General features: G+C 33.3%; 2 protein-coding genes across 2 annotated transcripts; one reads left to right on the forward strand and one right to left on the reverse strand.

Annotated features, from left to right (window-relative positions):
* Window positions 1–11,333: 11,333 nt before the first annotated feature.
* LOC134685097 (uncharacterized) lies at window positions 11,334–52,540 on the reverse strand. The gene is made up of 4 exons (XM_063544530.1): window positions 52,270–52,540; window positions 36,540–36,769; window positions 22,838–23,132; window positions 11,334–14,926 (listed from the first exon to the last, which is right to left on the reverse strand). Exons 1-4 carry the CDS (start codon window positions 52,481–52,483, stop codon window positions 12,717–12,719), a joined length of 2,949 nt encoding a protein of 982 aa, XP_063400600.1. The 5' UTR covers window positions 52,484–52,540; the 3' UTR covers window positions 11,334–12,716.
* Window positions 52,541–58,501: 5,961 nt separating this feature from the next.
* Window positions 58,502–66,280, forward strand: LOC134685098 (collagen alpha-1(I) chain-like). Its single transcript, XM_063544531.1, has 6 exons — window positions 58,502–58,694; window positions 61,315–61,413; window positions 61,742–61,795; window positions 62,534–62,593; window positions 63,963–64,082; window positions 65,627–66,280. The coding sequence occupies exons 2-5, from the start codon at window positions 61,363–61,365 to the stop codon at window positions 64,047–64,049; spliced, it is 252 nt and encodes an 83-aa protein (XP_063400601.1). The 5' UTR covers window positions 58,502–58,694; window positions 61,315–61,362; the 3' UTR covers window positions 64,050–64,082; window positions 65,627–66,280.
* Window positions 66,281–72,089: the final 5,809 nt, after the last annotated feature.

Genomic DNA, 72,089 nt, shown 5'->3' on the forward strand with positions numbered 1-72,089 from the left:
TTTGAATAAAATTATGAATACTGTTGATATTCGAATATCTCATTTAGAAAACAATTCTGAAATTAATAATAGGAACCATGATATTCCCATTTCTAGAATAAAAAACAAACTCAAGGTACTCGCAGAGCGGTTTGTGTTCGTACCGGCAGACAAGGCAGCAAATAATGTAGTGGTGGTGTGACGCATATACTACACGAAAGTTCTTCAAAACGAAATAATAAATTCCTCTACATTCAGGTCAGTGCGCACCACAGAGAGTCAAATCGTTAACAAGCATACCACTGCCACTGCCCAGCTTAAAGCATCTTCCGAACATTTGAAAGTCCCTACCATGTACTGGTTACCGAAATTACACAAAAAACCATTTAAATTCCGTTTCATCTCCGCTTCGAGTAAGTGTTCTACTACTAATCTATCAGTGCTTCTAACCACCTCCCTTACTACTATCAAAGAACTGGTTATTAACTTTTGTAATAAAGCTTATGAAAATAATGGTATTAATTATTTTTGGAGTGTTAAAAATTCTTTAGAGGTTTTAGATAAAATACATGCTTTCAATGGTCCTTACAATTCTGTTGACAGTTATGATTTTTCTACTCTGTACACTACACTTCCACACAATCTTATAAAGAAAAAGTTTTTGTATTTGATAAAATGGTCTTTCGAAAAATCTCATTGTAATTTTATTTGCTGTAACTCGTTTAAGGCCTTTTTCTGTAACGAAAAAGGAAAGTATGCTAGATACACTTACTGGAAATGTGAGGATATGATTGAAGCTTTAAACTTTCTGCTTGATAACATTTATGTACGTTTCGGCGATAAAGTGTATCGTCAGGTAGTAGGTATTCCTATGGGCACCAACTGTGCCCCTTTAATAGCAGATTTATTTCTATATTGCTATGAATCTCAGTTTATGACCAAACTCAGTAAAGACCCATCATTGTTACATTTGGTTGATACATTCAAAAATACCTACCGTTATCTGGATGATATTTTTTCGTTGAATAATCCAGAGTTCTCTAAATATACTTCAGAAATTTACCCAAACGAACTTACTTTAACTAAATCTAACATAAACAGCAGCAGTTGTCCTTTTCTAGATTTAGACATTTCAATTTCAAACGGGAAACTTCACACTAAAATTTACGACAAAAGAGACGATTTTTCATTTCCTATTGTTAATTTTCCTTTTTTAGACGGCGATGTGCCTTTGGCTCCATCATACGGTGTTTATATATCGCAACTCGTTCGGTTTGCCCGTGTGTGTTCTGATGTCATAGATTTTAACGAACGTAATCAATGCATCACTGGTAAATTGTTGTGTCAGGGATTTCGATACCATAAATTACTTAAAACTTTTACTAAATTCTTTCATAGATACAAAGATTTGATTAGTAAATTTGGCTATACCTGTAGAAAGCTTATTAAAAATGGTATTTCTCATCCTAAATTTTATGGTAATATTGTACTTAAAGCGAGGAAATCACTATGTGATCCTTGTAAACTCATCGAACCTTTGAACAAACTTATAAGTAAGGGTTATCGTACCAATATTGTAATTAGATCTCTGAATATAGTTCACATTGGCACTAATATTGATTTTGTCATTAGCAAATTAAAACATAACTAAATTTCATTATCTTTTGAGGCGAGATGTATAGGGGACACAGCCACGTTAACTTTTATTTCTATAGAAGTCGCTCTTCACTATACTACTACCTGTCGATACATTTATTTTTGGCATTGCACAAGTCATGTCTTCTTTGACTATTAATGACGTTAAAATACTAAATCCCTGTGATGTGTTTTAGTCGATTTTAGTCTCTGATGCATGATTTTTTACTATTAATTGGTTTTGGCTTTTAACTAGCTGTCAGTAACTGCGAGTACTCTCAAATCGTATTTTCTTGTTAATTCGACCTGTTGATACTGTTTATAATGCTTTTTTGTCATTTTTTATTTGTATGGATCTTGGCTGTATACCAGCTTTGATTATTTGTAATATCTTCAATTTTTCACTTATTCTTACAACATTTGTATAAACTTCAAGATTATAAAAAACCGGTTTTTTTCTAAAGTGAACATTGATTGGTTAAATATTTCTCAGTGTGTTTGAATTTATTTGATAGCCTTTTGGTCATGACTGTTTGTCTCTAATATTTAATTAACTGTGCATTTGTATTCAGATATCGCAGATCAAATTTATTCGTTCTTTGTGTAATCATACGTTTTTTGATTGAGTTAAGTCTGCTAATTGATATTTTATCGTATGTTTTTATATGTTGTGATGGTATGCTATTGTTTCAGAAAAAGGGAGAAGGTTTGGGCCCATTAAAACGTTTAATCCCGCTGCAAATGTTTGCACCTGTCCTAAGTCAGGAATCTGATGTACAGTAGTTGTCGTTTGTTTATGTAATATATACGTGTTTCTCGTTTCTCGTTTTGTTTATATAGATTAGACCGTTGGTTTTCCCGTTTGAATGGTTTTACACTAGTAATTTTGGGGCCCTTTATAGCTTGTTGTTCGGTGTGAGCCAAGGCTCCGTGTTGAAGGCCGTACTTTAACCTATAATGGTTTAATTTTTAAATTGTTATTTGGATGGAGAGTTTTCTCATTGGCACTCACACCACATCTTCCTATATCTATTGAATATTGTATTCATTTTAACACGGAAACAAACGACAATTTCTGTATGGATTTTTCAGTATAAATACAATTGTAATTACCATATTTAGTTTACAATCTTCCTGAATTATTTTGCATCTGTATTTGTATATTTCATGAATAGTATCTCCCTCGAGCTCAATGCAATATTTCTATGTTCAGTTAAATTTTTCTATGCAGTAGTCTCTCTTTACTCACATATTTTTTAAACTCATACAATAAAAAAAAAAAACATGCTACAGTTTTGTGGTTGGTTAGTGTTTTATTTCAGTTATTTCCTATGTATCTTGCTTTTATTGGTAAACAACAAGTGAAAGCGAAATCAACAGTCGTTGACAGGTATTAACATTTTATAAAAAAGTAAAATCACAATAAATCTGAACTCCGAGGAAAATTAATTACGATAAGTCCCAAATCAAATGGCAAATTCAAAAGCTCAAACACATCAAACGAATGGAAAAGAAACATGTCATATTCCTGACTTGGTACAGGCATTTTCTTTTGAAAAAAATTGTGGATTAATCCTCGTTTTAAGGCTAGCTAAACCTCCTTTCACTTATACATTTATATTAAATAAACAAATAATCCCGTTGCCATTAATGCCATATACTGGCCCTGTAACGTATTTTTTTCAGATTTAGATAAAAAAAAGACAAATCGTACACAAATGTCCTTGACAGGAACTTACCATGTCAATTAAGACTGGTATATTGAAAATTGCTATTGTTCGTACAACGCAGATACTGGTTCTCGGCCGAACATGTCTCATTCCACTTTGAAGTGAAGTCATTGGACAACCACGGATTCTTGAGTCGTGTTTTTTTTTATTGTTACAACTATTAAAAGGTTGTTTTATTTTGGATTTAGTTTGGAATTCCTCTCATTTTGCATTATATTAACAAATTCACAATGTATATTATCTACATCATCTTGATCACCATTACTTTTTTCTATATCTCTAATACATTAATTTATACTATTAATCACATTTTCATCTTCAAACCAACTATTCGGAATATTTTTTACAGCATATATAACACGTTTCTGAACATTTTGATTTTTTACGTTGATATTTTCCTTTTCAATATTATCACACATATAACTTTCATTTCCCAGCATAATATGGAATGATCAGGAATAAATCTGGGTTTAACAGACCCTATAGAAACACTTTTATAAGCTAATTCACTAGCTTTAATAACTTCAAATTTCTTGAAACAATTTAAATTTTTATATGGTACGAAACAATAATCGACAACTGATGAACCCCGTGTTGATATGTAGGCTAAATCATTTCTCATACTATTTCTACCATTTAAAACACAAAAAAATATATTTGACAAAAACACAATTCTCCATAGCTGTTGGATTTAAAATCAATCACTTCTCTATAGGTAAATTATCAACTACTGGAATAAAATCTTCCATTTCTCATATTCGACTAGTGAAATCAACACATATATAGAATGGGTATTCAATTTGGAAAGAATATAATTGTGACATAAGGTTGTCGAAAAAATCATGTAAATTAGTAGATCTAGCGCTAGCGGAAAATTCAGGTGGTAAACATGTACCGCACACACAGAATATATTTCTATTATTTGTTTTATCGCTGAACTTTACCCATTTTATTCCATCTGTGGATTTATCTTCAACAATTATGTTATGTGAACATAGTATTTTCTTTAACTAAAAGACCAACGACTCCTGATCCAGTTTTCGCTCGAGTACGGATGTGACTACGATTATTTCCATACCGTTTGTAATTATATTAATAATATTATTTGTCAAAAGATGAGATTCAGATATTCCAATCGTGTGAAGATCTAGTTTTGTAATGCAGACAGTTATTAAAATATTTTTTTCGCTATTTGCATATTTAGACCAACCATAAATGTTCCATCAACCGCATTTATATTGATAATGCCTACCACGAGCTCGGCCTCTACTGCTAGGATATCGGTCACCATAATTTCCATTAAAAGAGGGACGAAAGATACCACTCATAAAAAATCATTAAAAGATCCACCATTAAAATCATTTAAAAAAAAAACATTGTTCATATCAGTATGTGAAGTGTTACACTGAGGTCTACGAGTTTCTCTTGTTTTGTTCACCTGTGTTATTGTCTTTTTTTCATTTTGTTGATGTTCTTGTTGTCTTTTTCTTATTTTCTCAGCCACTGAGATGAATTCCATGTCTTTTCCGACATCTTTTAGCCGTCTTCTATTGTCAGCATCGAGTAATCTCTTTTCGTTAGTTGAAAATTTTTCCTATATTTCATTTTATCTTTCAATAGTTTTTTTGCTTCCATTATCTTTTGTTTACTTTCAAAATCCCCCAGTGGCACTACGACTACTCCTTGTTTACCTTCAATATAACTCGCTTTGCGCGACACACTTGTGATGTTTACATTTTTTAGTTTCAAAACGTCCTTGACCATTGTTTCTAAATTTAACTTCAAGGCGGTGGTAACAGTTTCCAGAGGTACTCAAAATAAGCTTGATGAGTTTTGTATCTAGCAACTTTTGATGAATACTTATGTAAATATATGGTTTGATTTGTTTTTAGATAAATGTTACTAATACCGTTAAGTCAATACCTCTGCTAGTGGACTGTAACTCGCCGAGAGTAACCCCAGCTAAGTAGTAAGAACTTTTTTATTGCCCTACAAATACGGATATTTAAGTTTACCTTGACTTCAAATTCTTTTTAAAATTAGGAATGTCTTACCATCGTGCATTTTGTATTACTTTTAGTCCTTCTTGGTTTAAACGAAAGTTTTTATGGTTTTCGATTTCAAATATTTTGGCATAACTGAAGAAACATGATTGTCAAAATACTGGTGCAGTCAATTTCGTACTCTTTAATGATATTACAGTTACTGTCATTACCCTCTTAGCTTTTAGTCTCCAGCTTCCTATTGTTTTGTGTTTAGGTTATATGATGTTTGTTGATTCCCCCATGTCACCTTACTCATCGTATGTCCATTAGTTTGATGTGTAAATTTGTGCTTTTATATTTTGCCAATTGATTAGGGACTTTCTCTTTTGAAATTCCTCATAGTTCAGTATTTTGGGGATTTTACTTTTTATCGTTTAATTTTTAATCGGAAAATTGTGTTTCTAGTTCGAAAAGTTGATGTGTTGTCCTCTACTGTATTTATTATGCGATGATTTCTCATTTAGTTACTGTGCTACTAAACAAATGTGACCTCTTGTTAGAAGTGTGTTATTCAAATACTTATCTTTTGAACTGTTTGTTGATGAGATAATTGATCATGTTGATATATATTACATTATCACAACAAGCAGAATTACTCTTCAAAAATAATAAGTTATACAGATCATCAATCTATCCAAAATGTATACGCATGTAATTATTCTTTTTTCACTGCATGTTAATTTTCTGAAATGTTTGAGAGATTATACACTTGACATGGGATGTGATGCATACATATAATTGCAAACTGGTCAGTATAATTTAGTAATGTAGTCCTTTCTCGTCTATTCAAACCAAAACAATCAGAACCTTTAAACGCTGAAAATAGAAATGCTGTCCAGTTCAGTTACATATAAAGGAATTGATGCAACCAACCTCAGCATTTTTGGTATTCTTGTTTTTCGTTTTTGCTTAGATCTATGTAATTTTATGTGAAGTGTATGCATTCCTTGTTGTTTTTCTTTTTCTTGTGTTGTTGTTTGTTTTGATTTTATCAACATTTTTCTTTTCCCTGGGTTTAACGCTTCTAAAGTTAGTATGTCAAAGGTTAATATTAACTATATATCGGACTAATTGGAATCCGGCACCAATCAGTTGTTACGAAAGTAACAATATTTGGCAATTTAATATTATCTCAATGATGTGGAAAAGTCAAGTATTTGTGGGGTGAATTGGGTAGTGTCAAGCCATTAGTTATGAGTTATTTGCTCTATTGATAAAAAAAACCTTCTTACAATTCCTGACTACGTAATTCTAACTTCTGTTAGAATTGGGGCTCTTGTTAATTATTATTTTTTGTATTTTCTAAACATTGCTGTTAGCACTGTTTCTTTATATGTTTTTTCCTTCTGATCATAATGTTAGCATTCCTTCTTCAAATATGAGATTTACACCACACCTTCCCATTTGTGTTTTGCATCTAAGACATTCCCTCGAGTATCGAGATCATGCAGATCAAATAACCAGTACAGTTCTGGTGATTAGTTCCCAAATTGTCTGACATTTAATGTGATTGCATTCTCTTTGTACATCCCGACGTTATCCTTTTCAAGGGTTTTTTAGTTGTATATACTGTCAACCTGAACAAAGAGATTTTAAAAACAAAATGAAGCAAATAGTCCGTAGAAGTATCCTCTATATTTAAAATACTTTGAGTAAATAATTGGCTAATTATTACAAACTTATTTTACAAAATCACAGTAATGTTAATTGTAAAACTTCAAACAGTGTCGAGGGAAAACATGCTTTAACATTTATTGTTAGATTTGTTACGTAAGGAATGGTTTTCTCAGAATATAACCGTGCATTCATAGCAATCAAATGATTAACTACCGTGCTTAACTTTGCAGGGGATGTATTAGATTACTAGATCACTGATTCATAAAATGTATTTCTCTTTTAATTATTCAATATCCTATTCTATATAACTTATCACAGTACACAGGATATGTAATATTTCAAAGCATTTTATCTCAATTCTTTTGTCAATAATCAGTCATGTGATTTGTGTTTCAGTAAAACATTTTGACAGACTAAGTGATGAAAATATACCCATAGCGATGATTAGCTAATTTGACAACTTACAAGCTTTGCATTTTATTGTACGAAAGTTTATCCATCGGACACGACAATAAAGCACAGTGGTATGACTTAAACCCTAAATGACGTAGAAGTCACCTGCAATAGGTCAATGCACGACCTTCAGCAACGACCAAAACGTATTGTTTGAAGAGAAACAGACAGTGGGTAGTAAAACAAACAGTTAATTTTGATATAAGAACATGTGGTATGAGTGCTGATGAGGCAACTCTCCACCCAAGTAAAAATTTTGAAAGTAAACCAGTATAGGTCATAGTACGGCCTATAACACGGAACCTTGGCTAACACCGAACAGCGAGCTATAAAGGGTCCTGGAATGAGTATGGAAGATAGCTATATATACTGTATCTTACATTAATTTGTAGGATCCTTTACTATAGATAATTTAGCTGATCTGTAACAATAACATCTTCATGCCTTATATATCATGTACTGTAGTACGCCGCTAGATTAAAACTGACGTGGAAAGGTAACATATGGCCACCGAAAGCTCTTTTTTTGAGAGCCCAGGTGGTCATGTGGTCTAGCGGGACGGCTGCAGTGCAGGCGATTTGGTGTCACGATATCACAGTAGCATGGGTTCGAATCCGTCCGAATGGGACTCTTGTGGTTTTGTACAAAATTCAATTCTGTCATAACAAAATCATTTTTGTCTTACAAAACTATGTGCTACAGACTTGTTTTGTGAGAACTTCAATTTTGTGATGACAAAATTCATTTGTGTAGACAAAATTCATTTTTGTCATGACAAAATTCATTTTTGTAGACAAAATTCATATTTGTCATGACAAAAGTCAATTTTGTCTTAAAGATATGCAAATATAAACATATTTGCATACAAAATTGACTTTTGTTACCTGATATGGAAATTAAATCACAAAAGTCAATTGTGTACGGTAAGATTCAATTTTGTGAGACAAAATTGACTTTTGTGAAACAAAATTAACTTTTGTTACACAAAATTGACTTTTGTGAGTCAAAATTGACTTTTGTGAGACAAAATTGACTTTTGTGAGACAAAATTGACTTTTGTGAGACAAAATTGACTTTTGTGAGACAAAATTGACTTTTGTGAGACAAAATTCAATTTTGTCATTTTTGTTGAGACAAAATTCAATTTCGTCATTTTTGTTGAGACAAAATTCAATTTTGTCATTTTTGTTTAGACAAAAGTCAATTTTGTTAATTTTGTTGAGACAAAAGTCAATTTTGTAAATTTTGTTGAGACAAAAGTCAATTTTGTTAATTTTGTTGAGACAAAAGTCAATTTTGTCAATTTTGTTGAGACAAAAGTCAATTTTGTCAATTTTGTTGAGACAAAAGTCAATTTTGTGACGACAAAATTCATTTTTGTGATGACAAAATTCAATTTTGTAACAACAAAATTGACTTTTATGAGACAAAATTGACTTTCATGAGACAAAATTGACTTTCGTGAGACAAAAATCAATTTTGTTGAGACAAAAATCAATTTTGTTGAGACAAAATTCAATTTTGTTAATTTTGTTGACACAAAATTCAATTTTTTTAATTTTGATGAGACAAAATTCAATTTTGTCAATTTTGTTGAGACAAAATTCAATTTTGTTAATTTTGTTGAGACAAAATTCAATTTTGTTAATTTAGTTGAGACAAAATTCAATTTTGTCAATTTTGTTGAGACAAAAGTCAATTTTGTCAATTTTGTCAATTTTGTCTCACAAAAGTCAATTTTGTGTAACAAAAGTCAATTTTGTGTAACAAAAGTCAATTTTGTGTAACAAAAGTCAATTTTGTGTAACAAAAGTAATTTTTGTGTAACAAAAGTCAATTTTGTATGCAAATTAGTTCACAGAAACCAAACTAAACTAATTTAAATACAAAATTGACTTTTGTCGCTCAATTTTCAAATTAGGTAACAAAAGTCAAGTCTGTGTAACAAAAATGAATTTTGTCATGACAAAAGTGACTTTTGTCCGCTGATAGATAATTTTGTATGACAAAATTTCAAATTTGTAGTATGATACAAATTTTGTTAAACTGAACTCATTTTTGTTGAACAAAAGTCACTTTTGTCCGTACAAAATTGAATTTTGAGTACAAAACCACAAGAGTCCCATTCGGCGCCCCGTACTTAGAACGTCATCTCATAATTTGTTTGTTGAAGTAGGCCGTTATCATGGAATAAATAGGTTAGATAGAAATTGTACTCTTTGTACTTTGAATATCACTGAAGATGAATTCCATTTTGTTTTACAATGTGAAAGCTGTAGAGACTTGAGGAGACAGTTTATCAAACCTTATTATTATAGACGTCCATCGTCGTTCAAATTAGTGCAACTTCTCAGCATTGAAAATGTAAAAGATTTGAGTAATTTGTGAAAATTCTTGTTTAATGCACTTAATCATAGGACCAAACTGTTATTGGTCAATACTTGATATTTATTTGGTTCTCTGATGTATTATGTCATGTTGTGTAACTGTTATAGAAATGTATTTGTATTTATTACACTGATAAGCATAATGTGCTTTAAGTAATAAAGAATTGATTAATTGATGTCATGGCCTTTCGCGGCTTACTATAGGTATTTATTTGTCATGCCATGGTCTTTTACAGTTTACTATAGGTATGCGTTAGACACGTCAGGGCCTTTCACACCTACTATAGGTATGTGGTTGTCATGTCATGGCATTTTACAGTTTACTATATGTATCATTGGTTTGTCATGTCATGGTCTTTTACAGTTTTTTTACTCAGAGGCATTATATATAGTCCCCGAGGGTATCATCAGCTCAGTAGTCAGTATTTCGGTACTGACATGATTAAACAAACTTTTCTAAAATTGTCCGTTTATAAATTTATAAATTATTAAGAAACTAAGGTTTCAACTCCCTCAGGCAAAGTTGGCTTTAGATGAATTTGGCTATTGATTTTAGGTATTTTTGACATACAGCTCTTCAACGGTTTCGGTACTTATACATCTTCGGATTTCAAATGTTTGGCTTTGAGCGTTCCTGATGAAGGTAAATCCAGAAAAGCGCTTCGGACGCAAGAAATTAATAACGTGTTGTTTTCAATATGTTATCCACAAAAGATTGTTAAATACTACTAACGACTCAAAAATATGACAATTTGAACATAACTTTCCGAAACGTTCAGTATATTTATAGACACTTGACCAAATAATTATAAAATCAGTTTAGTTTTTCCAATAGGGCACCATCAAATCAAGTATGGTGAAATGTTCATTATCAGAGGCGGATTCAGGGCGGGGGGGGGCAGGGGGCCCGGGCCACCCTTTTGTGAGAAACATTTGGTTGATTACATAGGAAATCACTGAATCATGGCTGGAGCTGGCCCCCTTTTAGGGCAGCCAGTGGGGGCCCACGTATAAAAATTTCTGGATCCGCCACTGATTATGGATCGAAATAATTTGTCAGGGAAACTGGAAAGCTGACTTCCAGACATATATCTTGATATAATTGTAATTAAGGAAAGTTGAATCTGTGGCAACACGGTTGAAACCTGCATGCACTTCTACATCCTGTTAATTATAAAAAGAAGATGTTGTATGACTGCTAATAAGACAACTTTCCACAAAAGACCAAATGACACAGAAAATAACTACTGTAGGTCACCATATGGCCTTCAACAATGAGCAGAACCCATACATATTGCACATTGTGCAAATTTGTCATAATGCACTTAGATTTAAATCTGCAAGGCCAACACGATGAATGTATTTTCCAAATGTATCATATTTCCAATATTGATCAAACCAATTCAACCAAAGAACACATCATCTCAAATGGTCTTTTTAAAAAATTAACAGACATAATTAATAAAAGAACTCATAAAATACTGATAACTAATTTTATTATGATTATCTTTTCTGATAAATATCATATCAACAAATTATATATCTATATTACAATGTTAACTATATACAATTCAAACAATAAAAAGTTAAGAAGATCAGTATAAACTGTAACTGAAATTTATAAATTACAAAAATGTTTAATCCCAACTCTCCCCCTAACCTGGAACATTGGTATAAGAGTACAACATAATAATGAACTATAAAATCAGTTGAAAAAGTCTTTTTTTTTACAACTTTAATGAGAAATACAAAGAATCTCAAACAAAATTGCTGATTTTTTCGTGCACTTTTGAGCAAGGTCCTTATTCAGAACGACAATCATGTTTAATATCCAACTGGTTACAAGATGTGAATCAAAAATCAATCAATTTTGCTTATATAAAGACACCTAGTTACACAAAGGAAAAAAATAAGAAAAATTTAATTCAGTCTGATGAAAATATATATTTTTCATTGATATCAGTTAAAACAAAAATACATTTATATACAGGTGATATATTCAAAATATTTTTCTATTGTATACATAGTAAATGATGGCCATATGGTTTGTCAACAGACTTAAATTTTAATGTATGCATAACCTGTAGGTAATTCTAACAAAATAATTCAAAACTAATTTTAGGGTTTCAAATTAAATCATCTGTCGAAAGCTGAAAAGCAAATGATGAAAAGACAAACAGACGACAGACTCAAAGTGATAATATATCTCACATGGCATTTCATAACTTATTTTGTAACATGATGAGAATTTGTTTCATATATATAAATATCAATACTAATGTTAACGAGGCCGGGATAAGGTACCAGTAATTGATGTTTTGAACTAACAAATGTAAAGATTTCAATAAAATATTTAAACCTTATCAATGTAATAAGTTCTTAAATAAGTTCTTAGTGGATACCACATAAAGACGTGATTGATAACTGTATAACAATGTAATTAGTTCTTAGTAAGTTCTTAGTAAATACCACACATGTTGCAATAAGACAGTATCCCAACAAAACAAAAACAAGAAATATAGGGATGTGTAATGTTTACAAACATATAACGAAATACATATATAATGTAGAACATGAGCCAAATAAAGCAAAATTAAATGTATAACACCAGTAAAATATGTAAACTTTAATCATGTTAATATAAGCATCAAATCGCATCAAGTAAAGAAATGTGACTTTAGAGAACAATGAATTATAAAAACACGAATAAGTAATAATAGAATTACAATGGTAACTAAGTGTGGGACAGTTTTATTCATTGGGATTGATAACAAAATATTTTACTGCATCTTAAATGTTTCTTCAATTCCTGGTCATAAAATTAAGAATGTTCATCTAGTACTAATCGTCTAGACCATTTAGAACCAGAGTTAAGAAGAAAGTTTGTCCTCCTTCTTTGTGTGATTTGTTAACATTATTACTATAGATGTATGTCCATTATCTGTTGCGATGTTTAAAGGGGATTTTCCATCTTGTCTTATTATCTGTGTATCTGCTCTTTTTTCTAACAATAAACGTACAATATCCTCATTTCCTACTTCACATGCATAAAATAATGGTGTAGTTCCATCTTCTTTTGTCCGGTTGATGTCAGCATTGTGGTTCAGAAGACAAAGGACCATATCTATCTCACCCATAAAACAGGCAATGTGCAACGGGGTAGAACCAGCGAATACACCAAATGCATAATCTACTGGCATCTTACTGACATAATCTTTTAGATGTGAAAATGTATTCTCTACCAGGCGTTCAAATAATTCTTGTTTTACTTTGTCCAATGTTATATTTGGATGATAATATAATGTATCTGTCATAGACTGTTTACTAAGGATACAGATATTACAGTCAGCATTGTTCTCTAATAGTAACTTTGTTATCTCTAGGTTTCCATTTTTTGCACTGAAATATGAAGCATTACCACCATCAAATGTCTGTACATTAATGTTCGATTTATGTTTATTTAATAGCTGGACTATACTAGTGTAGTTACGGATATATGCACTGATCAGTGGTGTTAAACCATCCTTGCTACATAGATCAACATTAGGACTCCTCTCTAACAGTAACTTAACTATATCAGTATATCCCTGAATACTTGCCATTATCAGAGGACTCCAGCCATCCTTATCACATATATCAACATTAGGATTCCTCTCTAACAGTAACTTCACTATATCAGTATGTCCATTCTGACTTGCCAGTAACAGTCCAGAAACCCCATCATCTCTACATTGATCCACATCCACATCATTATGTAACAACCACTGTACCATATCAGTATAACCATCATAAGAAGTATCTACCAGTGGAGTAGTACCTGATCCACAGCTATCATTTGGTCTCACGGTATCCTTGGTACTGGCTAATGCTACTTGTTGTGGTTTGTCTAGTTGTAGTAGGTACTGTAATAACTGTTGTCTGAATGAATATACTTTCATGTTATTGTTACTGAATACAACCAACACATTACCTGCTGACCAGTCTTGTATAAACCTTTCTAAATAGGATTCTAAATAATCATCTGGTATTTCAATAATGAAGTCTATATTACTGTTCTTGTCATCTGGTGCCTTCTGCCAGATAAAACGTTCATGTACTAAATCACTATCACCATGATCTATCAAACATGAAATCATTGTCTGACCAAAGTAATGAGCAAGGAAGTCAAATAGTTTATCATGTAGAGTTCTATAAATACCGTTCTGTTTACATATAAATGTACCATCCAGAGTTTCAATAGCCTCTTTAAGTTTTGCTTTCGATGTACCTCGGTTTAATTTACAAGCCTCACATGTGTCTTCTATAATATTTCGTTGTTCATTTGTAACTTTACCATGGAACCATTTCTCTTTCAGTTGATTATTAAAGAGAACACATAAAGCAAGACTACATATTTTATAGTTCCCGTCATCACCGTGCTCACTTAACCTGTCTAGCTCACGTGTATAGACATCAAAAGGGTTTTTGAAATACTCTTTGACATCTACATCGTCTTTTTCGTGATATAAGGAACATAAGAGTGGGAAAAAATCACATTTAAAAGATAAATCATGAATATCTGTCATGCTTGTACCTATATAAGTTTTTGCTATATTTGTTTTCTCTACAGATGTAAGACATAACTTATCTGATATTAAATTACATTGACAGGATTTAAAAGGCGATAATATATTAAACTTATCATCTTTATAGACTTGTAATCTACAAGCTACAATAATCTTACAAAATTTGTCTGCAATAATAGTATTTATCACAGGTAACAGTTGTTTCCAGTTATCTATCTGTTGTTGATTTGCCGTGAAATTTCCACAAATATCATCTACAATGAAGACTGTCTGTTTACCAGGCTGATAATAAGTTTTAATGTCGGCTGGTAATTCTACTGGTATTATATTGTATCCTTCCTTCTTCAAAACAAGTGCTGTGTGTCTTGCAATGAATGATTTTCCAACTCCTGATGGCGCAGTTAATGTCAAGCAACTGTTGTCCTGTAAACGTTCCATGACGTAATCACTGGCTCTTGTAGACACGAACATCTTATCTTTCTTTTCCCAGTCTTCTATTTGTTTTTTTATCAGCTCTGAAAAATATATAAAACGAAGCTAACTAAAAATAAAAAAAAACTTTCTATTCATATGAATTATTCATAATCATTTAAAACAGAAATTCAATGGTGGAATAAGTCTATGGTGTAAGTTGTTTCACATTTTGTTATGTCAAAACCATTCATACCTTACTATACATATTATACAGTATCGTGGTACTCATTGTTGAAGGCTAGATGCTGACCTGTGGTTGTATACCTGTTTGTTATTTTGTCGATATTTGTCTCATTGGACATCATATTCCATCTCCTTGATTTGATACAACCTAAATTGATAATACCCCCTCAAAATATATACTTAATAGCAAGACACTAACATATTGTCTTTGTAAACCAAAGATCAGTACTGTTACAGGCGGGCGAGTAGGGGTCAAGTGTACTTTTAATTCCGTATGATTGCTTATTGATAGTGTTCCGTTACTTTGTCTTGTTTTGAGTGTAGTTTGTTGACTCCAGCATAATCATATATAAATGAAGAATCCAGCGTAAAAGTATGACTTTTATTCTTGTCCAGTAGGCATGTATATGTGTATCTCAAATTAGACAATAAATAACACATGCAAATATCAGCAATAACATAGTATAACCATAAATTGTAATAGTAGGATGCTGGCCTTCCGAACCCCAGATGTAACTTATAAATACAGATTAACAAGACTTTATCCTATCCATACAATAATGAGAGAATGAAATATACGTATTTCATTAAATTACGATATAAGAAAGTTGTCAACGTGGTGGGACATCGTATCTTTACATCTTTAATAATTTGTATAATTTGCCAAAAACTGCTATTAGAAATAATAAACATTGAACTGGTTCCTCATCTTGTCTTAATATGAAGCCACTTCCTGTTGAAGACCTGCTTAAGCGGGAATATTTATAAAAGCGATATTTGGTTCCTAGACGTCCTTATGTGAGCTTTTAGTTAAATATTCCAAAAGATGTAAAAAGATAAATAAAGGCTTGAAATGCTATCAAATAGCTTAAGGTGAAATAGCTGTATATCGAAATGCATCCTGTACCTAAATAGCTTGCTAGACTTTAAGGGTTTGTTTGGTTTATTGTACTGCTCTGCTTGATAGCCAGATACGATATGCCAAAGTACTAGTGCGACGCCGTATTTATACTTGACGGTGAAATACATCCGCGACTCACAGAACTGAAAATCTACTATAACTTTGAAATAATAAGGAAAACTCTGGCTCATGTCCCAAAATGTCGTTATAAATACATAAAATCGCGAAAGTTTGCCTTTAATTCCAATAAATAAGTGACATAATAAATATAAACCTTAAAATTCCATACTCGTAGCCTTATCACCTTTGTTACTATATGACGTCATTGAAATCACAAAATAGTTCCTTAACGGCGCTACACAAAAACGTACTTAACGTAATTATTTCCTATTATTAAATATCCTACACAGTAAAAGGAAGGCCAGCAAGTAATTTAATCATATCTTAATAATACTTTTATGTATTATTATAACTTTATAAAGAAGTACCGTTACCCGGAAGTGACCATTCGTTGGAATGGCAACTTCCAATATACGTAAACAAGCACTCGCCACGATGGAATTTAAGGGAAAACTACCCAAAAGATGTGTCAAATAACACTGAGACTGAATGGATAGGTAACGACAAACATGTTTTACAAACCCATTATCCCCTGAAAGTGTGAATTTAATGTAGACCCGTGAAAATCGTGATCAAAGTGCCTGTTCACTGACAGTTGAATTTTACCGCTATGTCAACTTGATAAGTTGATAGACGTTTTGTTAAATGTTATGTTATTTAACGAAATTGGTACTAATTATAAAAATATGCAATTTGATCTCCCCAAATTGAGTTTGCCAAAGTTGTCTTAGTGTATGAAAATCATCTAAGACCATTACTTTTCAGGTTTTCAGATATTGATCCCAATAAAATTTAGAAATATAAAATGTGTTGTTTCTTTGAGATTATTATCAATGCCCATTTATAACAGTACTATAAAAATATAACTAATTGTGAAATCATTTAAAAGAACATTAAAATACATGATTTTGGGTTCTTCTTAAGTATTTGATCTTGAGTTTAATGGTACGTCATCCATCATGGTGTGGACTCATTGTGGTTAGGTGGTGAACCATTTTACTAAATATGAAAAGCCAAACAAAAACAAAAGTTCCTTAAAAATCAACTAATTTGACCATTAGGTTAAAGATTAAGGTCACATAAAGGTCATAACACAACACCGTCATATAATGATACAGTTATACAACTTCATACAAAGTGTAAAAAAAGTTTTGGCGAGGACAAAGTTGTTTTATTGGCCTACTTATTCAATATGCACAATTCATTTCAGGTAAGCGATAATGGTAGATTTTTACTCAATTCCTCTGCCCATATGTCAAACTTGCATATATGTATGATGTCTTGTTTTGAAGCTGATACATTTGCACATGTGTGGTCAAATTTTCGGGGTCCAAAGTGAGATTTATTTATCAGTAATTTAGCATACCCTAAAAAGCCCTTGTGATGCAGCTTCTGTTGGAAACAAATCCTTTTTTTTCAAACAATAACAATGAATAAGTTATTTTGAAATCTACTACTTGGAATACATTTAATAACTCTCTAGGTTTTAAAAATTTATTGAATGATGCTCTGCTCTTTGAAAAAGCACAAACATGACCAATGGTTAAGCTCAGTCACTTGTAAACATTGAAACGTATCCAATATCACTGCAAAGATTTTTTATTTACTTTCTATATTTGAGTACATCAATGTTAGGTGAATAAAGAATAATGACCCTACTGAGATCTGACTATGCACACACTTTTACATGTGTATGCCAAGGTTACATGTCCCTTATAGGTTAGCATAGATTCTGTTACGAAAAAAAAACTAGAATAAAAAAATCTAACCAAAATTTGATAACAAGAGTTTAAAGGATGAACTGTCTTGCCTGCGAAACTGATCACAATTGAAATTCTGCTGAAAGTCTTTAAAATAAATATTTTAAAACAAGTATCACATTAACATGACATTATCAAGAATGTATGTAAATGAGGCCAAGTTCAGACGAATCCTGCCAGACAGACATCTTTAAATGATTCCATACGAACATTAGTTGATCGATTGCTTATTACAACTGAGACACAAACCTAACCATGAAAACTTGACATTGACACATGAAACTTGAAAATGAGGTCAAGGTGAGATAAACCGTGTCTCGTGGACATGTATACCTAAAAAGGATTGTATATACCAAATAGAGTGATATTAATACTCTTAATAATAGAAACAGGAGTGCACACACTGAAATGTCTCGCCTTTGTTACTTTCCACTGAACTCATGTTGAAAGTCTGTAATATGAAGGGTTTACTGCTAGTATCTTTTCATCTTACCATTAACAATGTAATATGAAAATGAGGTCACGGTCATATGGCTCATGCCAGACAGATATTCATACATTAGAATCATTCTATACACTAAATATAGTGGTCATATTGCTAAAAGTACCACAGAAACTGATCAAACCACATAATTTTAACACTGACCAATAAAGCATGAAAATGAAAATGAGGTCAAGGTCATATAAACTCTAGCTGTCAGACAGCCATGTTCACCTTACAATCATTCTAGACACCAACAACAGTTAACCTTTTGCTTTTAGTAATTTATACATTGACATAATTACGAAAACTTATCATTTATCACAGAACCTTGAAAATGAGATCAGGCCTCACGGTCATAAAACTTTCAAGCATGATTTTTGTACTCAGACTCGAAAATCAGCCAATCAAATTGCTGGATTTCCTGTTTCGAGCATGATTTTTGTGCTACGAACACTGAGCAAAGTTTTATGCCTTCAAGGCCAGGTCATATGAACCATTCCAGACAGATATGTACACCTCAAGATTGTTCTATTCACTAAATGTAACTGACCTATTGCTAATAATATCTGAGAAATAAACCAAACCACACAAACTTAAAATTGTCCTTGATCCATAGAATAAGGACGAGGTCAGGGGAACCCTACATGACGGACATTTATACGTTGCGAGAACACATATACCAAATATAGTTATCCCAAGACTCTTAATAAGTGAGTATTTCACTCAATAAGAAAACTGTAAATCTTTTTCTCAAGCAGCCACGCAACCATAACTAGAGGCTCTAAAGAGCCTGTGTCGCTCACCTTGGTCTATGTGAATATAAAACAAAGGAAGCAGATGGATTCATCACAAAATTGTGTTTTGATGATGGTGATGCGTTTGTACATCTCACTTTACTGAACATTCTTGCTGCTTACAATTATCTCTATCTATAATGAACTTGGCCCAGTAGTTTCAGTCGAAAATTGTTAAAAAATTACTGTAAAGGACAATAACTCCTTAGGGGGTCAATTGACCATTTCATTGATGTTGACTTATTTGTGAATCTTACTTTGCTGAACATTATTGCTGTTTACAGTTTATCTCTATCTATAATAGTATTCAAGATAATAACCAAAAACAGCAAAATTTCCTTAAAAATACCAATTCAGGTGCAGCAACCCAATATCGGGTTGTCCGATTCATCGGATAATTTCAGGGTAGATAGATCTTGACCTGATAACCAATTTAACTTCTTGTCAGATTTTCTCTAAATGCTTTGGTTTTTGAGTTAAAAGGCAACCAGATGCTCCGCAGGGCGTAGCTTTATACGACCGCAGAGGTTGAACCCTGAACGGTTGGGACAAGTATGGACACAACATTCAAGCTGGATTCAGCTCTAAATTTGGATTGTGATTAAAAAGTTGACACAGCATAGGTTTCTGACACAGAATGAATGTGTTCTAATGAACTTAAAATTTTTGTTTTCTCTTAGAGCAATTCACTATGCTGTTGAATATTAATCCTCTCAAAAAAATGTTTGAAGAAATTTTCTTTTTATTTATGAAATTTCAAATGAGAAAAATTGAACCCAATTTTTTTAATCACATCCCCCTTTCCCTTATTCCAAAACTAATCTCAATTAAAATTTCTAATGGAGTTTGCAACAATAACTACTCATTTAAATACATCATAAAATATTAAGATGTAAAAAAACTGCTTGTTATCACTGAATGGTAAAGATTATTTTAATTTATCAGTTGGAAGCAAAAAGTGAACATACATTGTATATTGTATATAACAAAGATTTAAGTTGATTCTGGACAAAGAAAGATAACTCCAATTAAAAAAAAATCTTGCTATTGCACAATATTTTGCAATTAGATATTTCTTCCTTACTATTCTGGACAAAGAAAGATAACTCTAATTAAAAATAAAATTTGCTATTTCACAATATTGTGCAATTAGATATTTCTTGCCATTGTGCAATACTTTGCTATTGCACAATACTTAATATAATAATTTTAGATCCTGATTTGGACCAACTTGAAAACTGGGCCCATAATCAAAAATCTAAGTACATGTTTGGATTCAGCATATCAAAGAACCCCAAGATTTCAATTTTTGTTAAAATCAAACTAAGTTTAATTTTGGACCCTTTGGACTTTAGTGTAGACCAATTTGAAAACAGGATCAAAAATGAAGAATCTACATACACAGTTAGATTTGGCACATCAAAGCACCCCATTAATTCAATTTTTTATGAAATCAAACAAAGTTTAATTTTGGACCCTGATTTGGACCAACTTGAAAACTGGGCCAAAAATCAAGAATCTAAGTACATTTTTAGATTCAGCATATCAAAGAACCCAACCAATTCATTTTTTGTCAAAATCAAACTTAGTTTAATTTTGGACCCTGATTTGGACCAACTTGAAAACTGGGCCAATAATCAAGAATCTAAGTACATTTTTAGATTCAGCATATCAAAGAACCCAACCAATTCATTTTTTGTCAAAATCAAACTTAGTTTAATTTTGGACCCTTTGGACCTTAATGTAGACCAATAAGAAAACGGGACCAAAAGTTAAGAATCTACATACACAGTTAGATTTGGCATATCAAAGAACCCCGATTATTCAATTTTGATGAAATCAAACAAAGTTTAATTTTGGACCCTTTGGGCCCCTTATTCCTAAACTGTTGGGACCAAAACTCCCAAAATCAATACCAACCTTCCTTTTATGGTCATAAACCTTGTGTTTAAATTTCATAGATTTCTATTTACTTAAACTAAAGTTATAGTGCGAAAACCAAGAAAATGCTTATTTGGGCCCTTTTTGGCCCCTAATTCCTAAAAGGTTGGGACCAAAACTCCCAAAATCAATACCAACCTTTCTTTTGTGGTCATAAACCTCGTGTTAAAATTTCATAGATTTCTATTCACTTTTACTAAAGTTAGAGTGCGAAAACTAAAAGTATTCGGACGACGACGACGACGCCAACGTGATAGCAATATACGATGAAATTTTTTTCAAATTTTGCGGTCGTATAAAAACTGCTATTTACCCTTATGTTCTATTTTTAGCAGTGGCGGCCATCTTGGTTGAATGGCCGGGTCACCGGACACATTTCTTAAACTAAATACCCCAAAAATGATTGTGGCCAAGTTTGGATTAATTTAGCCCAGTAGTTTCAGAGGAGAAGATTTTTGTAAAAGATTACTAAGATTTACAAAAAATGGTTAAAAATTGACTATAAAGGGCAATAACTCTTAAAGGGGTCAACTGACCATTTCGGTCATGTTGACTTATTTGTAAATCTGACTTTGCTGAACATTATTGCTGACCCTTTGGGCCAGGTGAGCTAATCAAAGAGCAGAATGCTCGGAGGGATACGATTGCCATAGTTTTCATTGACACATGTATAGCAGTTCTGCCAAATTTTCATTTAGCAAATGCGTGAGATTTGGTCAAAATTTAAAAGATCAAAGAGAAAAAAATACATCCAAGGATACTTCCGCCAAAAAGCATGAAAATGTGTGAGTCTCATGCATTTGCGTGAGTCTCAAGCATTTTTGGCAACCCTGGTACAGCTGGATAGTATTATTTTCAAAACTAATGCAACTGCACATCATAATGTAATAATATGAATAGTCACTCAACTATTGTGTTTTATTGAATTATAGTTATCCCGTACCATTGTAAACTCGTACCACTAAAAAAAAAACTTGTACCAATGCAAACTCGTACCACTGCTAACCCGTACCAACTTATTTAAATGCATTTAAAATGTGTTAAATGATGAATATACATGATATACATTACTTTCACTCAATACCTCTTAAGTCTGTAAAATGTATATGATTTGAAAGTACAATGACCAATTTGTAGCTAATGTTCCTTGTCTATTGGATAGAAAATACTTTGGCAGAGGTAGATTATTTAAGTATTAAATTTAACAGTTTCACCCGAAGAAAATATTCTGATTTTCCGTGTTGTTAAAAACAAGCATATAAGTCCATGGAAATTTCACACATGAAGATTATGAGAAGAACATTACAGGAAAGTTGTTTATTTTCAATCCTTTTGCTTGTTTTTACCTTTTAAATCAAGACAATCATAAGAATCTGAGATGTTGCTGAATGTTTAGAATAAAATGAATGACGTGAGGGAATGTAGCATGAGTCCACGGTAAAAGTCTACAGATTGCTTGAAAGCAATCATCCCAAAAATGAGGTATGAAGTATCCAGGTCTTTTACATTCTAAAATATGAAACTTTAAACTAATAGTTTATGCCGTAGATCCCACATGATTTGCATAGCCAAGTCTCCCATACTGCGACTTTCTTCACAGACGAGACAAAAATCAGGTGTGGGTGTATCAACCGAGTGTGTATTATGCTTGTGGTTAGTTTAAATTAAAATTTTGTTTGTAATGAAGAATATAGTCTATGTTTCAGTCACTTAACCAAGAAAATGAGATCAAGAACAACACACAGTATACTAAGATAAGTACAATGTACCTTTGATGTTCGATGGTATTGGATCTTTCACAATTTCCATAACTTTTGAGTGTTCTGTTTGTAAAGTGTTATGGGATGTCTGTAAATTAGTGTGGGAAGTCTGTAACTCTCTAAGATTTTCTGTTACTCTAGAGTGTTCCATTCCCAAATTATCCACTGTAAGTTTCAGTTCTTTCATCTCTACCAGTGATTGTTTGATTTCCAACATTATTTCCTGATTAGACTGGTCTAAGATTTTTACCTTTAAGTCTTGGCACTCTTTGTACAGTATTTGACCTCCCAGTCGCCTAACAGCCTATAAATAAATAGTTCAATATCTAATAATTTTGTATGCTTCAAAACATTATTCTTTATCGTGTCTATGTACAATAGTCATTTTTAATTCATTTGATAGGACCTTGCTTGTAAATCAAGATTGGTAGGAATTGCTGTTTACACAAGTATAAAGTTGTACAACGAATCATAGCCTCCATTATAAAGTGTTTTTTGAGCTGTGATTCAAAGGGCAAGATATGGTGTAATTGTGGTATACATATATATTAAAATATATATGTAAAAAAAGTCAAAGTCCTATAACTCCCAACAAATGAGAGTTGCACCAACATGGTGGTATAATATGTTCAACTTCCCATGATGGCAAACCTAATCCTATCAAGTTTGAGAGCTTGTTGTCGGAGCTTGCTGTCAAACAATATCAAAGAGGAGTATTGAAATTAGTAGAGTCAATATCAATATCAACAAGGTGTCATTCAGTCAGTGTATAACAATGGTAAAAAAAGGGTCAAAGTCCCATATATAACTCCTATAAAATGATCTATAATCAACATGTCGGTATAATATGTACAGCTTCACATAGGGAACTACAAATCCTGCCAAGTTTAAAAGCTGTCTGTCAAACTGTATCGTAGGAATACCATTAATTAGTTATTAGCAATAGGCTACACAAGATGTCAGTGTATAACAATAGTCTTATAAAATGCTCCACTGGGCGCATCTTGATACGACCACAGAGGACGAAACCTGAACAGTTGGGGCAAGTATGGACACAACATTCAATATTCAGCTCTGAATTTGAATTGTGATTAAATATTTGACACAGCATAGGTTTCTGACACAGAATGAATGTGGTCTAAAAAAAATTTTTTAATTTACCTATTATGGTCCAATATCCAAAATCTAACTACATGATTAGATTCAGCATATCAAAGAATCCCAAGAATTTAATTTTTGATGAAATAAAACAAAGGAGTAGGTCCAGTAAGACCCCTTTTTGGCCCCAAAATACTAGTTTAGCAGTTTTACAAAATCGGTAAAATGTAAACTTTTAGTTTTTCACTGGACAGTCGAATTCTTCTGCTACATAAATATGGGATGTTTTTGACAATACAATGCACATATATCGGGTACTAGCACCATTAAGTCATGCTAAGTTACTGAAATTTTCATAATTCTAGCATTTTAGTTAAATTTTAGACGGTTTTCGTGTTAAACGGAAGTGGCCGCATTCGTGTTCATCCTTAATATTGAAATGCAAGTTGTATTTTATGATACCGGTAATACATAACATATTTAAAGGTTGAGGATGAACACGGATGTGGCCACTTTCATTTTTGACAAAAAACATCTGAAAAGTGACATTTTTCGGCATATTTGGTAGATTTTTCATATTTGAGCTTGAATCGGATCGTTTTTAATGAATAAATCAGTTAAAATCTTTCACATTTACTTATTGAATCAAATGAAATAGACACTTAAGTGTTTAAAAAAGTGGTCAAAATCTTTCGTCAGATGAACCGTTAGTTTGAGGCCAAATTCGGTCCTTACCGAACCTACTCCTTTCAATTTTGAACTTTCTTTACCTCAATGTGGAGCATTTTGATAACTGGGCCCAAAAATCAAAAATCTAAATACATGTTTAGATTCAGTATATCAAAGAACCCCAATATATAAACTTTTGTTAAAATGAAACTAAGTTCAATTTTAGACCCTTTGTACCTAAGTGTAGACCAATTTGAAAATGGGACAATACTGTACGTGCAATTGAATATTTCTTGCTATCGCGCAATACTGTGCAATTGAAAATTTCTTGCTTTTGTGGAATACTGTGCACTTGAAGTTTTCTTGCTACTGCACAAAACTGTGCAATTGAAGATTTCTTGCTATAAGGCAATGCTAGGCAATTGAAAATTTCTTGCTATTGCACAACACTTAATTTAATAATTTTAAGATCCTGTTTGGTGTGTAACTCCTGTCATATCATTATTATTTGCTTTTGAATATAAATAAGAAAAAAACAGCTTAAAATGGAAAATTTTAAAGAAAAAAAAAAGAGAAAAAAAAATCTCCCCCCAATTTTTTGAACCCCATTCATGATTCACCACCCCAAACTTAATCCCAACCTTCCCTTTGTGGTATGGTAACTTGCAGTACAATTTCAGAGAGAACCATACACTTGAACACAAGTTATTGTCTGGAAACTAGAAAAATGCTTGTTTTTTGCCCCTTTTTGCCCACTAATTCCTAAAATTTTGAGGCAACTACCCCCAAATTCCATCCCAGTGTTCCGTTTGTGATATGGAACCTTGTGGTACAATGTCAGAGGGATCCATACACTAACACAAGTTATTGTCTGGATGTTACAAAAATGTTTATTTTTGGCCCCTTTTTGCTTAACTGTTGGTACCATAACCCCCAAAATCAATCCCAGCCTTCCTTTTGTTGTATTTAACCTTATGGTGAAATTTCATAAAATCCATCAGTTAAACTTAAGTTATAGTGCGAAAACCAGTGTGTCTTCGGACGACAACGACTACGACGATGACGACAACGACGACGCCAACATCCATACCAATATACGAGGGCAAATTTTTTTTTTGCGGTCGTATAAAAATAGTCAAAGTTCAATAACTCCTATTAAAATCATCCTATCAACATGTCGGTATAATATGGCCAACTACACATAACGGCAAACAATCCTACCAATCATGAAAGTTTTTTGCTGAATAGTCGCACAGGAGTACTGTTCACAATGAGTCATTGTGTTACAGTTGTCTAAAAAGGTCAAAGTCCAGGTCCCAAAACTCACATAAAAAAATCAAATCAAACAGACAGTACAATATGGAATATAATGACCAATAATCCTACTAAGTAAAGCAAGCTATCTGTCAAACGGTCTCTGAGTATTGTGAATTGATGGCTGGACAGACAGTAGGTCCAAGGACACAGTTATCGTCCTTTGGTTACGAATATAGTCCCTAGTGTAAACAGTGTATAACTTGCATGTTTTATTTGATACGATTTCCCAATTTATTTCTTGATATTAAATGCATGAAATATTAATTAGGGGGATGTAATTACATGTCAAAACAATTTTGGTGCTGAATCTTTATGTTAAGTAGTAAATTGGTCCAGTTCTAAAAGGTCAAATTTTATCACGTCTGAAGCTATCAAATTGAATTTCACACCCCCTTAACACAGAATTGTCAATATTTTGAGTTAGAGCTGGTAGAAGTTTCTATAATTTTGATATTAATTGTCTCACTGGTAGTACAGTACTACACTGTAAAAATCTTTTTGAGAAAGAGCAGGTGCGATTTTTTTAATTTGAATTATTGTCTAAAAGAAATGCACTACGAAATAACTGTGTTATCGGGCCAGTATAGTATACTGTGAAAGTACTTTAATTCGTGGGTATCAATTTTCGTGGCTTGAGCAATATTTACATGTTCGTGGGTTTTTTAATTCGTGGATTTTAGTTTTCTAAAAAAATAAAAAAAAAAAAATTAAAGCCTTTAGAAACGAAGGTTACAAATGTCTTGAATGGTGGATATTGCAAAGTAAACATTGACCCCTGTAAACTGAAGTGATAACACTAATTTATTAACCCATGATAAAGTGATCAACAGATTAAAGACCATCAAATGTGTTAATTAGGCCAAAAATTTGTCACCTAAAGAAAATAGAAACATAAAAAAATGCCTTTTTCAACTGATTTTTATAGTTCGTTCTTATGTTGTACTGTTATACCACTGTCCCAGGTTGGGGGGAGAGTTGGGATCCCGCTAACATGTTATACCCCGCCACATTATTTATGTATGTGCCTGTCCCAAGTCAGGAGCCTGTAATTCAGTGGTGGTCGTTTGTTTATGTGTTCCATATTTGTTTTTCGTTAATTTTTTTTACATAAATAAGGTCGTTAGTTTTCTCGCTTGAATTGTTTTACATTGTCTTATCAGGGCCTTTTATGGCTGACTTTATGCGGTATGGGCTTTGCTCATTGTTGAAGGCCGTACGGTGACCTATAATTGTTAATGTTTGTGTCATGTTGGTCTTTTGTGGATAGTTGTCTCATTGGCAATCATACCACATCTTCTTTTTTATATAAACGTATCTTAAATTTTGAAATAAATCTTATCAAAATCAAGCCCAGCATGAAATTATTATTTCCCATATGTACAAGCACTGTGAGAATATGAAATGAATACTTTATCATACTAGCATATCAATACCAGAAATCTGACTTTCATCGATCACAAATATTTTTTATGAGAATTAAAAGATCAAAAGTTGTAGAGTTTAGGTTATTAAAGATTAAATGAGTTTAATAAGGTTGTAGTTTTGTGACTGCTATTAAAGTAATTTCAGATTTGGCGTTATTCAATATATTCGCAAGACAATAGCAGTACTGTAGTCAAACGTACCGACGGGGATCTTTCCATGTCTTGATTTGGACAATGGTTGTTTTATTTCGTTGGACACTTCAATTCGTGGCTAAAGTCATCCGCGAAAATCATGAAAAATTGGTACACCACGAATAAAAGTACTTTCATAGTAGTCAAGGAAATATGATAACAAATAATCCTACCAAGTATGCAAGTTATCTGTCAAACGGTCTCTGAGTATTGTAAATGGATGGACGGACAGACAGTTACAGTATGGTCAAGAGAATATGATAACAAATAATTTTAACAGTCGTATAAAAACACTGAAATGTTCTAATCAAAGCACCAAAGGCGCTGTAGGCAGTTAATTAAAAAAAAAAGCAGAGGCAAACTTGGCAGAAGTTAAGACGAATATTGTTGGAAAATTGGTGAAAATATTATCTCGGCTATTTTTCAAGTATTTAATAATGTGTGTACCCTAAAGTTTTCACTATCCAATCCTGCCACTTTCAAAAGTTTATTTTAATAATTAATGTCTGCGATTACTATGATTCAAATACTGTACACTGTCCCATGTAAGGGGAGAGTTTGTGCCTGTCCATATTGAGGTGTTGCTGTATATCATATCCATTTTTCATAATTGTTTTGTACAGAAAAAAGGCTATTTTAGTTTTATTGTTTTACATTTGTAATTTCCTGGTCTTTTAAAGCTTACTATGCAGTATACATATAGGTTTTGCGAAAATTGGCGATTGATATATGATATTCTACATTTTACTGAAGAAAATAATATTCCAGGAATTCTCCTGCTGATTGATTTTGAGAAGGCATTCGATTCCATATCTTGGTCATTTCTTTATAATACATTAAGATATTTTAATTTTGGTGAATCTGTTATATCCTGGGTTAAAACCTTCTATAACAATGTAACAGCTGCGGTGACACAAAACTGCTGTCTATCAGAATTCTTCACTATAGAGAGAGGCTGTAGACAGGGAGATCCTTTATCCCCTTATATTTTCTTGCTATGTGCAGAAATATTAGGCATTTTGGTAAGAAATAGTAAGGAGATAAAGGGTATTACTATAGATGATACAGAGTTTGTACTTTCTTAATATGCAGATGATACATCCTTGATATTAGATGGCTCGCCAGAATCGCACGATGCATCTCTTCGTGTTCTCCAATTGTATGCTGAAATCTCTGGACTTAAGATAAATATAGAAAAAAACAAGTGTTATTTGGATAGGTAGCAAAAAACATAGTCAGGATCAAATTTGTGTAAAGTGGGGATTGAAATGGGGCGCCAGTACATTTAAACTACTTGGAATTACTTTTTCAGTCGACCTAGATAGAATGATTAATTTAAATTATAGGCCAGTTTTAGATAATATAGACAACACTTTGAAAAAATGGTCAAAACAGTATCTCACCCCCTTTGGAAAGATTACCATTTTAAAAACTTTGATCATAGCTAAATTAAATCATCTGTTTCTATCTATCCCTAGTCCAGATGAGAATATGTGGTTTAAAAATGCTAAATTTAAAAGCATTTATACAGAGACTAAAACTTACATGGGTGAGACGTTTGTATAATTCGAATTCAAAGTGGGTGAGATTAGTCTCTATTGTGGAGCAAATAAATCTTATTGAAATAAATTATATTGGGCCTATTACAAGGTCATCAAATAATAAATTTTGGCAAGAAGTTTTTGATGCTTGGAAAACCCTTAATCAAATTAGAAAACCAAGATGTATTGATGCAATTCTATCTTATTCTTTATAGGAGGTAGAAAACTTTAAAATTGGTGGTTCAAGAGTCTACTATAAAAACTGGGCAAATGCGGGAATTTGGACAGTGAAAGATTTGTTAGATGACCAGGGCAAAGTTATGTCATTTCAAAATTTCCAACAATTATATCAATTTAGGCCAAATATTTTACATTATTATGGAATAGCACACTCGCTTAATGAGTGGTTAAACACGATAAATATTGAAGTAAACGAGAGAAAAAATCATGCAATACTACCTTTTAACATAAGTATCTTTTTTGAATCAAAAAAAGGTTCAAAGGACATGTACAACATATTGAATGAAAAATATATTACATTTGCTGCAAAGGAAAAATGGGAGAACCATCTTAATATGACTGGTATTAACTGGAAAAAAATACACACTTCGTGTACAAAATATAGTAAAAACACTACGCTTAGCTGGTTCCAATATAGAATTATCCATAGAATTTTGGGAACTAATTCACTACTTTACAAGATGAAAATAAATAGTAACAACATGTGTACATTTTGTAAAGAAGGACCAGAGACCATAGAACATTTATTTTGGAGCTGTCCGATGGTCGCCAGTCTCTGGCATGCACTAAACATTTGGATTTTTGAAATGACAAATATTGAACTGCCTTTGAATATTATGATTATTTTATTTGGTATCTTAGAAAATGTTATATTGAATTTTGTTAAAAATAAGATTATTCTTTTTTCAAAATACTACATTTACCGAACAAAACTACAAGAAGTTTTGCCAAATTTAAATGTTTTAAAAAACTATTTAAAGGAACACTTGAATTGAGAAAAATACATTTCATTTAAAAACCTCTCTGTAGGAGAATATAACAAATACTGGAGTCCCTGGGCCCCTATCATAGAATAAATAATAAATGTTAAAATTTGATTGAAACACCACAAATATGCATATCGCAAGAACAAGTAAGACTTCAATGTTATATGATATTTATTTATTTTCAAGCTACTATTGCACCATCATATATATTCAATTGTTGTTTTATTATCTAATACTAAATGCCATTCTGTACACCTTTGTTCATACATGTTGTGCTAGTCTATCTCTTACAATACAGAAAATTCATTATAAAAAAAAAAGAATAATAATTTCAATAATACGGTCCAGCAATGGTGTATGGTTTAATTCAACTATATTCAATAGTATGAATATACCATATTAACAGTTTTAGTTGCATCAGCTGGTGCACCTACATTGTATGCACAATCATCAAATCATAGCTGAAACTATCTGAAGTGGTGTAATTTTCTTGTAAGTTATATTACAATAAATGCTGATGTTGCTATAATGGCCTAGCAATAATACAACATTTTTTGAAGCCTATATGGTTGCCTAGAACTTTCTTTCTTCATTTGAATTTTGGTAGATATATATATATATATATATATTACGGACTACAAATGTGTCGAGGTTTGTGATTGGATAACAACACAGAGATGTCAGCATTTCAAAAATTATTTGTCAAGCCACGAGGGCCATGAGGTCAACCATGCTTGATCATTCTTGATCATTCTACTTTCGGTTCAACTAGTTTTATATAATCAAAACAAATGACGGGCAAAAATCCGGTTATTTGGTATTCTTCTTTTTATTACTTTCTAATATGAATGTATATTTTTTTTATATATATAGGATCACTGAATAATATATATGTATTGTGTGCTCGTATACATATTTTGTAAAATGCAACTAACACGATATAAAGATAAGATATATTTTGCTAATCAAATCCCCTGGTTTCATTAGCGAATTAACAACACAGGGAGGAACCTTAGCGTCATTGTTGTAGCGCTAAGGGACATTGTTCACAACCAGTAGTGAAATAAAATATTTAAAGTTGAAAAAAAAAAAAAAAAAAAAAGAGATGTCAGTGTATATTCAGGAAACTGCCGGGGTATATACGACGTTTTTATCCCCAATTGGAACCTCAAAAACCTCATCATAACACCGGTTACTATGTGACGCAGTCAAAAGCTATTAGATTGTCAGAGGCTTACAGAGGGAAAATAATGACGTGCTTCAGTCAATAATACATTTTTTATACAAAAACACGCAATTTACACTTTTAATACTTAAATTTAATGTTAAAAGTGTTATTATAAATTATTACATACACAATAAAATTATGATCACAGCAGATTAGAAAATCCTTCAAGTATGCCGAACATATTAGGGTTTTCAACTCAGTATATGTGTTGTGAACGAAAACCTGCACTGGAAAATAACATTAAGTCAGGGGTAATCCGTAATATATGTGTAATTCAGGTCTCAGAAAGGGTATATACTGTGACATTCCCGGCTTAGGGCTTAGGTAGCAATACACAGTTAGGAGTTTAGTTTCGCATTATGGCCCCTGTCGATTTTTCAAATAGGAAAGTTATTGTGTAATAAAATTCATTTTTAGACAGATGAGTGCTTATTTATCCTTCAAAGATGGTTTATAAGAGCATCAAGATTATTTTTTACATTTTTTATGGGCTGTTTTCTGTTTGACAGTACGTATTTTCATAGCTAGACCGGCCATCGGGTCAGAAATTAATGTACTGTTTACAAACACTCTTTTTCTACACGAAGTTTTTGACGCAATTTTACAAAAAAATGAGATGAAAGACATATGATTTTCATTGGATTTGCTGAATGATATATGTACACAGTTTCAGAAAAGGTATTTCTTCAAGCGATTGAAATTCTACTTTTAGCCAAATTTTTGGGAAATATGAGACATCTTTCCCCTCCTTTTTGCAATATTTTATAACAAATAAATGTAGATTGTTGCCATGGATACACCAAAAAGAAATTATATTTTACCATTTTATATACTGAAAATAAAATCTATGGAAGATTCTGATTACTTACATATGCCCATATATGACACAAACAGTAAGCTTGATATTGCAAGAAAGCAATGAAAAGGGAATGGTAAAATTCATGAGGGCAAATTTTAGTATTTTTTCCTAACTGTTTATTGCTACCTTATATCCACTTCGCCTTGGGCGCAGGGGATATAAACTCTAAGCCAGGAATGTCACAGTATATACCCTGTCTGAGACCTGAATAACATATAATATTATATGTTATTCAGGTCTCAGACAGGGTATATACTGTGACATTCCCGGCTTAGAGTGTATATCCCCTGAGACCTGAATTACACATATATTACGGATTACCCCTGATTTAATGTTATTTTCTAGTGCAGGTATTTGTTGACAACACATATATTAGAGGTTGATCTAAACCCAACCTGATATGTTTGGCATACGTGAAGGATTTTCTTATTGCTGTGAACAAAATTTTATCGTGAATGTAATAATTTATAATAACACTTTTAACATTAAATTATACAGTATTAAAAGTGTTAATTGCGTGATTTTGTATCAAAAATGTATTATTGACTGCAGCACGTCATTATTTTCCCTCTGTGAGCCTCTGACAGTCTTATAGCTTTTGACTACGTCACATAGTAACCGGTGTTATGATGACGTTTTTGAGGTTCCAATTGGGGATAAAAACGTCGTATATACTCCGGCAGTTTCCTGAATATATACTGACATCTCTGTGTTGTTATCCACAAACCTCGACACATTTGTAATCCGTAATATATATATAAATATAAGTACGTCTGAGTCAGTGACAACTCTACAACAGATGTATCCATCGGATCGCCATCAATGATGGTGATACATGGCTGTGTACATAATGTATATACAACTCGTCTAAACATCAACCCAACAATGTTAGATCTGTAAATTTGCTTTCGCAAATTTTTGGTTTTTTCCCTCTCCACGATTCGAATCCTGGTATCTTAAACTGACATAATTATAATAATAACAAACTAATTCAAGTAAACCAGTTAAAAGTTCAAGGTCAATAGATATGCATATGACCGAGGGGTAAGGACCAAATATCCTCTATGGAACTGAGATGTACTAATCCTTCTTCACCTGCATGGCAATCATCACTGACTTACGACGATTGGTTTCCCTCATAGTAAAATAATCAAAAGCTTTATGAAATTTCAAAGTAACATAAGTTTCCAAGTAAAAAGAGAATAATTGAGTGGGCAGGGCCAAATATCCTCAATAGAAATTGAAAGTGACAAAGTTTATACAACTGCACACCAAATATTATTGACCGTTCACTAGTGGTTCATCAACAACTGACCTAATCAAAAACTAATACATGTAAACTAAGTTTCAGAGTCAATAGACCATGGCAAAGGGGTTGGGGCTAAATATTCTGGTAATGAGATATACCTATGCTAACACAACTGCTTACCAAATATCATTGACCTCCCATAAACTAGACCTAATTACAAAATCACAAACTACATTTTTGTAATACATTGTCATGCTTGTTGATGCTGACAAAACAACACAACTCTATATACATGTATGCGCCTCTTTTTGGCTCTGTCATCATTGGCAAGACAACAATTCCAACAGATTTAATACAAATATTTTGTCCATCTTTTTTAATATTTCTATATTCTTAATTTCTGAAATAAATCAATGCTGCATTTACACATAATTTGATATCAATTTGAAAGGTTTGACATGTTTAATGTCTACTTCAATATGCGTCAAAATCACTTCACTGTCCAAATGTCAGAGCCTAATTTTTAACTCAATTAGTAATATTTATTTCTTGTAACTGCTGGCAAGTTTATAAATGATTCCTGTCAGAAAGCTGAATCAAAACTTGTTGTACTAGTCGACATGATTAGACCTGGCATAAACAATCTTCAAAATTGATCATATATACATGTATGTAGATGCCTGATGTACATGTAGGTATATGTAAATATCTTCATAACATCATACATGTAATAGACTAGAGTTTCATTGTTGTGGAACTACAGGGGTGAATAGACAATCCAATTGCTACAGAGAATCATGTATTGTACACATGTATGCCTTGCCTCTTCTTGTATTAGCCATTGCCAAAGATTTGAATCAAGCTGAAATAAAAACAAATACAAATAGGTATAATATTCATTATTGCTTTAAAAATTTTACATATACAATGTAGCAAAAAGGCTTCATGTCACGTCCATTTGTATTTTTGTCTATCTGATGAGTTAAGCCTTTTTCAACTGATTTTTATAGTTTGTTCTTATGTTGTACTGTTATACCACTGTCCCATGTTAGGTGAGGGTTGGGATCCCGCTAACATGTTTAACCCTGCCACATTATTTATGTATGTGCCGGTCCCAAGTCAGGAGCCTGTAATTCAGTGGTTGTCGTTTGTTTATGCATTATATATTTGTTTTTATACATTTTTTTATATAAATAAGGCCGTTAGTTTTCTCGATTGAATTGTTTTACATTTTCTGATTGGGGCCTTTTAAAGCTGCCTATGCCGTATGGGCTTCGCTCATTGTTGAAAGCCGTACAGTGACCTATAGTTGTTAATGTCTATGTCATGTTGGTCTCTTGTGGACAGTTGTCTCGTTGGCAATCATACCACATCTTCTTTTTTATATATGCATGTCTAAAATCTTTATGTATTAGTTTTGTCCATGTTCATTGAAGCCTTTTATAATTACATTTGTAATGCTTAAATTCTCTAAGAGTCCCAAGTAAGGATCGTCTGGCCTTTGTTAGTCTTGTATCATTTTCAATTATAGATTCTTGTGTATAATTCTAACTTAAGTTTTGTATGACTATGAACATGATGAAGTGCATAATCACTGAACTAGTAACTTTTGTTTTGTGGTCAATTGAAGCAAGCCTCCATGTTTTAGACTTTCTCGCTGCATTGAAGACCATTTAGTGGCCTTAAGCTGTTCTCAGCTCTTTGGTCAGGTTGTTGTCTTTTTAGCACATTCCCCATTTTGATTCCAATTTTATTTGAAATTGTTAGTGAAATATTTTGATCACAGATTCGCTGTCATCCATTGCTAATGTTATGATAAAATAATATATCTGTTTTTTTAAATAACTGATGTAGGAATTAAGAAAAAAATTGTAACTTGTTGAAAATGTAATTTCGTAAGGCACAATGTTACATTATATCAGTCAGTTCCAAGACGGCTATTTCGTAGCATGCGAGTTTTTTAACAGTAATTTCATAGAAAAGTGGTTTACTAGTATCAAGTTGCAGAAGGAAACGCAAAGTTATGATTCTTGAAATCTTCACGAGTGTTTAAATATAAAAAAAAATCACAAAATTGAAAAACAAACATCGAAAAATGTGTTTTCATTTCCAGAAAAAATTAAAAGTGCTTATAAATCCAAATCAACTACGGCTTTGGACGCGTCACATTTTTCGTACTTAATATTTTACAATTATATATATGCGACTTTTGAAGTGAAATAATGCTGTCCTTTAGCAAATTATTGATAAAGTAGTAATCTTAATATTGTTTGAAGCGCCTTTCGTTATATCAAAACACATGAAGCAGCCTGCTACAAAAAAGCTTTAACTAAAACTTGATAAAGTAAACCATCTTGAAATGACATCAAGTGACATCGAAAATCTATAAATACGTATTTAAATGAGGTCCCAATTGAAATTGCGAAGGCCCTGGTCGAGTATAATGTTTGGGGATTTACACGATACATAGCAAGTACGGAGAGGCACGATGACAAATAATAATAACATCAGCTTGCATTAAATAATTAAATAATAAATTCATACAATGTAGAAAGAAAATAATCAAGTATTCTTACAAATTCAAGACTTATACAGAGAAGAAGTAAGACAATGCTTTTAAATATTTACCTGTAGTAGGATGGAATCCACCAAATTCAACCATGCAACGGCGTCACTGATTAAAATTGCCGCAAACTTATTTCCATGTGCCGTTTGGCAAATATTAATGCCTTCATTACAAACATTTTCGGCGATGAACTTATTCTTACAATAGTTCACTTTCATCTTCATCAAAAGCACAGATGATAAAAAGCTATAGTTAACTTTTTTAATTAGCACTTTTTCAAATGGGGAACCTCAATTGTTTTGGGAAAATCGACGATCATTTAAGGTAATCTTCGTTATATTTATTGTTTTTCATAACAAAAAGTGTGAAAAAATGACTTATTAGTTATAAAGAATCTACCAGACCTGCCAGATCAGAGCAATGGCACTTTTTCAAAAATTCCCAGGGGGGAACCCAAATCCAGGGTGCTCGCATAAGGCAGCTTAACTGCCTAAAAATTGACATCATTGTCCAACATGTCAATTATAAATGAACATATCAATATTGTAGAAACACACTTACCTCTGATATATCTCTCCATGCTGTATTGAAATAAGTAGTGTCTATTGTATTACTATCATGATGAGCTAGTTTATTCCTGTAACATTTTATCCTGGCTAGATCAGACCCTGGTGTTGTCTCCCCTGGTAGTGGTAGACTGTCAAATCCATTGATTGGAGGATTGATAGATGTCAAGTTTCTGATTAAACAGATCATCAACGTTACATCAAATGTTTTGGAATCTGGAACCCCTGTGTAACATCAAAAGCAACAGAAGTGTATCACTTACAGTCCTAAAATCAGTGTTAAAAGGTGTTATGCTGGAGTATTTCACTCACCATTAAAAAAATTACGTAAAACTAATTACAGATAAAATATTACTTTAAAAATAGTGACAAAAATTATTATATCTTTGAAATAATCAATAATTTCATTTACATGTATAAGAGGACAAAGTTTTTTTAATTTGTAGCCTGTTTACAGAATTTTTTGGTGAAAGATTCGAGTGAGTCAGTAGTTGTTTTTTACAAGACATAAATATGTATAGAATTACTGTGTACTTCAGCTTTATTACAATATTTATGCTCTCCCCTTTTTGTCATCATTCTTTATGTTATGGAGACATTAATTTATTCTCAGATGTTTTAAACATGCAAGGCATGTCATCCTCATATAAGTTCGTAACTGGGGAGTGGTATTATGCTCATTTACAATCAGGACATAAATGGTCATCTCCAGATCTTTTCAATTGTAAGAGATTTATTTTTAAATACACAAACAAAAACAGATTATTTTCATTTAACACAACTATTTATCATTTCTATTTACATTTAACAAGAGTGCACACGCTGAAATGTCTCGTATGTTTTATCTATCATTGATTTTATTTTGAAAGTCTGTAATATGAAGGTTTTTCTACAACAGTCAAGGGTATAACTTAAATAAGTTATTAGACAAAATAATATACATGTTGTTATTACAGATAATTTCATGAGTTGTCTACTCTTTGTTTCTAAAATTTCTTCATTTGTGTAGTAACATATGTTTATTATTTATCAAATAAACATAAATATTTTCAATTTTTGTGGGCACTTGGGAATTCTTCAAACTTTGCGCAGTAACTTAATACATAGCCTTGATAACTAGTTTTCAAACTAAATTAATACATTTTTAATCAACCATGGTAAATCAATGAGACAAGGATTTCAAGTGATGAAACTTAGCTGTTATAACAAGGCTTTGTTATTACAGACATGTAACTTATTACATGTATTATATGAGACACTTGGGATAAACTTGGAAGCTTGCGCAGAACCTCATTACATGCTCTGATCATTATTTCTTACAATAAATTAAAATACATTGTGATTAGGCATGATATATATCCGATGGATACATCTGTTGTAGAGTTGTCACTGACTCAGACGTACTTATGAATATAATTATTTTCTGTGACTGTATATTACATTAATTTGTAGGATCCTTTACTATAGATAATTTAGCTGATCTGTAACAATAACATCTTCATGCCTTATATATCATGTACTGTAGTACGCCGCTAGATTAAAACTGACGTGGAAAGGTAACATATGCCCACCGAAAGCTCTTTTTTTGAGAGCCCAGGTGGTCGTGTGGTCTAGCGGGACGGCTGCAGTGCAGGCGATTTGGTGTCACGATATCACAGTAGCATGGGTTCGAATCCCGGCGAGGGAAGAACCAAAAATTTGCGAAAGCAAATTTACAGATCTAACATTGTTGGGTTGATGTTTAGACGAGTTGTATATACATTATGTACACAGCCATGTATCACCATCATTGATGGCGATCCGATGGATACATCTGTTGTAGAGTTGTCACTGACTCAGACGTACTTATGAATATAATTATTTTCTGTGACTGTATATTACATTAATTTGTAGGATCCTTTACTATAGATAATTTAGCTGATCTGTAACAATAACATCTTCATGCCTTATATATCATGTACTGTAGTACGCCGCTAGATTAAAACTGACGTGGAAAGGTAACATATGCCCACCGAAAGCTCTTTTTTTGAGAGCCCAGGTGGTCGTGTGGTCTAGCGGGACGGCTGCAGTGCAGGCGATTTGGTGTCACGATATCACAGTAGCATGGGTTCGAATCCCGGCGAGGGAAGAACCAAAAATTTGCGAAAGCAAATTTACAGATCTAACATTGTTGGGTTGATGTTTAGACGAGTTGTATATACATTATGTACACAGCCATGTATCACCATCATTGATGGCGATCCGATGGATACATCTGTTGTAGAGTTGTCACTGACTCAGACGTACTTATGAATATAATTATTTTCTGTGACTGTATATTACATTAATTTGTAGGATCCTTTACTATAGATAATTTAGCTGATCTGTAACAATAACATCTTCATGCCTTATATATCATGTACTGTAGTACGCCGCTAGATTAAAACTGACGTGGAAAGGTAACATATGCCCACCGAAAGCTCTTTTTTTGAGAGCCCAGGTGGTCGTGTGGTCTAGCGGGACGGCTGCAGTGCAGGCGATTTGGTGTCACGATATCACAGTAGCATGGGTTCGAATCCCGGCGAGGGAAGAACCAAAAATTTGCGAAAGCAAATTTACAGATCTAACATTGTTGGGTTGATGTTTAGACGAGTTGTATATACATTATGTACACAGCCATGTATCACCATCATTGATGGCGATCCGATGGATACATCTGTTGTAGAGTTGTCACTGACTCAGACGTACTTATGAATATAATTATTTTCTGTGACTGTATATTACATTAATTTGTAGGATCCTTTACTATAGATAATTTAGCTGATCTGTAACAATAACATCTTCATGCCTTATATATCATGTACTGTAGTACGCCGCTAGATTAAAACTGACGTGGAAAGGTAACATATGCCCACCGAAAGCTCTTTTTTTGAGAGCCCAGGTGGTCGTGTGGTCTAGCGGGACGGCTGCAGTGCAGGCGATTTGGTGTCACGATATCACAGTAGCATGGGTTCGAATCCCGGCGAGGGAAGAACCAAAAATTTGCGAAAGCAAATTTACAGATCTAACATTGTTGGGTTGATGTTTAGACGAGTTGTATATACATTATGTACACAGCCATGTATCACCATCATTGATGGCGATCCGATGGATACATCTGTTGTAGAGTTGTCACTGACTCAGACGTACTTATGAATATAATTATTTTCTGTGACTGTATATTACATTAATTTGTAGGATCCTTTACTATAGATAATTTAGCTGATCTGTAACAATAACATCTTCATGCCTTATATATCATGTACTGTAGTACGCCGCTAGATTAAAACTGACGTGGAAAGGTAACATATGCCCACCGAAAGCTCTTTTTTTGAGAGCCCAGGTGGTCGTGTGGTCTAGCGGGACGGCTGCAGTGCAGGCGATTTGGTGTCACGATATCACAGTAGCATGGGTTCGAATCCCGGCGAGGGAAGAACCAAAAATTTGCGAAAGCAAATTTACAGATCTAACATTGTTGGGTTGATGTTTAGACGAGTTGTATATACATTATGTACACAGCCATGTATCACCATCATTGATGGCGATCCGATGGATACATCTGTTGTAGAGTTGTCACTGACTCAGACGTACTTATGAATATAATTATTTTCTGTGACTGTATATTACATTAATTTGTAGGATCCTTTACTATAGATAATTTAGCTGATCTGTAACAATAACATCTTCATGCCTTATATATCATGTACTGTAGTACGCCGCTAGATTAAAACTGACGTGGAAAGGTAACATATGCCCACCGAAAGCTCTTTTTTTGAGAGCCCAGGTGGTCGTGTGGTCTAGCGGGACGGCTGCAGTGCAGGCGATTTGGTGTCACGATATCACAGTAGCATGGGTTCGAATCCCGGCGAGGGAAGAACCAAAAATTTGCGAAAGCAAATTTACAGATCTAACATTGTTGGGTTGATGTTTAGACGAGTTGTATATACATTATGTACACAGCCATGTATCACCATCATTGATGGCGATCCGATGGATACATCTGTTGTAGAGTTGTCACTGACTCAGACGTACTTATGAATATAATTATTTTCTGTGACTGTATATTACATTAATTTGTAGGATCCTTTACTATAGATAATTTAGCTGATCTGTAACAATAACATCTTCATGCCTTATATATCATGTACTGTAGTACGCCGCTAGATTAAAACTGACGTGGAAAGGTAACATATGCCCACCGAAAGCTCTTTTTTTGAGAGCCCAGGTGGTCGTGTGGTCTAGCGGGACGGCTGCAGTGCAGGCGATTTGGTGTCACGATATCACAGTAGCATGGGTTCGAATCCCGGCGAGGGAAGAACCAAAAATTTGCGAAAGCAAATTTACAGATCTAACATTGTTGGGTTGATGTTTAGACGAGTTGTATATACATTATGTACACAGCCATGTATCACCATCATTGATGGCGATCCGATGGATACATCTGTTGTAGAGTTGTCACTGACTCAGACGTACTTATGAATATAATTATTTTCTGTGACTGTATATTACATTAATTTGTAGGATCCTTTACTATAGATAATTTAGCTGATCTGTAACAATAACATCTTCATGCCTTATATATCATGTACTGTAGTACGCCGCTAGATTAAAACTGACGTGGAAAGGTAACATATGCCCACCGAAAGCTCTTTTTTTGAGAGCCCAGGTGGTCGTGTGGTCTAGCGGGACGGCTGCAGTGCAGGCGATTTGGTGTCACGATATCACAGTAGCATGGGTTCGAATCCCGGCGAGGGAAGAACCAAAAATTTGCGAAAGCAAATTTACAGATCTAACATTGTTGGGTTGATGTTTAGACGAGTTGTATATACATTATGTACACAGCCATGTATCACCATCATTGATGGCGATCCGATGGATACATCTGTTGTAGAGTTGTCACTGACTCAGACGTACTTATGAATATAATTATTTTCTGTGACTGTATATTACATTAATTTGTAGGATCCTTTACTATAGATAATTTAGCTGATCTGTAACAATAACATCTTCATGCCTTATATATCATGTACTGTAGTACGCCGCTAGATTAAAACTGACGTGGAAAGGTAACATATGCCCACCGAAAGCTCTTTTTTTGAGAGCCCAGGTGGTCGTGTGGTCTAGCGGGACGGCTGCAGTGCAGGCGATTTGGTGTCACGATATCACAGTAGCATGGGTTCGAATCCCGGCGAGGGAAGAACCAAAAATTTGCGAAAGCAAATTTACAGATCTAACATTGTTGGGTTGATGTTTAGACGAGTTGTATATACATTATGTACACAGCCATGTATCACCATCATTGATGGCGATCCGATGGATACATCTGTTGTAGAGTTGTCACTGACTCAGACGTACTTATGAATATAATTATTTTCTGTGACTGTATATTACATTAATTTGTAGGATCCTTTACTATAGATAATTTAGCTGATCTGTAACAATAACATCTTCATGCCTTATATATCATGTACTGTAGTACGCCGCTAGATTAAAACTGACGTGGAAAGGTAACATATGCCCACCGAAAGCTCTTTTTTTGAGAGCCCAGGTGGTCGTGTGGTCTAGCGGGACGGCTGCAGTGCAGGCGATTTGGTGTCACGATATCACAGTAGCATGGGTTCGAATCCCGGCGAGGGAAGAACCAAAAATTTGCGAAAGCAAATTTACAGATCTAACATTGTTGGGTTGATGTTTAGACGAGTTGTATATACATTATGTACACAGCCATGTATCACCATCATTGATGGCGATCCGATGGATACATCTGTTGTAGAGTTGTCACTGACTCAGACGTACTTATGAATATAATTATTTTCTGTGACTGTATATTACATTAATTTGTAGGATCCTTTACTATAGATAATTTAGCTGATCTGTAACAATAACATCTTCATGCCTTATATATCATGTACTGTAGTACGCCGCTAGATTAAAACTGACGTGGAAAGGTAACATATGCCCACCGAAAGCTCTTTTTTTGAGAGCCCAGGTGGTCGTGTGGTCTAGCGGGACGGCTGCAGTGCAGGCGATTTGGTGTCACGATATCACAGTAGCATGGGTTCGAATCCCGGCGAGGGAAGAACCAAAAATTTGCGAAAGCAAATTTACAGATCTAACATTGTTGGGTTGATGTTTAGACGAGTTGTATATACATTATGTACACAGCCATGTATCACCATCATTGATGGCGATCCGATGGATACATCTGTTGTAGAGTTGTCACTGACTCAGACGTACTTATGAATATAATTATTTTCTGTGACTGTATATTACATTAATTTGTAGGATCCTTTACTATAGATAATTTAGCTGATCTGTAACAATAACATCTTCATGCCTTATATATCATGTACTGTAGTACGCCGCTAGATTAAAACTGACGTGGAAAGGTAACATATGCCCACCGAAAGCTCTTTTTTTGAGAGCCCAGGTGGTCGTGTGGTCTAGCGGGACGGCTGCAGTGCAGGCGATTTGGTGTCACGATATCACAGTAGCATGGGTTCGAATCCCGGCGAGGGAAGAACCAAAAATTTGCGAAAGCAAATTTACAGATCTAACATTGTTGGGTTGATGTTTAGACGAGTTGTATATACATTATGTACACAGCCATGTATCACCATCATTGATGGCGATCCGATGGATACATCTGTTGTAGAGTTGTCACTGACTCAGACGTACTTATGAATATAATTATTTTCTGTGACTGTATATTACATTAATTTGTAGGATCCTTTACTATAGATAATTTAGCTGATCTGTAACAATAACATCTTCATGCCTTATATATCATGTACTGTAGTACGCCGCTAGATTAAAACTGACGTGGAAAGGTAACATATGCCCACCGAAAGCTCTTTTTTTGAGAGCCCAGGTGGTCGTGTGGTCTAGCGGGACGGCTGCAGTGCAGGCGATTTGGTGTCACGATATCACAGTAGCATGGGTTCGAATCCCGGCGAGGGAAGAACCAAAAATTTGCGAAAGCAAATTTACAGATCTAACATTGTTGGGTTGATGTTTAGACGAGTTGTATATACATTATGTACACAGCCATGTATCACCATCATTGATGGCGATCCGATGGATACATCTGTTGTAGAGTTGTCACTGACTCAGACGTACTTATGAATATAATTATTTTCTGTGACTGTATATTACATTAATTTGTAGGATCCTTTACTATAGATAATTTAGCTGATCTGTAACAATAACATCTTCATGCCTTATATATCATGTACTGTAGTACGCCGCTAGATTAAAACTGACGTGGAAAGGTAACATATGCCCACCGAAAGCTCTTTTTTTGAGAGCCCAGGTGGTCGTGTGGTCTAGCGGGACGGCTGCAGTGCAGGCGATTTGGTGTCACGATATCACAGTAGCATGGGTTCGAATCCCGGCGAGGGAAGAACCAAAAATTTGCGAAAGCAAATTTACAGATCTAACATTGTTGGGTTGATGTTTAGACGAGTTGTATATACATTATGTACACAGCCATGTATCACCATCATTGATGGCGATCCGATGGATACATCTGTTGTAGAGTTGTCACTGACTCAGACGTACTTATGAATATAATTATTTTCTGTGACTGTATATTACATTAATTTGTAGGATCCTTTACTATAGATAATTTAGCTGATCTGTAACAATAACATCTTCATGCCTTATATATCATGTACTGTAGTACGCCGCTAGATTAAAACTGACGTGGAAAGGTAACATATGCCCACCGAAAGCTCTTTTTTTGAGAGCCCAGGTGGTCGTGTGGTCTAGCGGGACGGCTGCAGTGCAGGCGATTTGGTGTCACGATATCACAGTAGCATGGGTTCGAATCCCGGCGAGGGAAGAACCAAAAATTTGCGAAAGCAAATTTACAGATCTAACATTGTTGGGTTGATGTTTAGACGAGTTGTATATACATTATGTACACAGCCATGTATCACCATCATTGATGGCGATCCGATGGATACATCTGTTGTAGAGTTGTCACTGACTCAGACGTACTTATGAATATAATTATTTTCTGTGACTGTATATTACATTAATTTGTAGGATCCTTTACTATAGATAATTTAGCTGATCTGTAACAATAACATCTTCATGCCTTATATATCATGTACTGTAGTACGCCGCTAGATTAAAACTGACGTGGAAAGGTAACATATGCCCACCGAAAGCTCTTTTTTTGAGAGCCCAGGTGGTCGTGTGGTCTAGCGGGACGGCTGCAGTGCAGGCGATTTGGTGTCACGATATCACAGTAGCATGGGTTCGAATCCCGGCGAGGGAAGAACCAAAAATTTGCGAAAGCAAATTTACAGATCTAACATTGTTGGGTTGATGTTTAGACGAGTTGTATATACATTATGTACACAGCCATGTATCACCATCATTGATGGCGATCCGATGGATACATCTGTTGTAGAGTTGTCACTGACTCAGACGTACTTATGAATATAATTATTTTCTGTGACTGTATATTACATTAATTTGTAGGATCCTTTACTATAGATAATTTAGCTGATCTGTAACAATAACATCTTCATGCCTTATATATCATGTACTGTAGTACGCCGCTAGATTAAAACTGACGTGGAAAGGTAACATATGCCCACCGAAAGCTCTTTTTTTGAGAGCCCAGGTGGTCGTGTGGTCTAGCGGGACGGCTGCAGTGCAGGCGATTTGGTGTCACGATATCACAGTAGCATGGGTTCGAATCCCGGCGAGGGAAGAACCAAAAATTTGCGAAAGCAAATTTACAGATCTAACATTGTTGGGTTGATGTTTAGACGAGTTGTATATACATTATGTACACAGCCATGTATCACCATCATTGATGGCGATCCGATGGATACATCTGTTGTAGAGTTGTCACTGACTCAGACGTACTTATGAATATAATTATTTTCTGTGACTGTATATTACATTAATTTGTAGGATCCTTTACTATAGATAATTTAGCTGATCTGTAACAATAACATCTTCATGCCTTATATATCATGTACTGTAGTACGCCGCTAGATTAAAACTGACGTGGAAAGGTAACATATGCCCACCGAAAGCTCTTTTTTTGAGAGCCCAGGTGGTCGTGTGGTCTAGCGGGACGGCTGCAGTGCAGGCGATTTGGTGTCACGATATCACAGTAGCATGGGTTCGAATCCCGGCGAGGGAAGAACCAAAAATTTGCGAAAGCAAATTTACAGATCTAACATTGTTGGGTTGATGTTTAGACGAGTTGTATATACATTATGTACACAGCCATGTATCACCATCATTGATGGCGATCCGATGGATACATCTGTTGTAGAGTTGTCACTGACTCAGACGTACTTATGAATATAATTATTTTCTGTGACTGTATATTACATTAATTTGTAGGATCCTTTACTATAGATAATTTAGCTGATCTGTAACAATAACATCTTCATGCCTTATATATCATGTACTGTAGTACGCCGCTAGATTAAAACTGACGTGGAAAGGTAACATATGCCCACCGAAAGCTCTTTTTTTGAGAGCCCAGGTGGTCGTGTGGTCTAGCGGGACGGCTGCAGTGCAGGCGATTTGGTGTCACGATATCACAGTAGCATGGGTTCGAATCCCGGCGAGGGAAGAACCAAAAATTTGCGAAAGCAAATTTACAGATCTAACATTGTTGGGTTGATGTTTAGACGAGTTGTATATACATTATGTACACAGCCATGTATCACCATCATTGATGGCGATCCGATGGATACATCTGTTGTAGAGTTGTCACTGACTCAGACGTACTTATGAATATAATTATTTTCTGTGACTGTATATTACATTAATTTGTAGGATCCTTTACTATAGATAATTTAGCTGATCTGTAACAATAACATCTTCATGCCTTATATATCATGTACTGTAGTACGCCGCTAGATTAAAACTGACGTGGAAAGGTAACATATGCCCACCGAAAGCTCTTTTTTTGAGAGCCCAGGTGGTCGTGTGGTCTAGCGGGACGGCTGCAGTGCAGGCGATTTGGTGTCACGATATCACAGTAGCATGGGTTCGAATCCCGGCGAGGGAAGAACCAAAAATTTGCGAAAGCAAATTTACAGATCTAACATTGTTGGGTTGATGTTTAGACGAGTTGTATATACATTATGTACACAGCCATGTATCACCATCATTGATGGCGATCCGATGGATACATCTGTTGTAGAGTTGTCACTGACTCAGACGTACTTATGAATATAATTATTTTCTGTGACTGTATATTACATTAATTTGTAGGATCCTTTACTATAGATAATTTAGCTGATCTGTAACAATAACATCTTCATGCCTTATATATCATGTACTGTAGTACGCCGCTAGATTAAAACTGACGTGGAAAGGTAACATATGCCCACCGAAAGCTCTTTTTTTGAGAGCCCAGGTGGTCGTGTGGTCTAGCGGGACGGCTGCAGTGCAGGCGATTTGGTGTCACGATATCACAGTAGCATGGGTTCGAATCCCGGCGAGGGAAGAACCAAAAATTTGCGAAAGCAAATTTACAGATCTAACATTGTTGGGTTGATGTTTAGACGAGTTGTATATATATATATATATATATGGCCTTCCAAATACCGTTTCGATCCCTTACATCACTGAAGAGACATATGTTGTCGAAATCTAGATCTGGTGTACTAAAGAAATATTGACACCGAATGTTTGTGGTGCAACATCGTGGCCACAAGTTAACAAAAAAAAATTTCTGTGACGTATTAAATTTATATTAAGATCCAGTTTGTTACATCTTGTGATCAATTTTATTTGGCAGTCGCCAATGGCAGTCAGCAGCGTTAAAGAACATCAGTTGTTCGACCTGTTAGTCAAATGCGTTTTGTTTAAATATACTTTTTCACTTTATTCGTCTTTTGGAAAATGTTGTTTGTGCTGTTTTTAGACCCTTCTACAACGAAATTTGTTTGACATGCACACGTATAAAAATTGCGGTTTTTATCCAACGCAATCATAGGTTTGAACGTAGTTTTCAATTTAGACTCGTTTATATATATAAATATATATATATACAACTCGTCTAAACATCAACCCAACAATGTTAGATCTGTAAATTTGCTTTCGCAAATTTTTGGTTTTTCCCTCGCCGGGATTCGAACCCATGCTACTGTGATATCGTGACACCAAATCGCCTGCACTGCAGCCGTCCCGCTAGACCACACGACCACCTGGGCTCTCAAAAAAGAGCTTTCGGTGGGCATGTGTTACCTTTCCACGTCAGTTTCAATCTAGCGGCGTACTACAGTACATGATATATAAGGCATGAAGATGTTATTGTTACAGATCAGCTAAATTATCTATAGTAAAGGATCCTACAAATTAATGTAAGATACAGTCACAGAAAATAATTATATTCATAAGTACGTCTGAGTCAGTGACAACCCTACAACAGATGTATCCATCGGATCGCCATCAATGATGGTGATACATGGCTGTGTACATAATGTCTGAGCAAAGGCTTTGAAGTTATGTAGAGAAGCTGTAATAACACCCTTTAGTTATTACTGGCATATTTTTTTCTGATATAACATAGGTGTACTATGTATGATTGACAAACTATGAACAGTTATATCTTTCTAAATTTTAGTATACATAGAGACAAAAATATTATCTATAGAACTTGTATACAATTTAACAAAACCGATGATATAATTATTGCCACTTTGTAACATGTAACATACATATGTTATCACAGTTTTTTTTATATTGTAGCCCACAATAACGACACGACATGTATGTTATTTTCCCTATTAACTTATCTAGGTTATACATAAAGGCAACAGTAGTATACCGCTGTTCAAAACTCATAAATCCATGGACAAAAAAACTAAATCGGGGTAACAAACTAAAACTGAGAGAAACACATTTAGTATATGAGGAGAACAACGACACAATATTAAAATGTAACACACACAGAAACAGACTTAGCATTAGACAAAATCCTATGAGAATAACAAATATAACATCAAAACCAAATACATGAATTTGGGATAGATAAGTACCGTGACATCTTATAGTAATGTGAATTCAGACTAAATAATAAGAGAAAACAAAAAACACAACGGAAACACAACGTTAAAATGTAACACACACAGAAACGAACTATAATATAACAATGGCCATATTCCTGACTTGGTACACAACATTTTTAAAGGACAAAATGGTAGGTTAAACCTGGATACGGGCATGACAAACCTCCCGCTTTAATTGCAGTGTTAATTATAACATTAAAATTACAACATTACACGACAGGGTTACAATAAATAAACAGACAAATGGGAGAAAATATAGGACAGAGAAACAAACAAGTTACGAATATAAATATACCCTTAACTGTACAAGTATCACATAAACGTAACATTATCAATGTTCAAATGTTCAAATGAGGTCACAGTCTTATGAATCATCCCAGACAGACATGTAAACTTTACAATTCATCACGCAATCATCCAATACACACTAATCAAAGTCAGATGAATCCCGTCAATCGGACAAGAACACCTCACAATCATTCCATACACATGATACACCAATTATAGTAGACCTATTTCTTATAGTATCTGAAATACAGACTTGACTCCATAACTTTAACATTGATCACTGATCCATGGAATAAGGTCAAGGTCAGATGAACCCTACCTGACGGACATGTGGACGTTGCAAGGAACCCATATATTAAATAAAGTTATCATATGACTTACAACATGTAATTTATAATATGTGAGTATTTCACTTAACAAAATAAACTGTTAACACAGAGATATGTCTTGCCTATTTTTTATTTTGATAGTACAAATGTTGAAATTGAAATAGCAATACTTTAATATGTAAGTTATGCAAATATTCAAAATCAATGAACCATGACTGAAGGCTAAACAATCTCCATGAAAATGAGATGTGTCAATGCTAAAACAACTGCATACCAAATTTGTATATACCACTGAAATCTCATAAGTCGTTCCCTTTAAACAAACAAAAGCACAAATATAAAATTGTAAACTATGTAAATGTTTCAAAGTCAATGAACTATAACGAGGGTTTGATGTGGAAATGAAACTTGCAAATGCCAATACATTTGCATACAAAATATCATTACTTAACATTAGTGGTTTATCTTCAACTAACCTAATCACAAACTAATACATATAAACTATTAAGCAAAAGTTTCAAAGACTGAGGAGGTGGGGCCATATAATCTCCATAGAAATGAGATATGCCAATGCTTATACAATTGCATACCAAATATCATTGACCAATTGTGGAGAAGGGGCCAAATAATCTCCATGGTAATGAGATATGCTTATACAACTGCATACCATATATCATTGACCTACACTAGTGGTTCCCTATAAACTGACCTAATTACAAACTAATACATGTAAACTAAGGTTCAAGTTCCAAAGTCAATAGACCATGACTGAGGGGGCATGGCCAAATAATCCCCATGGTAATAAGATGTACCAATCCTTACACAACTGCATACCAAATATTATTGACCTAGCACTAGTGTATGAAAGGCTGTTCATGTCAAAAACCGGATAAGGTAACACAATAACATTCAACGTGATAAAATCACATTAAACGCAATAAATACAGTTTTCACGTGTTTGAATAATTTTTAACGCGTTATCTAATTATTTAACGCGTTAACACAAAACTACAAAACATGACCGAAAATACTTTCTTCTTTCGCCATAACCATGATAACAACGTTTTAAGGCGTCAGATTTTACTCGAAACTTACTAAATGAAATAGCCACATGTGTCATAACTTTGTCAATTAACGCGATAAAGTTTATTGAGTTTCAGCACATTTTTAATAACATCGTCATTAATTACTTATCGCGTTAAAATAAGAATTACCGCGTTAAATGAAGGTTTAAAAAAGACTGTTAAAAGAGTGTTTCACGCGTTAAAAAATAAGAAAAATGCAACTTGAACGCGTGACAAGCATTTGCATTTTAAAGCAACTTTTACGCGTTTAATTCAACTTTAACGCGTTAATTCAACTTTAACGCGTTAAATGCAACTTTAACGCATTATATGCAATTTTAACGCGTTAAATGCAACTTTAACGCGTAAAATGCAACTGTAAAGGATGTTTTATAGCGTTAATCGATGTTTTATCGCGTGAAATGATGTTTTAACGTGTTAAAGTAATATATCGACAGTCGTAGTTGTGTTGAGAATTTAGCCCGTAAATGTGATTCATTATGACAAATGTGGCCAGTGCGACGGGTATTTTATCACAAGGAACCTACGGTTAAATTCCCAAACTTGATAATTGCAAAGTTTAACGTGTTAAATATATTGATTTCTTTAAGCGTGTAAATATTGTTTTACCGCCTTAAATCTGTAGTTATCGTGTTAAACGTGATTTTATCGCGTTAACTGTTAACACGTTACTTTATTTGGTTTTTGACATGATCGGCCTTTCATACTAGTGGTTCGCCATAAACTAGACCTAATCACAAACTAATACATTGTTGACGACGCCGCAGCCGGAAACAACATACCTATGTCTCACTTTTTGACTCCGTCAAGGCGAGACAAAAAATTCAATTTTTCTTTCAAGTAACTACTGAACCATAAAAATAAGGTCAAGGACAATAGACGTATGACAGACAGAAACTTCTTAATATAAGGTATTTGCAAACAAGGTATGAAGCATGTAAATCTTCTACCTTCTGAAAAAACAAATAGTTAACGCTGTCACCCTATTGTAATACCCATGTCTTGCACACTGCTAGTGCGACATTCGTCGCAGGCGAGAAAAAATGGTACAATATTATAATGAACATTATTTGAGGTAGGCACAACTACCTCAATATTCTTATTTATATTTCAGGCATAATGAATTTGTGTAACGGTACATTTGAAAAGTTACTTGTTAAAGTAATGCCCTTGACTGTTACCATTTTTAGGATTTCAACATAGAACACACTCACTCGAGTGTTGTTCCTTTAATACATCTAGGCCATCGATACATATAACACACTCTCAAGTGTTGTTCCTTTAATACAGTATTAAAGGAACAACACTTGAGAGTATGTTCTATGTATCGATGGCCTAGGTGTATTAATGGAACAACACTTGAGAGTGTGTTCTATGTATCGATGGCCTAGATGTATAAAGGAACAACACTTGAGAGTGTGTTTTATGTATCGATGGCCTAGATGTATAAAGGAACAACACTTGAGAGTGTGTTCTATGTATCGATGGCCTAGGTGTATTAAAGGAACAACACTTGAGAGTGTGTTCTATGTATCGATGGCCTAGATGTATTAAAGGAACAACACTTGAGTGAGTGTGTTATATGTATCGATGGCCTAGGTGTTTTAAAGGAACAACCCTTGAGAGTGTGTTCTATGTATCGATGGCCTAGGTGTATTAAAGGAACAACACTTGAGAGTGTGTTCTATGTATCGATGGCCTAGGTCCTAGGCCATCGATACATAGAACACACTCACTCAAGTGTTGTTCCTTTATACATATAGGCCATCGAATAAAAAGTGAACTTAGCAACAAGAATGTGAAAAGAAATTAGTAATAACATATTGAAGATGTTCATTCATAAATAAGATATTTTTTGTTAAGTAGCATGCACCAGAAAAAAAAATGTTAACCGCATGTTAATGAAATCTTAATTAACAAAATTTCTGCAGTCACATTTAAAGACCTACCATTTCTTGGAATCAAAAGATTCCACTGAGCCTTGTTTATGATTCTCTTTATCTTGAAGTCCAAAAGAGTGCTATGATCTGTACTTAATGTTGAGGGTAGAGAGGTAGGCGGAAATACGCTGTCAAAATAAGTACGGACTGCTCTAGGTGTCACTCCTTTCAAAAACAACCCTAACCGGACATAATTCTCCTCTTCTTCAGCAAGGGATGTCATGATTTCTGATTCGTTTTAGAATAGAAATCTATATCATCGTACCTTAATGATTCATGTATTCCTGCAAAAGTAAAAAATTTAACCAAAGATGAAAAAACATATATGGATAAGGGAGGACATAAAAAATCAATGAAGGATAAAAATCAAAGAGCTGAATAGCTCTGACGGGGAATACGGCCCTTGTTTCTATTTCATTTTTTTTTGGGGGGGGGGGGGTATCTTTTGATAGTCTTCATATCAAGAATGAAACTAGAGGCTCGCAAGAGCCTGTGTCGCTCACCTTGGTGTATGTAAATATTAAACAAAGGAAAAAGATGGATTCATGACAAAATTGTGTTTTGGTGATGATGTGTTTGTACATCTTACTTTACTGAACAGTCTTGCTGCATACAATTATCTCTATCTATAATGTACTTGGCCCAGTAGCTTCAGTGGAAAATGTTAGTAGAAATTTACAAATTTTATGAGAGTGAATATGAAAATATATAAAGGACAATAATTCCTAAAGGGATCAACTGACCATTTCCGTCATGTTGTCTTAGTTGTAAATCTTACTTTGCTGAACAATATTGCTGTTTACAGTTTATCTCTATCTATAATAAAATTCAAGATAATAAACAAAAACCACAAAATGTCCATAAAATTACCAATTCAGGGGCAGCAAACCAACTACAGAATGTCCCATTCATCTGAAAATTTCTGGGCAGATAGATCTTGACCTGATAAATAATTTTAACGCAATTTCCTCTAAATTCTTTGGTTTGCGAGTCATGATCCAAAAACTGCATTTTACCCCTGTGTTCTATTTTTAGCCATGGTGGCCATCTTGGTTAGATTGCCGTGTCACCGGACACAATTTTCAAACTGGATACCCTTATGATGATTATGGCCAAGTGTGGATTAATTTAGCCTAGTAGTTTCAGAGAAGAAGGTTATTGTAAAAGATTACTAAGATTTACGAAAAATGGTTAAAAATTTACTATAAAGGGCAATAATTCCTAAATGGGTCTACTGACCATTTCAGTCATGTTGACTTAGTTGTAAATCTTACTTTGCTGAACATTATTGCTGTTTACAGTTTATCTCTATCTATAAAAAAATTCAAGATAAAAAAACAAAAAACACAAAAATTCCATAAAATTACCAATTCAGGGGCAGCAACCCAACAACAGAATGCCCAATTCATCTGAAAATTTCTGTGCAGATAGATCTTGACCTGATAAATAATTTTAACGCAATCAGATTTGCGCTAAATGCTTTGGTTTTTGAGTCATATTCTATTTTTAGCCATGGTGACCATCTTGGTTAGATTGCCGGGTCACAGGACACATTTTTCAAACTGGATACCCTTATGGTGATTATGGCCAACTTTGGATTAATTTGGCCCAGTAGTTTCAGAGGAGAAGATTTTTGTAAAAGTTAACGACGACGGACGACGGACGTCGACAGACGACGGACGCAAAGTGATGGGAAAAGCTCACTTGGCCCTTCGGGCCAGGTGAGCTAAAAATGAACACAGATAAATTCATGACAAAATTGTGTTTTAGTGATGGTGATGTGTTTGTAGATCTTTCTATACTGAACATTTTTGTAGCTATAATTATCTCTATCTATAATGAACTTGGCCCAGTAATGACAGTTGAAAATATATTTTTTTTTAATTTACAAAAATTTACAAAAAATTATGAAAATTGTTAAAAATTGACCTTAAAGGGCAATAACTCCTTAAAAGGTCAATTGACAATTTTAGTCATGTTGACTCATTTGTAGATATTATTTTGTTTAACATTATTGCTGTTTACAGTTTATCTCTAGCTATAATAACATTCAAGATAATAACCAAAATTTCCTTAAAATTACTAATATGGGGGAAACTAAAATTTTTGAAAACTGGTTAAAAATTACTATAAAGGGCAATAACTCCTTCAGGGGTTTTACTTTGCTGAACATTACTGCTGTTTACAGTTTATATGTATCTATAATAACATTCAAGATAATAACCAAAATCTGCAAAATTTCCTTAAAATTACTAATTTGGGGGCAGCAACCTAACAACGGGTTGTCAGATTTGTCTGAAAATTTCAGGGCAGATACATCTTGACCTGTTAAACAATTTTACCAATGTCAGATTTGCTCTAAATGCTTTGGTTTTGGAGTTATAAGCCAAAAACTGCATTTTACCCCTATTTTTTTTTTAAGCCATGGCGGCCATCTTGGATGGTTGGCCGGGTCACCGGACACATTTTTTAAACTAGATACCCCAATGATGATTGTGGCCAAGTTTGGTTTGGCCCAGTAGTTTCAGAGGAGAAGATTTTTGTAAAAGTTAACGACGCAGGACGACGACGGACGCAGGACGATGACGGACGACGGACGCAGGACGATGACGGACGACGGACGCCGGACGCAAAGTGATGGGAAAAACTCACTTGGCCTTTTAATCCTTGTGAGCTACAAATGAAAACAAATTCGTTTCTCTCCCCAATATCATGTAGTCCCATGTGACACTGGTGCTCCGTTTATGAGGAATTTACTCAGAGAAGAAGTCCCTCGGACTTTGTTTACTTTGAAAGTTGTTGACCTTCAAATTAAAGTAGTGCATGTTGATGTTTGAATCATATACAGCAAACATAATTATGTTTGAATTTAACAAAAACTATTTTTTAATTAGTGCACAATCTTTGAGAATGATATAAATAACCAGTGAAGGATATCCCTGCTTCTGCCTAGTGTGGCATTCCAACAATGACGTCATTATAAAATATAATGTAGGTTGGATTTATTTAGAATATCTCGTCATACTGATTTTTCCGGATTGTAAAAGAAACATAAATAGTGTAAAGGAGAGCTCAATAGGGGTCTCATTGGGGGGTTCCGATCCCGGATCCCGCTTACTGTTTTGTCAGATTCCCATATCCTGCTTACACTATATACGTAAGCAATTCTCATTTTTTATCATATCCCGTGTCCCGCAAGACCTCATTTCCCGTTTTCACCAGCCCAGTAGTTAACACTTCGGTGTTGACATGTATATCTATAATGTGGTCATATTTTATAAATTTCCCATTAACAAAAGTTTAAATTTTTCGAAAAACTAAGGATTTTCTTATTCCAGGCATAGATTTCCTTAGACGTATTTGGCCCAACTTTTTGGAATTTTTGATCCTTAATTCTCTTCAACTTTGTAATTGTTTGGCTTTATAAATATTTTGATATGAGCGTCACTGATGAGTCTTATGTAGACGAAACGCGCGTCTGGCGTACAAATTATATTCCTGGTACCTTTGATAACTATTTACACCACTGGGTCGATGCCACTGCTGCACAGCCAAATTTTGCTCACGTGAATTTCACGTGAATCTCATTTCACGTGAATTTCACATGAATTTCACATTAATTTCACGTGAATTTCACATGAATTTCACGTGAAGTGATTTCACGTGAAATTCACGTTAACTTTTCACGTGAATTTCATGTGAAGAGATTTCACGTGAAATTCACATTAAATTTTCACATGAATTTCATGTGAAATTATTTCACATGAATTTCACGTAAAATTTTCACGTGAATTTCACGTGAAAAAATATAAATGGTTTCTAAGTTATAAAAAATTAAATGAAAATCAAAAATTTTGTCAACATCTCATACCTTGTATTTATGTATCATATATTTGCTTGGAATCTCAATTTAATTTTAAAATTTATATTTTCACGTGAAATTCACTTGAATATTTCACGTTAAATTCACGTTAAAAAAATCATGTTAAATTCACGTGAAAAATTTCACATTAAATTCATGTGAACAATTTCATCAGAAATAAACATGAATCAAAACCCCTGTGAAATTTATGTTTCATTTTATCTGAATTAAACCATGAGTTCATAAGAGAAATTTGAATTTATTGAGTTAGTTTTTTGCAATATATAAATGAAAACAAATTCACATGAAATTTACACATACTATTGTTCATTTCAATTTTGCAGAAGTGAATCATTTCAAAGCTGTTATTCTTTGTGTCTAAAGATGTACATAAAAGAAGGACATAGAACCAATGTTAATGGTTAATATTTATCATTTTTAAGCATGAATTATCTCCCTTGATAGTGAATTAAATGCAACTACAAAAATATGTTGGTCTTTAAATATATATTTTTTTCACTGTTTATATTAACTATCTCTAGTAGAATCACAAAAATGGAATTTTGTATACACATGTGTAACTCTCATTTGAATTTCAAATTCATAGATGCATATATTATAGTGATGGACTAATTGATTTAGTAGTAGTGTTTCTATAATTATTAATTTGTAAATTTAATTACTTTCACACATCTAATATCTTCTTTACTTTTAAACTTTTAAAAAATGAAAGTAACTCCACCTTATGAAATAGATACTAGCTGTTACTGTAAATAGATCATTTACTTCCGAAAAATGAGTTATCTCCCTTTTTTTTTACTGTGCATGAAACTTTTCCTCAAACTATTAAATTTAGGTAAAAAAAAATTGTGAGCAATTTCAATCTGCACAGTAGTTAAACATTAAATAGTACATGTGAATAAAAACAGTAAGCATACTAAGAAAAGAGTTTTATATGTACTATACTTTGTCAATAAATGTAAATTAATTTGAATGTATATTAATTTTTGAAGTTTCTATATTTAAAGTGCAGTATAAAACTGCTATGTTTTCACAAATTATATATATCAAAAATGTCTGATTCAACATGCATTATAAAATTAGCGAATGTTAATAACTTAATCCCTTAACCAAATTTAAAGGAAGAAAAAATATCATATCAAGGATTGTTTGTGTATTGACTAGATAGCAATTTATTTGTTTGTACCCTTTCCAAATATTCCATACTGTTTTTTATACTGTAAAATATTTCTCAATTTCCCTAAAGAGTTGATGAGTTATCCGGGTTTGTCAAACAATGGGGAAAATTTAAACTAAAACATGTAAAAAGCTTTATCTTTATTTAGTTTTTATATTTTTTGGTATTAAATATTAGGTATATTTTAAGTAGTTTATTTAGGATTGTCCTTATTACTCTGGAAAAGGTTAATGTAAAATTTTGAGTGTCCCCATTCTTATGGGAATTATTTTCCAATCAATGTAGGAAAATAGTTACAGAAAAAAAAGGCAAAGTAAATAAAGTTGCAATAATTGACGGATATGGGTCAAGGATATTGAAAAAGTGTGAGAAGACTTGTAAAAAGAAGAGGTACCTTGGGAATGTGGTAAATCAAATCCCCCGCACCCCCCCTTTTCCCATACAATCTGCTTCAGAACTGATTTCAAATTTTTAATTATCTTTTAAACTTTATTTATAATGAATAAATTTATGGTCTTTAATATACATAATGTCTTAAATTATTAGTCTGTTTATTGTCTGCTATTTGGACAGGTTGTTGTCTCTTTGACAATTGTTTTCCACTTCCATTCAAATTTTATGTGTTATGAAAACTTATTGACTGACAGTAAAATATTATTTTAGAGACAGACTCTTTTTTGGAAAATAATTGGTTGCTTATGTAAAAAATCACTGAAGCGTGACTGGAGCAGCCCCCTCTTAGCGAGTCAGTGGGCCCCCATTTATGAACATTTCTGGACCCCCCCCCCTGTATTCTAATTCATGGTATTTGAAAGCTAATTGTGTGGTTAATGATTGCTAATTAGACAAGGCTGGTTTATTTCTCATTGAATTTAAGTTATAAACATTTATCTTTATAAATATATATTATCTGTGATTATACTAAACAATATAAAAGTCCCAGTTATTAATTGAAATAATAGTTAAATAAGTTATTATATTTTATAAATTAAAGTCATATAAAAGGGTTGTAAGGGTTGTCCATGTGGAGGTGCTCCTTTGTAAAGGATGCTTATAAAACAAAACAATTTGTTATATGTTCCAAGAATTTGTTTTGTATTTAATATATAGTCACTGTATATTACAAGATTGGGGATACCTTTTTTTTCACATAGAGAAATACTTTGAACATCAGCAAAATATCCGCCAATCTGTAGTCCGGATTCGGATTTTTTTAAAACGCTTGAAAGATACAGATTATGACGCGTTTTGAAGAAGAGAAGAACGCAGCCGATAATAATTTGTCAACAACAATAGTACTTGTTTTAGCTAATTTAACAAGACAACCAATGCCAAGGAGCTATGAATTAATAAATACTCGAGGATATACTTCAGGTAACTAAAAAAATATGATTAAATAGTGCAGGAATAAACAGAAATCTGCAATGACTGAAAGCTTCCATCTTCTGTTCGACATAAATTTATTCATTACTTCACGTTCACCCAAGTACCTGTTTGCCCTGATTTGTTTTTTATATGTTGTCTGCTTGCATAATGTTTATTATTTGAACAGAGTATGGCAAAGAATGTTGAAAAATTCGGCAAATATGTATATGGCTGCAAACGAAAAATTATTTTCCCTTTCATTTTGCAGTATTTAACAGTCTTCACAATTAACTGTTAAATCTACAGGCACAGAGCTCAATTTTTGAAATTTTTTAGTTAGATTCTGAAGGCCTGTCCTGTAGATAGGATTTTTACAGGCCTGATAGCAATTAAACATGCCTGAGCTGCCACTCAGCGTGAAGACTAAGTATTATAACAGAGACATATAATAAATAAACTGTCTGTTTGTTGTCTCTTTGTCTTTTACATCATTCCACATTTCTATTCTCAATTTTATTAAAATACTTTTCATGTTTTACAATACGTACATACGTATATGTACATCATTGTTTTTACTCATTTTTTACTAGTTTATTAAAACAAAACCTAATTTACAGTCTCACTAATTAGCGACAAGAAGAATATTTTTTTATCATTCAAACCGATACTACATTGTTTATGTTGTACTACATGTATCTTATCTATGATCAACTCAGTCATATATAGATAACAAAACACTTGCAGTTTAATATCACATACATTTGTACATGTATGACACAGGACAATAGTTATCACATACATGTACATTTGTACATGACATAGGACAATCACTGACAAGTTTCAAGACTTCCTAGCAGTAACTGAAAGCCCAAATACCTAATCTGTGGTACACTTTTATTCTGCAGGTGGCTGTACCCCACTTTTAACATTAGATATCATTTAACGTCATATCATAAGGAAACAACTGTGTTGATTTCTCTTATTCAAACATATCCGGATAACAATTTATAGAAAACTACCACAAGGGCCAGAGAATTTCCAGCTAGGGGAGGGAAATGTTCCCATACATTTTTGTAAGTCTTGAACTGGCAAAAATATATGAATCGATAACTACAACAAGACGATACAATATAAAACAGATGTGGAATTGATTGTCAATGAGACAACTCTCCACAAGACACCAAATGACAGAAAAGTAACAGCTTAAGGTCATCGTACACCCTTCAACAATAAGCAAAGGTTTAAGCCAATATCACCTACTCAGCTACATTTACATGTACATTGTACATTGACATGATGGAAGACCCCAAAATCACAAATGTATATAAAACATTAAAACAAGAAAACTAATGGCTAATTAATAAACAGAACAATGATAAAAAAACAAGTATCATTAAGTAACTAACAAAGCAACAAAGAAGAACCACTAAATTACAGGTTCCGGACTTGGGACTGGCACATACATGTACAGAAAGGGGCAGGCTTAAACATCATTGACATGTAAGGAAAATCCCAACTCTCACCCTTATTATAGTTATATTTATTTTAGATCATGACAAGCAGTAACAAGTTTACAGATCAACATGATCAAGCTCAATATATATTCTGTTCAGAAAATAATAACTTCAGATGTTTTATTTTTGCAGAGCTATGTAGTCCTTGGACAGTGGCGCAAAAATCATGCAAATAATCAGTTTATTTATTTTTTTGGGGTTATAATATATATTTTAGGAATTAGGGGCCAAAAAGGGCCAAAATAAGCATTTTCTTGGTTTTTGCACAATAACTTTAGTTTCAGTAAAATAGAAATCTATGAAATTTTGACACAAGGTTTATGACCACAAAAGGAAGGTTGGGATAGATTTTTGGAAGTTTAGTTCCAACAGTTTGTGAATTAGGGGCCAAAAAAAGGGCCCAATAAGCATTATTCTTGGTTTTTGCACAATAACTTTAGTTTAAGTTAATAGAAATCAATGAAATTTAAACACAAGGTTTATATCAGACCACAAAAGAAAGGTTGGTATTGATTTTGGGAGTTGAGGTCCCAACATTTTAGGAATTAGGGGCCAAAAAGGGGCCCAAATAAGCATTTTTCTTGGTTTTCTCACCATAACTTCAGTTTAAGTGAATAGAAAGCTATAAAATTTGAACACAAGGTTTATAACAATAAAAGGAAGGTTGGTAATGATTTTGGGAGTTTTGGTCCAAACAGTTTAGGAATAAGGGGCCCAAAGGGTTCAAAATTAAACTTTTTGTTTGATTTCATCAAAAACTGAATAATTGGGGATCTTTGATATGCTGAATCTAATTATGTATGTAGATTCTTAATTTTTGGTCCCGTTTTTAAATTGGTCTACATTAAGGTCCAAAGGGTCCAAAATTAAACTAAGGTAGTATGTTACACTACAGGGAGACAAATCTGTAAAAGTCAGTTGAACAATTTAATAATATTCTATTGTTGAGGAAAAATTAAGCTTCTCAATGATCAAAATTAGTGTTTGTCAAATTGCAATATAGACAATAATTTTTTTTTCTGATAATGTGTGTGGAAAATAGCTTAAGTTACAAACTTTTAGAAGAAGTAATTTTTGATGTTGATTGGTGTAATTTTACACAATATTATTTTCAGGGAGACTCGTGAGCACCTGGTGTACTCGGGGCAATAGGAGAAGTTGGAATGAAAGGAATGAAAGGAAATTCTGGACCAAGAGGACCAACTGGACCTCCAGTAAGTACATGTACTATCTAAAAAAAAAACAAATATAAAAAACAGTTGGATAGCAAATATTTGTAAGAATATAAATTGTGTAAAAACTGTTAAACTTTGATAATTTTTATTTGGAAAATTATGTCTTAAGCAAAAAAAAGATGGCTATGAAAAAAAATAATGTAGATCTGAATGCATAGTCATTAGTGCATAACCTTATATTTTTATAAAGACTTTCTAGTGATTAATGTAAGCAAAGAATCACAAAGTATTACTATAAAGGATTTTTTATTTGAGCATACCTTTTGATGGAAGGTCAATATTAAAATGATTACTTTGTTTACTTTAGGGCCAACCAGGAGTACAAGGAACTTCAGGACCTAGAGGAAATCCAGGCCCTGTGGTATGTATTCAGCAGTGTTTGTCACATGTAGATTTAATGTATAAAGTAGGCTTGGTTTGGTAGCAAATATTGTAGGATTGATTGATAAGTGTTTGAGTTATGCTCACATTAGTATGCTTATACACCACTTATAAATAAGTAAAAAGACAACTCAATTAACATTACTCTTGTACAATATATAGGCTTTTATTGGACCACAGATAAATTATCACGTTGTGATTGGTTAAACGCCGTCACGTGGTGACCCCCTATGAGACCGTATGGGGTTAGTAAGTTTCATATGGGTTTCATGACGCGTTAATGGCGACGTCATCTATTAATGTTGTTGTTTTTCTTTTCTTTTTTTTAACAAAACACCGCAGAAAAAGTCCAGCGTCCGATAAATTCGTTATACTATTAACTACTGACCCCCTACGGATCCATAGAGGGTGAATAAAACTCATAGGGGACTCGGCCTCCGGCCTCACCCCCTATGGATTTTACTTACCCTCTATGGATCCGTATGGGGTCAGTAGCGAACCATATAACTTATAATATCTATTTTAATGAATGTTGTATGTTGTTGTGAGAACTGATATATTGAAAATATTGAAAACAAATTCATATATGGTTGAAATTAATGCAATAGGAATTAGAAAATTATGTATCGTTAATGATTAAAAAATGTATAAAGTAATGAATGGTAAAAAGTATGTTTTTCATTGATTTAAATTAATAATACAAATGTGCATGTTTTAGGGAGGAGCTGGTTCCACAGGACCACCTGGCCATGGGTTATCAGGAGAACAGGGACTACTTGTAAGTAAACATCACAATATAGATTTTATTATATTTCAAGTATTATGGGGAGTCACAATTTGTATGAAGAGGGAAAGGTATTCTGCTATAATAAAAAATTGTTAAATCTGACTTAATATTGAAACGATTTGACCTAAAAGAGAGGAAGGAGACCACTGAAAAGAGATTACATCAACCAGCAACAATTGATAGCTGTAATAAAAACAACAGCTAACCATGCAATCTATTTAACAATAATTTAATGAACAAACAGTTACTTAAGTTAGAGTCAAATAGATATAATTAAGAGATATCTTTATCAGAAAGTTTGAGATTTTACCCTCATTTCAGAAGACTGGTAACCAGAGAAAGATTTTCAATACATGTTTTAAGAAATTACAATTATGGTCCTTGAAAGATTTGAAATTAGAAAAATCTATAAACTGTGCTTTGACAGTTTGTTTACTTATACAATAAAGAACATTCAAGAGTTTGATTTTCAAAAAGAGTTAAAGTGCATGTAAAGCTGACAAGCTAGATAAGGTTTATTAAGCCTTTATGTTAATGGTATCTGGGTTAGAATTAATGACTTTTCTCATCACTTGGCGTTTGTCGTCCGTCGTTGCTAACTTTTACAAAAATCTTCTCCTCTGTAACTACTGGGCCAAATTTAACCAAACTTGACCACAATTATTGGGGTATCTAGTTTAAAAAATGTGTCCGGTGACCTGGCCAACCAACGAAGATGGCTGTCATGGCTAAAAATAGAACATAGGGGGTAAAATGCAGTTTTTGGCTTATAACTCAAAAACCAAAGCAAATCTGACATGGTTAAATTGTTCACCAGGCCAAGATCTATCTGCCCTGAAATTTTCAGATGAATTGGACAACCCCTTGTTTGGTTGCTGTCCCTGAATTGGTAATTTTAAGGAAATTTTGCTGTTTTTGATTATTATCTTGAATATTATTATGGATAGAGATAAACTGTACACAGCAATAATGTACAACAAAGTAAGACCTTAAATTAGTCAACATGACCAAAATGCTCAATTGACCCCCTAAGGAGTTATTGCTCTTCATTGTCAATTCTTAACAATTTTAATAAAATTTGTAGATTTTCACTAATATTTTCCACGGAAACTACTGGGCCAAGTTCATTATAGATAGAGATAATTGTAATCAGCAAGAATGTTTAGTAAAGTAAGATCTGCAAACACATCACTATCACCAAAACACAATTTTGTCATGAATCCATCTGTGTCTTTTGTTTAATATTCACATAAACCAAGGTGAGCGACACAGGCTCTTTAGAGCCTCTAGTTTTATTTGGAAAACATTAATCCGGTTCAGGGCTTATATTTATAATAATTAATGTAATTTAAATTTTCAGAAATACACATTTGTTGCTCCAAAGATGAAAGAGGATTTGAAGTTATACAATGACATGAATGAATTGATTAAAAATGCATGTAGATGAGACCCTGTCCTGTATCTACAGTACATGTAACTGGTATGTACAGTTTTTGTTATGTAGTTTTTATAGTCAAAATGGTATTAAAAAAAATTTTAATGATGAAATCTGCAAATTTAAAAAGGCGTCAACTCAAACTGACAAAATAAAAAAAACCCACTACCAACCAACAGATCAAGGGAAAAATTAATCTGCTATACATGTATGGAATAGACACTGTAAATTTATGAGAATAGAATTTTATATTCTGGATTTTCCTAAGATTCAATTCTTATTACATATAAATATACCCATGTGTTATGCTTGTAGTTCGAGGAAAACAACTCATCAAAATAGCTCGACCAAGATTAAACAATTACTGATATCATGAATTAGGTTATGTAGGTATATTTTGTCTCGTCTGCAACTGATTGTATGGTGAAGTACATGTCTTTCTGGGCATGGTTCATCTTACAATGACCTGATATTCATTGTGATGGTTCATTGGTCAATATCAAGTTTCATATTTCAGTCTGTTTGTTGTATACTGTATAAAATCAATTAAGATATCAGCTATAGTTGGTGTAAGCAATGATTGTAAGGGGTTAAGACATGAAAGAAGGGGGCTTGAAAATGATGAGTTGTGTTTTTATAGGCACTAAGTATACTTACATATACATAGTACAGGTTATGTGTAGTACAAATACATGAATAGAGTTTGTTTTCATAAGAAGTTTATTATACAAATTTAACATGGTACGATTGCCAATAAGACAACTATTCACTAGAGTCCAAATGACTGAATTTTGCTAACTATAAATGAGCATATGTACAGCTTTCACCAATAAGAAAACTGATACAGAATAGTGAGCTATAAGGTGTCAGATCACCAATTAAAAATACCTATCTGTTCAACCAAATTTTGCAATTTTCACAGCTTTCGAAATATTTTACCTTAAGTTTAACTTCATAGAAACCAGGTATATCCTGATTTGTACATGTATCAGCTTTTTACATGCCAATTTTTTACCATACCTTAAAAGCCTTCTAACAAAATAACTGGCCTTCGAACAGAGGTACATGTACTCCAAAAATAATCCCTGGTTTTCTGGAAATCTTAAATTAGTATACTATGGAGCGTATAAATCCTCAATTGTTATTGCAAACTCATAGACAAGTAAATTTTGGCTCAAAATGGTATAGATATATTTCTCTTTCACCAAAAGTTTCATTTCTGCAAATTTGTTGATTAGTTTAAGTAAACAAGGACATCAAACACGCTATTTTTTTTGTCAGAGTAGGGCTACTTTTACATACATTCTAAATTGAAGGGAGTAATTGGTAGTCTGGCACCATAAAATGTCCTGAAACTGGGTTTGTGAGTTTGTGGGAAATACTGGATAAACCCAGGTTTTACTGTCAAAATTTTACTGGGTAAATCACCATAAAATCACCAATTTATCATGTCAGAGCTTAAAATACAATACAGTTTTCTCCTGATTATAAGTTTGGTAAATTATTGGAGATTAAATTGATGTTACCTTTTTTGCTGGACTACAATACAGAAATAAAGTACATTACATGCTGATTTTATTATATTACAGGAACTGTAGGAAGTATTCCAAAGTCTGATTGCAAAGTATGCATTACAGGATTCTATCATTGGAGCAACATCTTAGGAGGATAAGTGGAAATGTATGAAGGAATCCTTGGGTACAAATATCAATTATATGCAGAAGTGGACTCTTAAACTTTATTAACAGACATGTACATGGAAGTCAAGAAATTTATACCATTACCAACTGGAATTAACTATTGTGTTTATTTTTTCAACCATAAGTACTTTCAGAATACAATACAATTCAAATACAGATTATTGTGTGAACATACAAAAATGTACAAGTTACATTTAAAAAAAATGAAAATGCATATATCATGTACACGATGTATTGAAAATGAATTTTATATAAAAAATGAAGTAACAAAAATGTTTAGCTTTATATTGTGCAGCCAAACTTTGAAATCTTTAAATGGTATATAGATGCCTGTTATTTGTCAACATTTTGCCTTCACCTTAAGATCAGTGTCAAATGAGAAAGCTATTTTGCATATATGAAAAAAGAAGTAGATGGTTGTAAATTAGAGACTTTCAATTTGGTACATTTGTATATCAGCTAGCCTTTGTTTCATAGAACTTTCTATTTTAGTTTATTAGTACAATGAGATATGAGGTATACACAGCTACTTTTGTATAGGTACTATTTCTGTCCTAAAAATATGTAGTACTGGAAATTTACTTTTAATTTTTAGCACTATTTCTTTACTTTAAAATTATTGTAATATTTGGGTACTTGTATTTTACAGTACTTGATTTGTACTAAATATTTTGGTACAGACATGATACAATATTCCATGTTTGAAAATCATAATTTTAAGAGATTTGAAATAGAAAAACTTTCAAAATGCTGAAAATGTAACAGTAATAACCAAAAATCTGTAGTACCTAAATTTCCAGTACAAATTAAGTACTGTAAAATACAGGTACGTAAATATTATAATAATTTTAAAGTAATAAAATAGTACCGAATTTTAAAAGTAAATTTCCAGTACTACATATTTTTAGTACAGAAATAGTACCTATACAAAAGTAGCTGTGTTTATCAATCTGATTATCAGACAGCAATAACACAACAAAAACACCCGAAAGGCATTTAGCTATAGGTGCTAACATGCAGTCCTCAACAAAAGCCAGGTGTCTAAAAGATATGCCATGATATATTGAATTGACCAGAGACTATATACAATTACAATATGAGTCAAAATAGAGCTGCCATCAAAACCAAATTCTTTAAATAATTTTCTTTTAATAAATATGAGAGTATAGACAACCACTGAAAAGGTTTCTGACTATAAATGGGTACATGAATTTGTGGTGAGGTGAACTAGTTATTTCTTCAAAACCATATAAAAAAATTGGCATCTTTCGCAAATAGTTCTTATCCAGAATATGATTAGTTTGTATCATAACTGATGACCACATATTATGACTTTACATATATGTATACATTTGAACATGATATAAATTGTTTCTAATGTTATAGTACATGTAGTACATCAGTGCAAATATCTTCTTTAAATGGCCACAATCCATAAATCAATTACAGTTTTGTTTTAGACGAAAAAAAATGTGGATACAAAGAAAATAAAATAGAATGGAAGCATGAACACATGACCAAGAAGAAAATTTTTCATGCTTATAATATATATGTATCAAAACAGAATTTGTATTAGATTAGAATTGACTTGCATGAAGAAGCTCAAATCCTGTGAAATTTGTGTTATTACGGCTGAATTCACTTTAATTTCATTTAAAAAGAAGTAGCTCGGTTCATGTTAATTTCACGTGAAAAGTTCACGTGAATTTCACGTGAAAAGTTCACGTGAAGGCTCAATTCACGTGAATTTCACATGAAAAATTTAACGTGAATTTCACGTGAATCAGATATTTCACGTGAAATTCACGTGAATTAAGCTTTCACGTGAAATTCACGTAAATTTTTCATGTGAAATTCACGTGAAATATTTCACGTGAATTACGCGTATAAGCTCGATTAACGTGAAATTCACGTGATTTTTTTCACGTGAAATTTATGTTAATTTCACGTTAATTTCACGTGAACAAAATTTGCCTGTGTGGTGGACGTTTCGTCCCCGAGGGTATCACCAGCCCAGTAGTCAACACTTCGGTGTTGACATGAATATCAATAATGTGGTCATATTTTATAAATTTCCCGTTAACAAAAGTTAAGATTTTTCGAAAAACTAAGGATTTTCTTATTTTAGGCATAGATTTCCTTAGTCGTATTTGGCACAACATTTTGGAATTTTGGATCCTCTATGCTCTTCAACTTTGTAATTGTTTGGCTTTATAAATATTTTGATATGAGCGTCACTGATGAGTCTTATGTAGACGAAACGCGCGTCTGGCGTACTAAATTATAATCCTGGTACTTTTGATAACTATTCACACCACAATCATTTGACTTTCACGTGTCACGCTTACAAAAAACGGCAATCCTGCATCACGCTTAGACCCCAATGAGACCCACTCAATATACGATAATTTCTCCCAACCTCATCAATCACAGTAAGATTTGTTGGGGGGTTTTCCACACTATGAAAACAAAATGAATGATGTGAGGGAATGTCACTCTGGTCAACCCCATAGGAGATTGACGGCTTTTGTTCATTTGACATCGATGTTATATATAACCTTAGTGGTCAATCAATTTTTCTAAAAATTAAGTTTAAAAAGGGGGTAGAGAGGTCAGTGAAAAAAAACTAAATACATTAAGGTTGTTATTCTACATTGAACTTTTGATGTCGTCCCTAATAACTTGAAGCTCTACTGATGTTGATATGAAACCGGGCGGAAAAAAGGCATGAGTATATAAAAGCACTAAGTTGTAAATAAAATGTAGATTCTTTATTAAAGGTCTAAGGTGACATTAAAAAAATAACTGTGTCTCATATACTGAGCCAAAAAAGTTTAGCAACAAAAATATGAAATTTTATTCTATTACAAAATTGTAACAACATATGAATTTATTAATAGAAAAATGAAATTATGACATGTCAGAAGCAATATGAATGTTTACCACTCAAATTCATTCAGATTTTCTTTGTATGGAGCGCAGGAGGGTCAAAATGCAGAAATGAGTATAGTGTTATTCAAAATAAATTTCTCGGCCATGCCCTAAGTGCACCAATGATGGATTGGCAGGCACACCAGCAGCTGCCCTTAGTCAATGCACTACTCGTGTGGCCGGAAAAAAACTTGTCACGTGTTGATCTAAAGCGAAAGTAGCACTCCTTCCTTGACGATAGTTTTTCTTGGTCTACGACATATCGACCTATCATGTGCTGTTGCAATTTGTCAATATCTGTTATGCACATTTAATCAAGCCACGACATCAGAAACACTCATTCTGGCATCAACCATTCCGATAGCCTTCAGGGGGTCATTTTCGGGTATGTCAGGTTGACGCCCCATTCACTTTTTGCAATTTTTTTTTGTGTTTTTCTTACCAATGGTGTGTTTCTGAACGTTAGTGAAAACAAAATTAAACTTTGTTTTAAAAGTACAGTTACAGAAGGTAAAACATCAATTACACGTGAAAAGCTAAAATGGCGCGAAATCAATCATCCAAAAAAAAAGTAAGACTGCTAAAAATTACTGGTAAAACTAAGGATTATATTAATGTTTAAAAAAAAAAATTGCAGAAAAAAAAAAAAAGAAATTGAAAAAAAAAAGTGTTGCTAAACTTTTTTGGCTCAGTATATATACATATATTTATGTATAAAGATCCTACGTATATACATACAGGTCATACAATATCATAAATACTAGTGCAACAAAAGATAACTCTGACCTGCCTATGAAAATTACATTTGCACTGTATAACATTATAAGTATTCTGGTCTACATCTTATATACTGTCTCAAAGACTCAACTTGTGTCTTGCGTGAATTAGTTTATGAATCTAATACATTTAAGTGCGAGAAATATTCTAGTCCCATGTAAAGAAAAATTTTGAATTGTTTGAATTGTTTTACTTTTGTCATTTTGAGGCCTTTTATTGCTGATTATGATGTATGGGCTTTGCTCACGGTTGAAGGCCTTATTGTAATTGTAATGTCATTTAGTCTCTTGGGAAGAGTTATCTCATTGGAAATCACACCACATCTTTTTTTTATATCTACATGAATTCATAAATTTAGTAAGCGAAGCAAAACAGTAGACATCGATAAAGCACTTAAATATCTGCATGCAACAACTACACAGTAAAGTAAACCAATTAAGCAAAATATCAAATAAATGACCTAACTACATAATACAACTATTTTCTTACCTCAAGTGCCAATTTGAAGGTCACAAGACTATATGCTTATATGTTCAGAATATAATTACATCAGCAAATATCAACCTGCAAAGTAATTAGAAAGATTTATAAAGATACAGCAGTATACTAGTAACTACAGTAATGTATATATGTTACAGGCATTTTGTCAAATGCCTGACAACTTGAGGCATTTTCTAAAATGCCTGCAAGATTCAGTCATCATATATACATTTGTAATGACTTAATTTTCTAGGCATTTTACAATGGTTCGTGTTGTTTATTCTTTAGTTTTCTATGTTGTATCATGTGTACTATTTTTTTCTGTTTTTCTTTTTCTTTTTGAGCCATGGCGTTGTCAGTTTGTTTTAGATTTATGAGTTTGACTGTCCATTTGATATCTTTCGTCCCTCTTTTACAAAATGCCTTAAATTATTTTATAGAATAAAATCTTAAGAAAAATAGTTGAAAGCTTTGAGCACCAGAGCTGTTTTATTTGTGATAATAAACGAATTAAAAAAGGAGCTTAAATAACATGAATAATGAAAAATACATTTTAATGAATTATTGAAATTTTCACAATCACGGAACTTGACAATTTTTTTTGTATTGCTCAAATGTTTGCACGACATAACTACACGATATTTGTCCTGATATTTTGCAAATATATTGTTTGCCATAAAATCTGATATATCTGAAAATCAAATGCATTAAGTTCAAATCTGACATGGGGTTAAAAAGCGATTCAGGTTAATATCTATCAGCCCTGACATTTCAGACGATTGGACAACCCTTTGGAGAAATCTAAGGCTGTTTCTGTTCCTGTCCTAAATACCCTCATTTCAATTACAAACTGCAGTCTAAATTTTTGTCCTTTATGCAAGTCAATCCACTGTAGAAATAATCCATACGAATTATAACCAAATTGTTCACATCTTAAAATATGCATGACATACTTGCAACTGAAAGCAAAAAAAAAACTCAGCAAACCGAACTTTTCTATACTTCATTTCACTTTACTGTTTTGAATCTATATTTTCTAAAAATGTGATTGCAAATTCTGTTCTATTTTCACAGTTGTTGGGATTAGCCGTACTATGATTTTTTCTTCTTTTAATTATCTGGTCTTGAACTTGACGAAATTCAAGTACGGCTTAGTGATATCAAACGTATTGCGTCACATAAGCTTCACGTCAAGCAGATAAACAAATTTAAACGTGATGGTGTGAACGTTAACAACCCTTTAAACATTCCTTCAAAAAGATCTAGGAAAAAGCCTCGCAACCGTAGATTTCGAAGAAAAAATCATATTACGGCCAATCTCAACAACACAGTTGTCAATTTGTCAACAGTCTCTTTAACTGAGGATGAAAGTAAAGTCTTATCTAAGGGTTTGAATTTTTGCCATACTCCAAGTAACATAGATAATATGAAACTGGAGGATGACCTCAATAACTTTGCCAGAACCCTCAGAATTAAAGAATACTTTGGTAACAAGGATAAAGAGGAGGATAATGAGAAAGATACAGACACGTCCATCTCGGAGGACGAAATCATAATTCCGCATTTTAAAAAGAAGAGTTCATGGATTCCTAAGCCCAGCAAATCTGCTACACTGGAAGATGTTATTGACAAAATTAAATCGGATGTTGTACATCTAGCCAGCAACAAGTACTCGTCGTTTTATAACACCTCTTCTGACGAGAAAAAAGCCATACAATCGCTGAGAAACCGAGATGATATTGTTATCAAACCAGCAGACACGGGAAGTGCCATTGTGGTAATGGATAAAGCCAACTACATCGCGGAAGCAGAACGACAGCTCTCTGATGAGAGATTTTATAAGAAACTTGACTAAGACCCTACTTCCGAGTTTAGTTCCAAAATTATTACTGCTGTAACGGAGGGGGTCGGTGACGACACCTCCCGGGACGTGTAGCGGCCAGTACTTCGCCCCTATTCGACCATTGGGATACCTGATATCAGATTATGGCTGAACAACAGACAATGAATCAAATGAAACTATAATTTTATTCACAAATGTACAGTAATTGCATGAATATTAAACAAAGTCGGAAATAAACAGGAGTCAGAAAACTTTCTAAAATGGAGTTCAAAAATAAAGTAATTTCAAATGTAAAATGAAAAATAGAGTGTTCCCAGAGTT

This window comes from Mytilus trossulus, chromosome 9 (genome assembly GCF_036588685.1).
Source record: "Mytilus trossulus isolate FHL-02 chromosome 9, PNRI_Mtr1.1.1.hap1, whole genome shotgun sequence".
Taxonomy (NCBI): Eukaryota; Metazoa; Mollusca; class Bivalvia; order Mytilida; family Mytilidae; genus Mytilus; species Mytilus trossulus.

What these genes read in the sequence shown, in the direction of transcription:
- LOC134685097 (XM_063544530.1), bottom strand. Translation starts at nt 52,483, where the DNA reads ATGACATCCCTTGCTGAAGAAGAGGAGAATTATGTCCGGTTAGGGTTG. An exon ending in TCTTTTGATTCCAAGAAATG is followed by an intron (nt 36,770 to 52,269) that starts GTAGGTCTTTAA and finishes GATGTTACACAG; the next exon opens with GGGTTCCAGATTCCAAAACA. An exon ending in AATACCATCGAACATCAAAG is followed by an intron (nt 14,927 to 22,837) that starts GTACATTGTACT and finishes TATATTTTTCAG; the next exon opens with AGCTGATAAAAAAACAAATA.
- LOC134685098 (XM_063544531.1), top strand. Translation starts at nt 61,363, where the DNA reads ATGAAAGGAATGAAAGGAAATTCTGGACCAAGAGGACCAACTGGACCT. An exon ending in GAGGACCAACTGGACCTCCA is followed by an intron (nt 61,414 to 61,741) that starts GTAAGTACATGT and finishes TGTTTACTTTAG; the next exon opens with GGCCAACCAGGAGTACAAGG. An exon ending in CAGGAGAACAGGGACTACTT is followed by an intron (nt 62,594 to 63,962) that starts GTAAGTAAACAT and finishes TTAAATTTTCAG; the next exon opens with AAATACACATTTGTTGCTCC.